We start from the raw sequence: 60,948 nt of genomic DNA on the forward strand, positions 1-60,948 counted from the left end.
GCAAGGTTTTTCCTTGAGTATGTCAGTAATGAGAAGATGAAGATCGATTGCTTCACCGCGGGTCTCCAGATAGAGATCAAGGGATACGACATATGGCAGTATAGGTCAACTTAGTAGTGACCATTCAGACTTCCTTTAGTCATCGAAGAAGGTCTAGTAGAAATTTTTCCAGATCTGACAAACAGCCCGGGGAGCAATTTAAGCGTCGTGGTAGGGCTCTAGAGCAAAACTGAACTGAATGCCCTAAGTGTAAAAACTGGCGAACATCCAAGCTGACCGATGCCTACTTCATACCAAGGCTCAAGGCTGGCTAATCTTGTGAGCCTAGGTCAATTCGATGAGGTCGGCTACTACATTTCCATCAAGCGCAGGCTACTCAAGATCTGCGATGATCGACGATGACTTGCTCATGCAAGTTCGACGCACAGAAACCGCCTTTACATCTTGAAGTTGGAGATAGAGCAGCCGGTCAGCCTCTCGGCCAGGACCGAAGAAGTAGCTTGAAGGTAAATAGTCTAATTAAATGAGAAATATCTATACCATGTTTTTTCAGCAAAGTCAAATCCCAAACTTTCATTCTCTTTCCTATTTCTGTTATTTTCTTGGGCTTCTTCAACTATTTCTCTTCCATCCACCGATTTTCTCTCACACTCAGTCAAAAGACATCAGTCAGTCAGACTTTAATGTAGGGGTTTAGAGATATTAGGGGCATGACAGTGAAGTCCCATTATTTGAGGGATTTTGAAAGGTATAAACTGCCTTCCTTTGACGACGACAAAGTTGATCCTATAGCAGCGAAGACCTTTCTGGATGTGGTAGAAATGACCTTTTTTGTATATGAACTATCCACAAAAGTATCAAATTCATTTTGGAACATATATGATGAAGGGCGAAGCTCACTTTTGGTGGAAAGGCACCCAAAAGAGGAGTGTACCTGGGGAGGGTATATTACCAGTACCAGTTCAAGGAAGCCTATCTTCGTAAGTATTACTCAGTGGTCGCCCAAATCAAAAGTCAAACAACCTTTTTGGAACTCAAATAAGAGAACAAATCAGTCGAGGAGTATGACCTCGAGTTTAACAGGCTAGCAAAGTTCTGCCTTGAGTATGTCAGTAATGAGAAGATGAGGACCGATTGCTTCACCGCAGGTCTGCAGATAGAGATCTAGGGACTTTTTGTTGCACAAAGATCCTCTGACTATGTTGAAGCATTGAGAATAGCAACTCTGATGGACATGCCATGACATATGTCAATATAGGTCGACTTAGTAGTGACCATTCAAACTTCCTTTAGTCATCGAAGAAGGCCTAGTAGAAATGTTTTCATATCTAACAAACAGCCCTAGGAGCGATTTAAGCATCGTGGTAGGGCTCTAGAGCATAATTGAACTCAATGCCCCAAGTGTAAAAACTATCAGGAGGGTGAATGTCTAGCAGGGACTGGTGGTTGTTTCAGTTGTGGGAAGTCAGGTCACTACATAGCAGATTGTCCTCATAAGAAGAATCAGGAGGCAAATCGACTAGTGGAGGAGAACCAGAGAGGTCGAGGGGCCCAACAGCAAGGCCAAGTTGTGACCCATGCCACCACGACCAGGAGAGTAGAAGAGCCCAACACAATGGTGACACGTACACTACCTATCTTTGGTTACCTAGCCTTTACATTATTTGATTTTGGTGCTACCCATTCCTTTATTTATGAGGGGTTTGTTGAGTTTGCAAACTTAGAGATTGAACCCTTAGAGTGAATCCTTACTGTGTCCACACCGGTAGACAAGTACTTGACCGCCACCCACCGAGTTAAGGATAGTAGAGTGATAGTTACAGGGTGAAACCTTGAAGCATCCTTGATTGTCCTGTGCATGCAAGACTTTGATGTAATCTTAGGGATGGACTGGTTAGATGAGAACCGTGCCCCATTGATTGTAAAGGGAGAAAGGTGATCTTTAGGCCCCCATCGAAGATGAGCTTTGAATTCAAAGGGAACATATGTAGTGGTGTCCCTAGAGTCATAACAATGTTGAAGGCTAGGAAATTGTTGTATCAGGGCGTTTGGGCAATTCTAGCTAGTGTGACAAAAGTCGGTGAGTCCAGTCGACGGTGTCTTCTGTTCCAGTCGTCAGGAAATTTGTGGATGTTTTTCTAGAAGAGTTGTCGAGGTTACCCCCTGCCGAGAAGTAGACTTGGGTATTGACTTGAACAAGGGACAACACCAATCTCCAAAATGCCTTATAGAATGGCACTCACTAAGCTTAAGGACTTAAATGTACAATTAATACGGCCTAGTGCTTCACCTTGGGGGTCTCCTGTGTTGTTTGTTAAGAAAAAAGACAGGACATTGCGACTATGTATAGATTACTGAGAGTTAAATGAGGTTACAATCAAGAAAAAATATCCCCTCCTAAAGATAGACGACCTATTTGACCAATTGCAAGGTGCACCGTGTTGGGAAAAGAATATTGAAAGAGATAGCAAAAGACAGAATAGGATCAAAGTTGCAAATGCTTTATTATATTGTTTACTCACACCTTGCCAAAAAGAGTTACAAAGTTCCAAAATAAATAGGCTTATACAGTAACTAAAAATCATCAAAAATTACGGAAATCCTGCTGAACTATTGACCATAAACAAATTCGTAAGTCTAGAACTTAATAACAGCTTCCTAAAAACTTGTTAGAACTTTGAAACATATTTCAACCCTCCGCCTTCATTCAAAGTTGCAGATGCCAAGTCATCCTCTGAAGCAGCATACTTTTCTTTTGATAAAGCAGCATACTTTTCTTCTGATAAAACTTTAGTAAGTATGTCTGCTAGCTGTGTTACAATGGTGCAAGATAATTTTTTGCTTTGCAACATGTAGCACCGAGGGAAAAGAAAAGAAAAAAAAAAGTTAAAGTCATCCGAGGGGCAAATAGGCAATTTTGCCCCTCCAGCCACTAGGGTCAAAATGGAACCCTAGGAATTGTGTGACAAAAGAAGAAAAGTAAGAAAGAGAGAGTTGAGAGAAAACCTAGAGAGAAGGAAGAAAGAATCATCCGAAAACTCATCGAACCATCGCCGGAAGTCGCCGCCAGCCACGATAGATCTTGATCATTTTTCTCAGATCTAGAACTCTCTGTTGTGAATCAAGGTTTGAAATTTTGATATGTTCATCTAGAGGGAATTCTCCATAAGATTCATGAAGAAAACTAGCCAGAATTCTAGTTCAAAGGCAAAGATCCAAGCCAATTGTCAAGAACCGAGAAGAAAGAAAATTTTTCGGTGAGTCACGTGTCAACCGGCGAAAGGAGGAGCCTGTTGGCGAAAAAGTGACACGTGTCACTCAATGCGTGGAGCAGCGCGTCACACACAGAGTGGAGCAACACGGCTCCATACGACCATCGACACGTGGCAGCTCCAGCTGACCCACGACCCAAATTGAGTGACCCGAACTTTCCTAGCGAACCACGACTACAGAATCTGACCCTCGCATGACACCCGCGACTAGACTTCGTCTGGGCGCGAGAGGAATCGTGGCGGCGCGTGGGAGTACGTGAGTTTCTGTTTCCGTCCGTCTGACTTCTGTTTGCCTGATCTTCATCCTGATTTCGATTCTAATCATATTTTTATGCGATTTAGGACATAATTGGGGTAAATCAGTATTTTTGGACACCTCACGGGCATGGAAACCCTAGCGAAAGGGCACGCATCAACCAAGTAAGTCACCACCCGGTTCTTACGTGCTTAAGGTTCTTCTATTCAAAAGCAATCTCCCCTCAAGTTGTTCTTCCGATTTATTTATTTGTTTTGACATATTTCGATCGTGGGTCATTTCCAACATTTGGTATCAGAGCTCTCAACATGACGAAACAAATGTCGTCACCTTACAAAGTCACCAGAGGAGAAGTGACAACGATAAAGAGTGGAAAGGAGGGAAGTGTAATGCTCAAGTACCTGTTACTCACGAAGATTAACTACACAATGGTCGATAAAGATGCGTGTTAACTTACAGGCACAAGGCGTGTGGGACGCCGTCGAGCATGGTGATGTTGAGGAGCGTAAGGACAGGATGACTCTTGCCACCATCTACCAAGCAATGTGGGAGACGTTGCAAACAATGCATGTGGGTGTGGAACGTTTCAAGGAAGCAAAGGTGCAAACCTTGAAAAGTGAGTTCAAGGCTATCTGCATGAAAAATGATGAGTCAATAGACGACATTGCCATGAAGTTGACGACGATCATCAACAACATCCATTCATTAGGCAACGTGGTGGAGGAGGTCTCCGTCATCAAGAAGTTCCTTCGAGTTGTTCTCCCAAGATTCATGCAGATTGTTACCTCCATCGAGCAGTTCGGCGACATCAAGAACATATCGATTGAGGAGGTGGTTGGTCGTCCTAAGGTCCATAAGAAGAGACTTTGTGGCTACGAAGACAAAGAGGAAGAGTGACTCACATGGACGAAAAAGAATGATGCAAATGACTCTTCTTCTTTAGGTACGAGCGAATGTGGCACCCATAACAAAGAAAAAAGAGGTCGTGGACATGGATATGGCCACAGACGTGGTGGCAAAGGAGGTCGTGACAATACTTCACCAACCCATGAAAATGCCAACCCTCGGAAGGACAAGAGTATGATCAAGTGTTACTCCTGTGGAAAATATGGTCATTATGCGGCAGAGTGCTACAACAAGAAGAGAGATGAGGAGGCAAACCTCACACTCATGCAAGATCAAGAGCTTGCACTGATGTGGCCAAGAAGATGCCCAACCTTATCATGCTCGATGAAGAAAATATTATGGCGAACCTTCTCACAAAAGGAGAAGACCGAGTGGAGACCAACATGTGGTACCTTGACAATAGAGCAAGCAACCACATGACTAGAGATCGAACAAAGTTCAAGGAGTTTGATGAGAAGCTCCCTGAAAACATGAAGTTTGGTGATGGATCAGCTGTACCGATCCAAGGTAAAGGATCCATCTTTTTCCAGTGCAAGAATGGTGACCAACGTTTACTGAAAAAGGTATACTATATCCCAAACTTGAAGAGTAACATTATCAATCTTAGTCAGATGACGGAAGATGGAAGCAGAGTGGAGTTAGCTGGCTCGTTCCTTAAGATGTTCGACAGAAATGGAACCTTGTTGATTAAGGTAAAACGATCGCATAACCGCCTATACAGGATACTATTAGAGACTAGCCAGTCTACCTCTTTGTTGATGAAACTTGTAGACCCAACTTGGCGATGTCATGTAAGACTTGGGCACGTGAACTTTCAGACGCTCAAAATGATGGAAGAGAAGAAGATTGCTATGGGGCTACCAAAAATTATACACTCGAACCAGGTATGTGAAAGTTGCCTAGTCTCTAAACAAGCAAGATTGTCGTTCCCAACTCAAACTAATTTACGTGTTAAGCGACCACTGAAACTAGTATTGGATCAATATGGCAACCCTAGAGGGGGTGAATAGAGTTTTAAGATAAAAGTATTTAATGGTGCTTAATTTTTCTAATTATAAAATTTTTTAAAAATAGGTAGAAGATGATAATTAATAGAACAAAATAGTTCAACTCTAAACAATTAGGAAAGACTTAGAACATGCAATAAATCACAATAATAATTTTAAAATTAAGTAGGGAAGAGATAAAAAAAATATAACACCCTAGTTTTATAGTGGTTCGGTGAAACTCAACCTACTTCACTCCTCAAGCGCCACTTGAGAATTTGAATAAAGAACTTTCTGACTTCTTCTTTGGATTAGAGCCCAACCGCTACACCACTCTTTTTACGAGTTTAAGAGCAAACTCAATTCTTTCCACGACTCAGGATCAAAATGTTATAAGTGTTGAAATTTTGTAAGAACACACCACAACTCTTTAAAAGAGTAGATTTACAAGTTGAGCACTTACAACTAGAGAGCAACCACAAAGTCACTAGAAAATTGAGAATTAACATAAAAATATGGAGAAGTAGATGAGTTTAAATAGAGAAGAAAGTGGTAAAATATTAATATGGACCATTAAATTATATTAAAAGAGAAATGGAAGGCGGAGATTAAAAGTAAATAAATAGTAGTAATAATAATGGGAGTAAAATTTTCATAATTTACTTTTATTATTTTTTATAAATATAATAATATAATATAAAAATAATAAAAATCAAGAAAGTAACGATCAATGGAAAATTTTAAAATTTATTATAAATATGATAATATAAAAATAATAAAAAGTAACGTTACTCAAATTTCAAAATTTATTATAAGAACTAAATTTTCAAAATTTAATATGTGAGTAAAGATTTTTTTTTTTTTTTTTTTTTAATTCAAATGATATATTAGATAATATTATATATAATTAAAAAAAAAAAACTCCACAATTTATTACTCTTCCAAAATTTTAAATGGGATGGTTTGTGTACCGATCCTAATTTTCTTAACCTAATTAGTGACTTCACTCATGTATACATAACTCATGTGGAAGCTCATCCTAAATAACCTTGGAAAACACAACAAAGTCTTACATAAACGTCCAAAAATTCAAAACAAACCTATCTTTGAAAATAAAACCATCCATAACTGAATTCAAAACAAATCTAAATACAATAATGTTCAATGCAACTTAAATCAGTCAAATAAACATAAACTACACCGTCAACCGGACATTGGCACCTTGCCTTAAACTGAAAAATATATGTAGCACGTGGCTTGAGTATTTTATGAAATACTCAGTAAGTCACCCCAATATTGGGGTTAGAAATGCAAACACATGCAACATATGAGCGGGACCTAACTTTTCGTAAACTTTACATAGCCTTGGGCGCTTTTCTATTCTAGGTAGGGTTGGATGTGTGGTACTCCTTCATACACGGCCTATGTACGCGCACATGGACCCACTAGGCGGGCTCATATACGTACCTCCTGAGCCTGGCTTGGTCGGGCACAACATAATACACGTCGCCGGACACCACAGAACAGAAAAGGGCCCACATGATATCATGGCGAACATAAATATCGTATTTCATTCTTTCGTAACATAAAGGGGAAGTATCCCGATGCAAGTGACATACATATATGCATGAGGTCCCTTTAACATATTTAACATGGCATTACATAAGCATTGCTAACATCACATATACGTTTCTTACATTACATGGCGTATCACATAACTTACATTACATGACATATTACATAACATGAAAATACATTCTTGTTCCATAAGCATCTCATGACATGACTCGATAATACTACGTATATCCATGACATCGATCAATATTTTCATTGCATATAATACGAGCAGATCAACAATCTTTTCATAGTAAAGTCACTTACCTCGATGGCCTTGGTCGAAGTCACTCACAACAAGCTAATTCTAACGGTTAATTACGTCCTATAATAACCACATAAAAATTTACGAACCTTTCATAACATACCGTACCTAAATCTCATGCTATTTATTGAAATAAACTCCCAACACAAACTGCCTTTGACGGTTAGGAACCATACTGACCTCAGATGGTAAAAAGAAGGGTGTGAACGACTACGGAAGGGCCAAAAAACTAGAAATTGATATATTATGGGTACCGAGCCGCTAAGCCGAGCCATTAAGCCGACAATCGAGCCGACCGTCGAGCCGCCTTCGATGAGCCAAGGAGTGATGTAGCCGAGCTGCTTGACACACGTGCGGGCCGAGCTGCCACGAATACGTGTTGTGCGAAGCTGAGAGAATGCACGCGCCTGCTGGGCCGAAACGAGTGTGGCCCGTGTTTGTTTTGTTAGATTATGGAGCCTGATACTTATTTATAGCTTGGTCAACGGTTATATTCGGTAAAGCTATATTTGGTAAAGCTATATATCCGGTAAAGCTATATTTGGTAAAGCTATATATCCGGTAAAGCTATATTTGGTAAAGCTATATCCAGTAAAGCTATATATGGTAAATATCTATATATAGTAGATTGCTAAATCTGGTAAAGCTATATATAGTAAATGAAACCATATATATATCTCGTCCGGTAGAGCTTTGAAAATGTACTTTTCTATTCTCTGTACTCTCTCTTGTTGTACATACCTGAAGTCATCAATAAAAACAAAATCCTTTTAGCCAGAGTTCTCCTTGCAATTTTCTCTATCCTTTTCTTTGTGTTCATCTAGATCGAGCGTGTGCGTTGTTATGCGATCCTAACAATTGGTATCAGAGCTAACAACTGGTATCGATCCTAACAACTGGTATCAGAGCCAGGCGGTGTCAGAGCCAGGCGGAAGTCAGAGCCAGGCAGAAGTCAGAGCCAGGCGGAAGTCAGAGCCAGGCGAAAATCAGAGCCAGGCGGAAGTCAGAGCCAGGCGGTGTCAAAGCCAGGCGGAAGTCAGAGCCAGGCGGTGTCAAAGCCAGGCGGAAGCTAGAGCCAGGCGGAAGTCAGAGCCAAGCGGAAGTCAGAGCCAGGCGGTGTCAAAGCCAAGCGAAAGTCAGAGCTAGGTGAAATTCACCACGATCTGTGAAGATGGAAAGTTCAAAGATTGGAATTGAGAAGTTCGATGGACCCGATTTCGGTTTCTGGAAGATGCAGATTGAAGATTATCTGTACCAGAAAGATCTTCACGAACCTCTGTTGGGGGTGAAGCCGGATACCATGACCACGGAACAGTGGAAGCTCAAGGATCGATAAGCCTTGGGGCTGATCCGGTTGACGCTATCCAGAAACGTGGCGTTCAACATTATCAAGGAGAAGACAACATCAGGTCTGTTGAAGACGCTGTCGAATATGTATAAAAAAAACCGTCGGCTATGAACAAGGTGTATTTGATGCGGAGATTGTTATGAGTCCTTGTGAGAATTGCGTTATAAGCAAACATAAACGAGTTAGCTTCACAAAGACTATTAGAGAATTGAAGAAAAGTACCGGAAGCGTCACTAAAACTCCAGAGGGGGTTGTGTCGACCGGAAGCGTCACTAAAACTTCAGAGGGAATTGTGTCGACCGGAAGCGTCGCTCAAACTCTAGAGGGGGTTGGGTCGGCCGGAAGCGTCGATGAAACTCCAAAGGGGGTTGTGTCGGCCAGAAGCGTCGCTGAAACTCCAGAGGGGGTTGTGTCGGCCGGAAGCGTCGCTGAAACTCCAGAGGGAGTTGTGTCGACCGGAAGCGTCGCTGAAACTCCAGAGGGGGTTGTGTCGGCCGGAGGCGTCGCTGAAACTCAGAGGGGGTTGGGTCGGCCGGAAGAGTCGCTGAAACTCCAGAGGAGGTTGCGTCGGCTGGAAGCGTCGCTGAAACTCCAAAGGGGGTTGTGTCGGCCGGAAGCGTCGCTGAAACTCCAGATGGGGTTGTGTCGGCCGGAAGTGTCGCTGAAACTCCAGAGGGGGTTGTGTCGGCCGGAAGCGTCGCTGAAACTCCAGAGGGGGTTGTGTCGGCTGGAAGCGTCACGAAACTCCAGAGGAAGTTGCGTCGGCCGGAACGTCGCTGAAACTCCAGAGGAAGTTGTGTCGGCCGAAAGCGTCGCTGAAACTCTAGAGGGGGTTGTGTCGGCTGGAAGCGTCGCGAAACTCCAGAGGAAGTTGCGTCGGCCGGAAGTGTCGCTGAAACTCCAGAGGAAGTTGTGTCGGCCGGAAGCGTCGCTGAAACTCCAGAGGGGGTTGTGTCGGCTGGAAGCATCGCTGAAACTCCAGAAGAGGTTGCATGGGCCGGAAGACTCTTGCTGAAACACCTGAGGTGAAGCAAGTGAAAGTTGAGGTTGAGTTGCTCAAAGATTCACAGAGTGATGTGGTAGCGGATACTCAAGAAACTCCTGAGACTCTTGCTGAGAAACCAGAGGTGAAGCAAGTGGGAGTTGAGGTTGAGTTGCTCAAAGATTCACAGAGTGATGTTGTAGCGGATACTCAAAAAACTCCTGAGACTCTTGCTAAGAAACTAGAGGTGAAGCAAGTGGGAGTTGAGGTTGAGTTGCTCAAAGATTCACATAGTGATGTTGTAGCGGATACTCAAGAAACTCTTGAGACTCTTGCTGAGAAACCAGAGGTGAAGCAAGTGGGAGTTGAGGTTGAGTTGCTGAAAGATTCACATAGTGATGTTGTAGCAAATACTCAAGAAACTCCTGAGACTCATGCTGTTGGCGAGGAACCCAGTCTATCATTCAAAACACAGAAGGCGATGCCATTTCACTCGGAGGTTAGTTGAAGATGGTGATGTGTTTTGAGAAGATAGAGGGTGCAAAGAATCCAGCAAACATGTTGACAAAATGTGTTGATGTTGGAATATTGAGGTTGTGCAAAACCTCAATTGGTATGGTGCAGTGAAGATGCTCCTGGTCGTTTGAGAGTGAAATTCTTGGTTGACTAGATCAGTCTCCAAGTGGGAGAATTGTTAGGTTACGGAGCCTGATACTTATTTATAGCTGGGTCAACGATTATATTTGGTAAAGCTATATTTGGTAAAGCTATATTTGGTAAAGCTATATCCAGTAAAACTATATATGGTAAATAGCTATATATAGTAGATTGTTAAATCTGGTAAAGCTATATATAGTAAATTAAACCATATATATATCCCGTCCGGTAGAGCTTTGAAAATGTACTTTTCTATTCTCTGTACTCTCTTGTTGTACATAGAAGTCATCAATAAAAACAAAATCCTTTTAGCCAGAGTTCTCCTTGCAATTTTCTCTATCCTTTTCTTTGTGTTCATCTAGATCGAGCGTGTGCGTTGTTGTGCGATTCTAACAATTGGTATCAGAGCTAACAACTGGTATCGATCCTAACATGTTTGTGGGCTGGTTAGAGGTTGAACCCGACCCGATTCCTTCGTCTTCCTTACTCAAAAGGCCGAAACCCCTAATTGATTCTGTTGCCTCCCCGTCCGACAACCCACGATGCAACCTTCTATTTCCAACGGTCACTTAACACCTCCGACTCTAATTTCTGTCGAGCACAGCGATCCCGACGTCGATTCACTCAATTCTGCCTCCGAACAGCACGTTTCACAAACTCACCGAAAAAGAAATTTAGCGAACCAACCCACACGCTTTCCCCTCTAACACTCTCGGTTTTCCCATTCTTTCCGACACCCTTGCACACTGAGACGAGTTTGGAGAGCAAAAATCGTTTTTAAGGAAAGAGAAGGGTTGAACATAGGAATATAAGGAGTCCCATAACATTTCCATTAAGGTAATAACTTCCTTGTCGGAAATCACGCACCTTTTCCGATGAGAACAAATGCGTAGCATAATATCCTTTCATTTATGGCAACAAAAATAAAATCTCAAACATAAAATCTAAAAAAATAAAATTTGAATCCTCACCGTTTGATTTTTCCATGATGTTTATTTAGCTGCCACATTATCATGTCGGGTATCTTGTTTCGATTGTAACTTCTTCGGAGTGATTGAAAATTCGCTGAAATCGTTATTTCCAGCCTTATACTACGTACAGTTCAAAATACTGAAAATTGTTAATAATTAGAAGTAGGTTTGTTATCATCAAAACATCAATTAATTAAATTAATTAAAATTAATTAAGGTGAGATTAAGGGCCAAAAAGTCAACAACTGCTTCATGCTAATTTTTGTGGCCCAATCATCACATCATCATCGATTGTTGGTAATAAGTATTTTCTCTTACTTGTTCATGATTACAGTAGTTGGATATAGGTGTAATGCTCAAAGAAAAAGGAGAGGCATTATGTGCATTTAATAAATTCAGAAGACTCGTTGAAAACGAGTCTGGTCACAAGCAGAAAACCTTGCGCACCGACCGAGGTAGCGAGTTCTTATCCTAGAACTTCTCAAAGTTTTTCGAAGAGGAAGGTATCAAGCGTCAACTCATTGCACCGTACACTCCACAACAAAACGGTGTGGTCGAACCAAGAAATCGCACCATAATGAACACTGCAAGAAGCCTACTCAAGAGCATGCAAGTCTTGGCGATTTTCTGGGTAGAGGCAATACAACATGCAGTTTATCTTCTAAATTGTTTACCGAAGAAGGCGCTAAACACTTGCAGCCCCTATGAAGCATAGTTCGGCAAGACACCTAAATTCGAGTAGCTAAGAGTCTTTGGTTGTACAGCACATGTTAAGACTGCAAAACCATATATCAAAAAGCTTGATGACATAAGCCAAAAGATGGTGTACTTTGGCATAGAGGATGGAACCAAGACACACAAGTTGTATGATCCGCAACATTAGAAAATTCATGTAAGTAGAGATGTCGTATTGATTGGTGCAGCGTTGGCGATTACAAGCAGACTGTTACAAAGTTCATTACTCTGGAAGAAAAGGAAGACGCCACAGACCTCAAAAGGGCCCCTACAGCAACTCCAACAAGTCCACACATGTCATCACTGGTGATACCAAAAGGCGTGATGGACTCTCTAGAATAAGAGAGCTCAAGCGAGGGCACAAGAGGATCCACAACAGAGGATGGACCAAAGAAGTTTCGTTCTCTTGCTAAAATTTATGCTGATACACTTGAAAAAGAATTGGATCCTAATGAGTTAGTGTTGCTCGCAATCGAGGAGCCGATAACCTATCGTGAGGCAGCTGTTGGGATTTATGCCCTAAAGCCTCGTAATTAATTAATTAGTTTTTAACAATAATTTTATTATTTTATTTGTAATTTAATTGTTATCCATTGTAAGAAAATCCAATGTCATTAATGTAATCTTAAATAGTATGTGGTTGACATACATGAGGATCGTGTTCAAATAATAACATAAAGAGTCTATAGTATATGAATAAGGTTGGGTGTCGTATCCTGGTAACACTATCGATACGACCCACTTTGTAATCATTACAAATGATTTGATCTAAATCGTTCATGTGGAGACATGTAAGTGGGGGTATCCTATACAATGAGTTTGTATAAGACGGACCAAGAAATATTTAATCTCTCTATAAATTTGTCAATTGAGAAGATTAATATTTCACATGATGATCATATGCAACTTGATCTTAATCTTATGAACTCCTGCTTGTGAGGGCTTGTCCTTTAATTTACATGGGTGAGAATGACTCTGTTAGCTGATTCAATATGTCTACCATTTTGGGACTTGACCAAATACGAAGTTGGGAACATAATATCATGAAATGGAATTCACTCATTTCCATATAAGGAAAGTAGATGAGTTGTTCTCAAGTACTATTTTGGAACTTGAATAATGGGCCCCACCCTCTTATTGGCCCGAGAGAGACTTGGTTTATGATTGGATCATAAACAAATTGTTCATTAGAGATTCAGTGGTACTTAAGGTGAAATATGTAATTACAAGGGTAAGACGGACTTTTGACCCAACTGTAATTATGAACAACTCGTGAAGGATTGACTTGCTTGTAATGTTTATATCAATAGATATAACTTGTCCTACCGTGTATAAGAGTGCAACTCTAGGTCTATAGTGAAGTGACCTATAGTTAATGAATGAAAATTGATTAATTAAAGAGTTTAATTAATTAATTTTATATCATTGGAGCTTATAATAGGTAGGTCCATAAGGTTCCCTTGCTAGCTCATAGTAACGTTAAAAGGTTCAATTTATTTGAAAAAAAATTTGAAGTGTTCAAATTTATATTTAATATATTAGATAGGTTAAATATAAAGGAAAAAATAAATTTAATTTAAAATGTCAAATTAATATTTAATATATTAGATATATTAAATAAATAGAAAAAATATATTTAATTTGAAGTGTTCAAATTAATATTTAATATATTAGATATATTAAATATAAATAGAGAAAAATAAATAATTTGGAGGTTCAAATTAATATTTAATATATTAGATATATTAAGAAGGAAAAATATATTTATTGTATTTGATACAATTAAATATTAAATCAATTAGTATATTTGAATACATTAAATAAAAATATATTTGAAATTTGAATGAGATTCAAATTAATTAAATATATATTAGAATATGTTATAATATCTAAATATGATTTACATAAGGTATTATATCCTAATATATTAAATATGCAAATATATTATTTGGCAAAGATTCTCCAAGACTCCCTATCAATAGGACCCTCGAGTTGAGCCAAAGATATATTAATCTCTCCTACTTTCTCTAGAGAATGAAATTAAATCTTCAAATAATTCTCGAAACTCTTTCTCCAATCCCTTTGGGATTTTCTTTCAAGAGGCTCCCACAAGCGTTGATCTTGTGTTCGAGAGTAAGGAAGATCTTGTGGAATGTTGAAGAACTTCTGCATAGTTGGAATACTCCGATGAGTCTTGCAAGCTAGGGTTTCTACAAAGGTAGAGTTTTTACTCTTCTATTTATTGCTTTGTTTTAATTCATAATAAAATCAAAACGGTTCCCAATGCTTCTGCTACGTGGATGAAGAGTTCATTCCCTTCAGCAGCAACTGAGACGATCTGGCACAGGAGGCCGTACAAAAGGAGCTTGAAGCCATTGAGAAGAACAAAACGTGGGCACTAACTAACTTGAAGCCATTAAGAAGAACAACACAGGCCCATCGGTTTGAAGTAGGTGTTTAAGTTGAAGAAGAATAGTGAAGGAAATGTCATCAAACATAAAGCAAGACTCGTAGCGAAGGGATACGTGCAATGACAAGGAGTTGATTTTGAGGAGGATTTTGCGCTTGTGGCTAGACTAGACATTGTAAGATTGATTCTTGCCCTCGCAGCTCAACATGGGTGGGAGGTCCATCACTTGGACGTCAAATTAGCATTTCTAAATTGTGACCTCCAAGAAGAAGTGTATGTTGCCCAACCTAAAGGGTTTGTCATCAAAGCAGAAGAGCACAAAGTGTAAAAGTTGTCAAAAGCCCTCTACATTTTACGGCAAGCACCGAGGGCGTGGAACATACATATGGACAAGAGCTTAAAGAGTCTAAACTTCATGAAGTGCTCACAAGAATAAGTAGTGTACACAAGAAACGATGGGGTTGAAACACTCGTCGTTGGCATGTACGTTAATGACCTGATTGTCACTAATACAAGCGTGGAAGGCGTCAAAGAGTTCAAGCAGAAAATGATGAAAGAATTTGAAATGAATGATCTCGAGTTACTCACATACTACCTCGGTATTGAAGTTGACCAAAGGAAAGATTACATCATGCCAAAAAAATCGACCTATGCTAAGAAGTTGTTGCAGAAATTTAAGATGGCAGAGTGCAACCCGACCAAGTATCCCATGGAAGTATAGTTACAACTCGGGAAAGATGCTGGAGGAAGCTTGGTGAATTCCATTGAGTATAGGTGTGTCATCGAAAGTCTAAGGTACTTGACTCATACTCGTTCGAACCTTTCATATGATGTTGGAATAATGAGTAGGTACATGGAAAAGTCCACTATGATGCATCATCAAGCGGTTAAGTATATTCTCCGCTACGTGAAGGAAACCACAAGCTATGGGTTGAAGTATCAAAGAGGGCGAGGTCTTGAAGAACTAGTCGATTTTACCGATAGTGATTTAACTGGAGACATTGACGATAGAAAAAACACTGTAGGAATGACATTTTATCTCAACAGAAATTTGATCTCTTGGCAGTCTTAGAAATAGAGAACTGTGTCATTATCTTTCTGTGAGGCCATCAGCAACTATGGCCTCGTGCCAAGCATTGTGGCTGAGAAATTTGTTGAGCGAAGTGACTAGATGAAGTAAATGAACAAATTTTCCTGCAATATTTATGGACTAGATGAACAAAATGTTTAAGGAATTCCTGGATAGCTTCGTGATTGCATTCATTTATGAAATTCTAGTGTATTCTAAATCTAAGGCAACGAGGAACATTTGATAAGAGTCTTGACCTTATAAAAAAGAGTCTTGACCTTATTGAGAAACCACAAGTTGTATGTCAAATTCACAAAGTGCAAGTTCTAGCTACAAGAGGTGACTTTCATTGGTCACATAGTGTCTAACTTGGGAATAACCGTGGATCGAGCTAAGATCGAAGCAGTTTTAAGGTGGCCCAGACCAACCACCATATTTAAGTAAGAAGTTTTCTGGGCCTCGCAAACTATCATAAGGTTTGTACAAGATTTTTCTAAGATCTCAACAACTGACTCAACTAACCAAGGGAAGACCCTTCGTTTAGTCACCAACATGTGAGTAGAGTTTTCTGGAACTTAGAGAAAGGTTGGTCATTGCACCACTACTTATAGTGACGGATGGCTCGGGCAGACTCGTAGTTTACAGCAACGCCTTAGGAAAAGGACTAGGGTCTGCACTTATGCAACAGGGCAAGATTATAAACCTATGCCTCAGGTAGTTGAGAGAATATGAGTGCAACTATTCTACCCATGATCTAGAGTTGGCAGTTGTGGTGTTCGCATTGAAAACCTTGTGTCACTATCTATATGGGAAGAGGGTACAAGTGTACATCGACCACAAGAGACTCAGGTACCTGATTATGCAGAAAGAGTTGAACATGAGACAAGGTGGTTGGAATTTGTTAAGGACTATGACATCAAATTACTGTACCACCCAGGATAAGCCAATGTGGTGGTCGATGCCTTGAGTAGAAAAACAGCCCAAACATTCGCCTTGATCACAAAGCATATAGGTATCTACAGGATGAGATGCAGAATGACAAAATAAAGGTCATCGTTAGAGGCGTCACTACTCAATTAGCACAGCTTTCTGCTCAACCTACCCTTAAAAGATGTATCATCGATGCTTAGTGAATTGATATGCATCTCAACAAGATCTGGGATCAACATAGGACTGAGAGAATAGAGGGATACTCACTTTGTTCAGAAAGGGAATTAATGTGGTAGGACGGACTATGCATGCCTTGAGATGAGAAAATCCTATAAGAAATCTTAACTAAGGCCCACTGCACGTCCTATACCTTCCACCCTAGAAGCACTAAAATGCATTAGGACTTGAAGTGTAGTAACTGGTGGTCGGGAATGAAGAAGAACGTAGTTGAGTATGTGGGTCGGTGTTTGTGAGTCAATAAGCTTGACTCGGTAAAAAATTGTTATTGGCTTGAATAGGTTTACAAAAATTGTTAGTCTTTAATTAGGAAGATAATTAGCTGTGCGTAAGTTGAGGAGAAATTTTAGGAAACTAGTTGTGTTTTCTCCGCTATAAATACTCATGAGATGTATGCTACTTTCATGACAACAAATATATTTGAAAAGCTAAGTGCTTAACGCTTCTTTGTTTCAAAAGATATCTCCCCTCAAGTTGTCCTTTTTGCTTCCTTCATTTGTTTGGACACATTTCAGTCGTGGGCCAAATCCAATGTTTGGTATCAGAGCTATGATGCCAAAAAAAATGTCGTCACCATACAAAGTTGCTGGAGGAAATGTAACAATGATAAGGAGCGAAAGGGAGGGAAGTGTAACGCTCCAGTACCCGTTACTCACAAAGAGTAACTACGCAGCATGATCGATAAAGATGCGTATTAACTTACAAGCACAAGATGTGTGGGGCACTGTCAAACATCGTGACGTTGAGGAGGACGTCCTTCTCATGTTGGTAGAGAAGGACTCGATAAAGGGAGCATGCGATACGCTGCAAACAATGCATGTGGGTGTGGAACGCATCAAGGAAGCAAAGATGCAGGCCTTGAAGAGTGAGTTTGAGGATATCCGCATGAAGGAAGGTGAGTGAAGAGGCGAAGTTGGCATGAAGTTGACAACGATTGTCAGCGGCATCCGTTCATTAGTCGACGTGATGGAGGAGATCTCCGTCGTCAAGAAGTTCTTTCGAGTTGTTCCCTCAAGACTCATGCAGATTGTTACCTCCATCAAGTAGTTTGGCGACCTCAAGAACATATCGGTTGAGGAGGTCGTTGGTCATCTTAAGGTCTATGAGGAGAGACTTAATGACTACGAAGACAAAGAGAAGGAGAATACCTCTTACTCACACATGTAGAGTGGCTCACATGGATGAAAAAGAAAGATGCAGATGACTCTTCTTTTTCAAGTACGAGCAGACATGGCAGCCATAACAAAGAAAAAAAGGTCGTGGACGTGGTGGCAGAGGAGATCATAACAATACATCACAAACTCATTAAAATGCCAAACCTCGGGACAAGAGTATGATCAAGTGTTACTCTTGTAGAAAATATGGGCATTACGTGGCAGAGTGCCGCAATAAGGAGCGCGATGAGGAGGTAAACCTCATGTTCTCGGATGATGAAGAGCCTACATTGATGTTGGACGAGAAAATGCCCAACATGTTGATGCTCAATGAAAAGAAGGTTATGGCGAACCCCTTCATAGATGAAGAAGACCAAGTGGAGACCAGCATGTGGTATCTAGACAACTGAGCGAGCAATGTTGTTTTTCGATAATCGGCCAGGGAAATCCTTTCTTTTCGGTGAGAGGAAATCCTCGACAGGAGGTTGTTGGAAGAAAAATAAAATGCGTAAAATAACAAAGAGAGAGAATGACTGAAATTTTGACTATGCTTAAAATCAGGTTCTGAAATCTTCTCAACAAATTTCCTATTTAAATATAACCTATCCTAAAAATGGCGGGAGAGTGGCCAACTAAATCTGTGCCACTTCCTACAAAATTGCCGTGTAAAACTTTGTTAATCCATTCGACGTGTTTGTCAAATGGTCAAACGGAGACATAATGAAATCGTGTGAATCTAAATAAGGAAAACTCAGGTTTTATCTAACAATCTTCTCCTAAAACCTGTGGTATATCTACCTTATTTCGTTTGAACTCCGTTTTGAGCCCTATGGCTCGGTGTCCCTGGCGGCATGTCCTCCAGACTCCACGTCTTGTTCGGCCACCTCTTCTTCGAGTTAGCGCGCCACCAGACCAGGTGGTTCACCTCTTCCTAATAGGTCTGCCATCCTCCGGTACCTGGCCGCCACTTCTTTGAGTTGGCGCGTCGCCAGTCTAGGTGGTTCACCTCTTCCTAATACGTCTTCCATCTTCCGGTACCTGGCCGAGAGGTTGACTGGTTGCTCTATCTCCAACTTTAGGATGTAAAGGCGGTTTGCCGTGCACCGAACTTGCGTGAGCAACCGTCGTCGATCATCGCGGATCCTAAGTAGCCCGCGCTTGATCGAAATGTGGCAGCCGACCTTATCGAGTTGACCCAGGCTCAAAATATTAGCCTTGAGTCTCGGGATGAAGTAGACGCCGATCAGCTTGTGATGATTGCCTCCCTTGCCGACGAACAGGATGGTGCCGTGTGTCACGGTCTTACATTCTTGACCGTGCGGCGTCGTGACCGATACACGCTCGCGACCAGCCTTAAGGGGAATTAAGCCCCATATATATTTTTCGCCCCTGCTTTGTGGCTTCGTCGGACCTTAGGCGAGGTTTGCCTTCGCCAATCGAACATCGCTTGTGCGGAATCCAAGCTTGTTCAACCACACACGCCGCCTGCGCGTGTATGTTCAATCGTCTGCGACACATCCGACTTGCCTCTACGCTAGGCCAACTCATTCGGCTTGACCTTGCCTCTACTCGGGCCAAGGTCTCTCAATACAACGTCGCATCTCATCTTGCCATCTCGATCCCCATCGACGGGGTCCATATGTCTTGACGCCATCCTGAGTCTCGGGATGTCGTCGTCCATCATAACTCGTTTGGTCGTGCCATCGAGAATGGGCCCGCGTGTCGTTCATCTCATCGGGGCTTCCCAAACATCCATCCATCCGGGTTTTATCGAGGCATAGGCCCTCCCGTGCCCATGCCGAGTCATTTACGGATACCGTACCGGATAGCGGGTGCATGTAGCAACCTCCAACACGCGGGCTAGGGCGCAATACCGGCACACCCGTGCCGTCCGGTACTGTCCTTCAAAAACCCATTTCAAAGGAAGTCGCCCGAGACACTCGTCTCGGCACGCTCGCCCACACTGTGACACACGTATGTGCCATAAGGTAGCTCACTTAGGCCACAGGGCCCAGGGGTGGTGGAGAGCTAACACCATGGTACCCCCCCTATAGTACATTTTGAGCCATTTTCATTCTACCAGGAGTAGACATGATTTTCGTGAGGTGTCATACGGTGTCGTGCATTGTCCGTCCAATGTCTGATTGACACCAAACTTGGCGAGCATTCATATTTCATATGGACGGACTTAACTCCCGAACCGCATGACCAAATTCCTTTCGAAACCTCGACTTTTGAGGTTAAGGCCCGGGGCCCTACCCGGCCCTTCGACAAGCCTATCTTGTCCTTCATGTCTATGCTGATGTCTCTGTTATGCTTGTGTCTCAACATGTCTTCAATACCCACTTTGCGTGGTGGTGTGTTGGATGATGCATCGTCCTCCTCGATTGCATCATGGCATTCTTCTACGTTGGCCCGCATATGGCCGGATGGGCGTCTCTTGAGGGACACCCCTTTGCTTGTCAACCTACTCTCTTCATAGTAAGGTTGTGACACCGTGCCCTTCAATCTCAGCGATGGAGCCATCACCGAATTTCACCGTCCCGCGAATCCTCGAGTCAAGCTCGAAGAACGCAGACTTGGCTCCGGTCATATGGTTTGTTTCCCCTGTGTCGAGGACCCATCGTCGGTGCTCTTGCTGCTCACGTCTTTCACTGATTTGAGCGAACACTCGCTCCTCCTTCAGTTGAATTGCTCCCCAGCCGGTGCCTTTGTTATGCACAATCGAAACTCTTCCTCGGGTTCGACGCTCACCGGAGCAGTTATGCCGTCGTCGATTACCTCTGTGGATTTGGAGAGCTCTTCCTCGAGTTCGACGCTCACCGGAGCAGTTATGCCGTCGTCGATTACCTCTGTGGATTTGGGGAGCTCTTTCTCGGGATTAGGGATGTCAGGTAGGACTGATGCAGTCACCATGAAAAGGGCTGGCTCGTCCTCCTCGGATTGAGCCACATGGGCCTTCTCGGTCGTCTCCTTGTTCTTGAGCTTGCTCCAGCAATTCTTGATCAGGTGACCTCTCTTCCCACAGTACGAGCACTCGATTGACCCATCATCAGTCGGCTCCTCCTTTTGATTCGCCTCTTTCCCACGCATGCGCCGGCGAGATTTCCACGGCTTCTTACCACCTTTGCGGCTGGAGGGCCCATTGCTCTCGCCGGTCTCGTCACGAAGATTTAGGCGTGCAAGCCATTCCTCCTCAGTGAGGAGTAGACGACCCTCCTTGTCGACAGCTGAAATGGTATTTTTCTTCCGCCTGTCGACGATTTCTGTCCAGCATCTCTGCCACCGAGTGTGGTGCTATTGGCGAGCCCCGTGATCCGCATTGAAAAATCATCGACGGATTCGCCGTCCTTAAAGCGAATCTCCGAGAGCTCATTTCCGTAGCTGCTCGATGTTGGATAACCGCCACTCGCTGTACACCGACCCGACGGGATTTGATTCTCTCCCAGGCTGATTGCGCGGTGCACTTCATGGAGAGAGATGCCAACATCTCTGGGGGCATAAATCGTAATAATGGCGGCGAACGCCCTCCCGATACTCAACCGTTTCTCCTACCTCTGGCTCGACAGCATGCCATAACCCTTGCGCCTATAGGTTGACGCACATCAACAAGATCCACTCGTTATAGTTGGACCTTGTCAATATCGAATACTGAACGACAGTGGTCGTTGTCCCCCTAATCACTCGCTCAACGAAAACTCAACGCCCGTGGCACTTAGTGACTACATGGAGGAGTGAGCGAGCCTGCTCAGGATGGACCCCACCCACGATGTGGCTTATTTTTGCACTTTGCATTTTTTTCTACTCGAACCTGAGACCTATTTGTTGTTAGGTCGACACTCTAACCACTTGAGCTATTTAACTTAATTGTTGATAGGTTGGCTCCTCCGCAATGATATACACCGATGGCTTCAACTTGGCTCTGATACCACTTGTTTTTTTCCGATAATCGGCCAGGAAAATCCTTTCTTTTCGGTAATCGGCCAGGGAAATCCTTTATTTTCAGTGCGAGAAAATCTTCGACAGGAGGTTGTTGGAAGAAAAATAAAATGCGTAAATAACAAGAGAGAGAATGGCTGAAATTTTGACTGCGCTTAAAATCAGGTTCTGAAAACTTCTCAACAAATTTCCTATTTAAATATAACCTATCCTAAAAATGGCTGGAGAGTGGCCAACAAAATCTGTGCCACTTCCTACAAAATTGCCGTGTAAAACTTTGTTAATCCATTCGACGTGTTTGTCAAATGGTCAAACGGAGAACTAATGAAATCGTGTGAATCTAAATAAGGAAAACTCAGGTTTTATCTAACAAGCAACCACATGACTGGAGATCAAGGAAAGTTCAAGGAGCTTGATGAGAAGTTCACTGAAAATGTGAAGCTTTGCGACAGATCAATTGTACTGATCCAAGGCAAAGGATCTATCTTGTTCCAGTGTAAGAACGACGATCAACGTCTATTGACCAAGGTGTATTACATCCCGAGTTTGAAGAGCAATATTATTAGCCTTGGTCAAATGATAGAAGAAGGTAGCAGAGTGGAGATAGTCGGCCCATTCCTCAAGGTATACGATAGAAATAGAGCCCTGTTGATGAAGGCAAAAAGGTCGTAAAATCGCCTGTATAAGATACTATTTAAATATAATCAACATCTTCCAAAAGTATCCATTGGCGTTTACAACAAGAAAGTGAAGAAGAAACCAACCGGTTAGAAGAAAAAGGAACCGACGAACATAGCCAAGAAGAAACCATAGGTTACTACAATCAGTGAAGAGAAACCTACAAGATGACGTGTTTCATCATACTTGTCATCTCAACCACATAGGTCTAGAGGAAGGCCACCAGGGCATAAGAAAAATGGGATATCAATTTGTCCCCTCACTGATGAAGGCTAGAGGCATGTTTAAAAAGAAGGTTGAAAGAGAAAGGAGTACCCTACAAGATGAAGAAGTCCCTGCACATAAGAGAGAAACGAAAGAAATTTTATGTTGTGCAATTAAAGCTTCTTATGAAGAATACAGAGTTGATCAGGGACTCAGCAACGTTAACAATATAGAGCAACATGCAAATATTCTCACTAAGACCCTAACAAGGGTTAATCTTTGCAGACATGCAAGTGTTGTTCGAAGTGAAGAATCTCAAGAAAAGTCAAGCTTACGGGGTAGAATGTGAGTCAATCAGCTTGACTTGGTAAAAAATAGTTATTGGCTTGAATAGGTTTAAGGAAATTGTTAGCCTTTAATTAGAAAGATAGTGAGTGGTGTATAAGTTGAGGAGAAATTTTAGGAAACTAGTCGTGCTTTGCTAGTTTAACGCTTGTTTGTTTCAAAAGTTCTCCCCCTCAAGTTGACTTTTTTACTTCTTTCATTTGTTTTGGCATATTTCGATCCTGGAATATATCCAACAGTGTCTGATATATAAACAGGTAAATATCCTAAGACAATGACCAACAAGGTTGTTACAATCGTTGAATGTTCCACAGTGGAAATAAGAAGAAATAAGCATGAATTTTATCTCGAACCTATTGAAAACAAGACGAGGCTTCAACGTTATCTGGGTCATTGTGGATAGATTGACCAAGACAACCCACTTTCATTCCAGGCAGGGTCACTTATGTAGTTGACCAATGGGACCAGTTATACATCAGAGAGATAATCTGTCTGCAGTGCCAGTATCCATTGTGTCAAATTGAGATATTAAGTTTACATTGAATTTCTGGAAGGGTTTGTCGAAGGCACCGGGAATGCAACTCATGATCAATACGGCGTTGCACCCTCTAACGGTTGGGCAGACTGAGAGGTTGAATCAACCTAGAGGACATGTTGAAGGCTTGTGTTATAGACTTTACAGGTTGCTGGGACAAACACCTGACCCTTATGGAATTTGCCTAAAACAACAGTTATCAATCGACTATTCACATGGCACCATTTGAGGCTCTATATGGGAGGAGGTTTCGAACCCCAATATTCTAGGAGGTTGTAGGGAAGAAACATCTTTTACGGCTGGAGTTGGTACAAACTACTAATGCAGCAGTATAGAAAATCTAACAGAGGATACTCTCTACACAAAGCCGATAAAAGAGTTATGTATACTCTCGCAAGAAAGACCTCAAGTTTGTAGTGGGTTGTTAAAGATCACGTGTTTGTTTAGATTGCTGTCACTTAGTATCTGATTGAATCTCCTTATAGTTAGAAGTTGATTTAGTTTTAATTTGATTTAGTTTTTGATTTGTTTATTGGTTTGTCACAAGATTTTCTGCAGATTTTTAGGTAGATTTTCTAAATTTCTTTTTATATTCTTTCTCTATATATAGAGCATTCTTGCTCTTCATAATTCAATTTTCTTATCAACCATTCAATCACTCATTATTTTACTAACAATTGGTATCAGAGTCGTCTTCTTAAGGGATCTGTGAGATCAAGATGGAAGGAGAATCTAGCTTTTCAACTGTTGCACCACCAGTCTTCGATGGAGACAATTATCAAATGTGGGCAGTTTGTATGGAGACTTATCTGAAGGCTTTGGATCTTTAGGAAGCAATAGAAGAGGATGACGAGGTCCCTCCACTTCTAGAAAATCCTACTGTAACACAAATTAAAGTACAGAAGGAAAAGAAGACAAGGAAATCAAAGGCAAAAACTTGCCTATTTGCGGCTGTATCTCAAATGATCTTCATGTGAATAATGTCCCTCAAAACAACAAAGGAAATCTAAGATTATCTCAAGACTGAATATGAAGAAGATGAGAGGATTCGTGGAATGAAAGTCCTAAATTTGATTAGGGATTTCAAGTTGCAGAAGATGGAGTCTGAGTCGGTGAAAGAGTACTCTGACAGACTTCTCAGCATTGCCAACAAGGTGAGATTGCTTGGTTCTGTGTTAAATGATTCAAGGATCGTTGAAAAATTTCTAGTCACTGTTCCAGAGAAGTTTGAAGCCACCATTACTACTCTGGAGAACACCAAAGACTTGTCAAAGATTTCTCTTACAGAGCTCTTGAAAGCTTTACAAGCACAAGAGCAAAGGAGGTCTATGAGGCAAGAAGGGGTGATTGAAGGTGCCTTACCTGTTAAGCATCAAGACAACAACAGGTATAAAAACAAGAAAATTTTAAAAAATCAATCGACGAATGGAGATTCATCCACCTTGTCGCCATTGTGAGAAGAAAGGTCATCCACCAACAAGTGTTGGAGAAGACCTGACGCCAAATGCTCCAAATACAATAAACTTGGACATGAAGCTGTGATCTGCAAAGTCAAAGGTCAGGTGATAGAAGTAGATGCACAGGTAATTGATCAAGAAGAAGAAGATCAATTGTTTGTGGTCACTTGTTTCCCAAACAAAGAATCAAGCGAGAGCTGGTTGATTGACAGTGGATGCACAAATCATATGACATATGACAAGAAGTTTTTTGAGGAATTAAGAGACATTGAAGTCAAGAGAGTGAGAGTTGGCAATGGTGAACACTTGGAAGTCAAAGGAAAAGACACAGTAACTATAACAAGCTATGAAGGTACAAAATTTATTCCAAATGTTTTATTTGTACCTAAAATTGATCAAAATCTCTTTAAGTGTTGGTCAGTTACTTAATAAAGGCTATAAAGTGTTGTTTGAGAATAAGCCGTGTTTGATCAAATATGCTAGTGGCAAAGACTTGTTCAATGTCAAAATGAAAGGAAAAAGCTTTGCTCTAAATTTGATGGAGAAAGAGCAGATGGCCTTTATATCCAGAGCTAGTGCCACTGAATTTTGGCACAAAAGACTTGGGCACTTTCATCATCGAGGTTTGCTTCAGATGCAGTCAAAGAAGCTGGTAGAAGAACTCACTGACATTGATGATGACATGCCTCCTTGCCGTGCTTGTAATTTTGGGAAGCAACTTCGACAACCCTTTCCTAAACACGCATGGAGAGCCTCGAAAAAACTGCAACTGGTTCATACTAATCTTTGTGGTCCTCAGCGAACACCATCGTTAAATGGTAATCTTTATTACATTGTTTTTATTGAAGATCTAACAAGAATGTGTTAGGTCTTCTTGTTGAAGCAAAAGTCAGAAGTTGCGGGTGTATTTTGGAAATTCAAAGCTAGAGTTGAGAATGAAAGTGCATGCTTGATTCAGATTATAAAATCAGATAATGGCAAGGAGTACACTTTCAGAAACTTTTAAAAGGTTTTGTAAAGAGGCTGAAATTGAACATCAATTGATAGCACCATACACTCCTCAACAGAATGACATCAGTGAAAGGAGGAATAGATTTATAATGGCGATGACGAGATGCATGCTTTATGAGAAGGATCTTTCAAAACTTTTTTGGGGAAAAGCAGCAAATACTATTGTGTGCTTGCAAAATCGAATTTCAACAAAAGCTATGAAGGACCTGACACCATTTGAAGTTTGGTATGGTTACAAACCTTCTTTAAAGTTCATTAGAGTATTTGGGTGTCTTTTCTTCACTTACATTCCACAGGTCAAGCGTGAAAAGCTTGACAAAAAGGCAGAAGCTAGCATCTTTGTGGGGGTATAACATTATATCAAAAGTTTATAGAGTTTTTCAACCACACATTAGTCGTGTTATTGTGAGCTGAGATATTCATTTTGCTGGAAATGAGCAATGGAATTGGGAAGAACTGACAAAGGTGAATCAGATTTCTAATGCACCAAACAATTTAATCTTTGGTAGCATGTTAGAAGAGTCTGAAGATGAACGACAAGATGCTTTGGTTGATGATGCACCTGTCAGAGGAGGAGCTTTCGGTGATCGAGAAAAACAAAACTAGGGAGTTGGTTGATCGACCTCTAAACAGAAAGATTATTGGAGTAAGATGGGTATTTAGGAAAAAGCTTGGAGTGTTAAAGGTCACATGTTTATTTAGATTGTTATTAGTTAGTATCTAATTAAATCTCCTTATAGTTAGGAGTTTAATTAAATCTCCTTATAGTTAGGAGTTTAATTAAATCTCCTTATAGTTAGGAGTTCGATTTAGTTTTGATTTAATTTAATTTTTGATTTGTTTACGAGTTTGTTACCAGATTTTCTGCAGATTTTTAGGTAGATTTTCTAAATGTCTTTTTGTATTATCTCTCTATATAGAGGATTCTTGCTCTTCATAATTCAATTTTCTTATCGACCATTCAATCACTCATTCTTTCACTAACATGGTTAATCACGTCTTCCTAAAAGTGGCCCTACGAGAGGGATGCTGAGGTTTGGGAAGAAGGGCAAGTTGAACCCGAGTTTTGTGGGCCCCATTGAAATTCTAGAAAAGGTAGGGCCCGTGACATAAGATGTGTTACCACCCACCCTCGCTGCGATGCACAATGTCTTCCATGTCTCAATCTTGATAAAGTACACTCTGGATCCCACTCGTATCATTGATCATGAGACACTTCCCCTCTGGGAGTACCTGTCCTACGAAGAGAAGCCCATTAGGATAATGGCACGTGATGTAAGGAAATTGCGCAGAAGAGAGATTCCCTTAGTCAAAGTCCTATGGAAAACCACTAAGACAACGAAGCCACCTAGGAACATGAAGATGATATCAGGAGGTCTTACTGTAAACTCTTCCAGGGAGGACCAACTTTTAGGGCGAAAGTTCCTAAGAAGGGGAGAATTGTAATGCTTGAGCTTAGGAGGTACTAACGACCGTTGCTTTCCTTCCTACGATTCAAAAAAATATTTATATAATAAGAAAATCATAAGATCTTATTGTATGCCGAGGAGACCGAGACTCAATTCATTGAAGAAGGGAGATATTCTCAAGATAGTTGGAAAAAACGGTCCAAGTCAACTTAGGGGCAAAATGACCATTTTCCCCCTACTCCAACTTGAGGGGTCTGAAGGGTCTAAACATAATATGAAAGAGAGAGAGAAAAAAAAGGAGATTAGGGTTTTGAAGGGAGAAGAAAGACGAAGCCAAAAATCGCTCAAATCTGTCATTGGCGAATCACTCGTTTCGGCAAGAAACCCGAGAACACATCAAGGTATGGTTATGGCCTTTCGATTTGGTTTTATGTAGATCCAAAGAGTTTTTCGAGTTTAAAGCTCTAATCTTTGAAGAGATGAACTAAAGAGGGTCTATAAAGGTTTCTTGAAGAAAACTTAGACGAAAATCGGAGTCTAATAGGAGATCAGGTGAAACAGTCAAGAACAGTAAACGTGAGTTTTTTTCACTAATTTGAACGTCCTTATTTTGTTCCGAGTTCAAGTAAAAGTAATAAGAAAAATACATCGGGGTAAGTGGACTAAAACTCTACGACTTTGGTGAAAAAACCAAATCGATATGAGTTGTGTACGTTAAGTTATAAAGATCCGAAGAAAATGGATTGAAACAGGAAATTCTAACTTTTTGAAAAATTGCAACACACAAGGAGAGAGAAAACTACCGGTATGCATTGCCCGACGTGCGGAGGAGCAGCGGAGCCCGTGGATGGCACGTGACAGAACTCGGCTGAAGAAACGTGTCAAGCCCACCAGTCGACACGCGCTAGACGTGCATCCAATGTGAAGACCCACACGCGATCCGAACTGCTCAACTCGATGCCGATCAGAATTTCATGTGTGGTACGCACACATGAAAACATGTGTAGTGACCCCCTGAGCGTGTGGTCGGTGCATGCAGCGCACGTGATGTCAGAATTTAGTGCAACTTATTGCTAGTTTGAATTAGTCAAGTTATTCACTTTTATTAGGAGTCGGTTAGCTTTATTTCTTCAAATAAATTAGTTGCACGTTAAGTAGTTCTGTGCAAATCAATTGAGTCTTTATAGGAGTTATTTCAGTTTAAATAGAAGTCTTACTGTTAGTAAAATACAGCTACAATACAACAGTTCATATTTCAGTTTTCTCTGTGTTGTCTTCTTTGAGTAATAATAATTTCAAATTTCTTCACACTTTTGAGTGTTAGATATTGTGTAAGTTGGTATCAGAGCTAGGTTGGTAACCAAGAGCTTGATATTATTACTTAACAAGATGAATGGTGGAAATGCTTCTACGGGTATAGCTATGGAAAAGCTTGTTGGCAATAATTATAATTATTGGAAGTTATGTTTGGAAGCTTATCTACAGGGGCAAGATTTGTGGGATTTAATTGAAGGTGATGACACATAAATTCCAGTAGATACTCCACAGAATGTTGAATTACGCCGAAAATGGAATATCAAATGTGAAAAATCTTTATTTACCTTGCGAACTTTGATTAGTAAGGAATATATTGATCATGTTCGTGATTTAAAGTCACCAAAGCAAGTGTGGGAAACACTTCAAAAGCTGTTCACTAAGAAAAATACAGCTCGGTTGCAATTTCTAGAGAATGAACTAGCTATGATAACTCAAGGTAATTTTTCTGTTGAAGAATATTTCTTGAAAGTGAAAAATCTGTGTGTTGAAATTTCAGAATTAGATGCTGAGGAGCCAGTGAGTGATGCTCGATTACGTCGTTATCTTATTCGTGGATTATGAAAAGACTTTATGCCCTTTATTTCCTCCAAAGCCAAAAGATGTGTTGTATGTCAAAGATCAAAGGAGACAGAATTTTCATTCAAAGCCTTCATCAAACAATCAGAATCAATTCAGAAGTGAGGAGACGTCAAAGAAGCCATTAAAAACTTGTTATAAGTGTGGAAAACCTGACCATCTTAAATGAGATTGTCGGGTGAAAGTGGTGTGTGATCGTTGTGGAAAGCCAAGCCATATTAAGCCAAATTGTCGAGTCAAAATGCAGGAATCAAAAGAAAATGTTGTACATGAAAGTAAAAATTCTTCAAATCCATTTTGGGAACACTGTTTAACTATTGAGGTTCTTGACTAGTCAACAAATGTGACTTCAGTTATACATCAAGACCATGTCTCTGCAGATGTTCATGGCTTTATAGACTACAATGAAGAATAAATTGTCGATTCTAGTTGTTCTCATTATGCAACTGGAAACGAAACTTTTCTATCAGATGTTCGTCCACATTGTCAAAAGAAGGTCATTATGACAGTTGATAATTCAATGCGTCCTTTGACGAAAGAAGGAGATTTGAATGATGGAAGTGTTCTACTCAAGGATGTTTATCATTTTCCTAGTTTGAAGAAAAATCTTGCTTTTGTATCACAAATAACAGATTCAGGAAGGTATGTTCTTTTTTTTTTTGCCTAAAGATGTTCAAATTCTTTCTAATGTGAACCATGGTGCTGCTGATATCCTGTTCTGTGGAAAAAGAAAAGAATCTTTGTATGTTTTATCAACTAGTGATGAATATATCAAGAAAGCTGATCATAATGCAAGCTCAATGCTTTGGCATGCTCGTTTGGGTCATGGGTTCTCAATTGTTGCAGAAAATATCCACAAAACAACTTCTTGATGGTGTCCCTGTTTTTAAAGATATCCAGCATGATGAGATTTGTCCAGGCTGTCAATATGGCAAGTCTCATCGTCTTTCTTTCCCAAGGTCAAAGAGTAGAGCTTCAACAGTATTGGAATTGATTCATTTTGATCTTTTGGAACCAACGCGAACAGTAAGCTATACCGGCCTTCATTATGTGATGGTGTTTGTGGATCATTACTCTCGTTTCAGTTGGGTATACTTCTTAAAACACAAAAGTGAAGCTTTTTCAAAGTTTATTCAGTTTAAGCATGTTGTAGAAAAAGAATTTAAATTGAAAATCAAGTGTTTGCGCTCCGATAATGGAGGGGAATTTCTTTCAAATGATTTATGGAATATTGTAAGGAGCATGAGATTCAACGTCAACTGACTTGTCCAGAAACCCCGCAACAAAATGGGGTGGCTGAGCGCAAGTTAGCTCATCTTACATCAATTTGCTTGTCTTGGCTGCATGTGAGGAGTCTTCAAAGAGAGTTATGGGCATTAGCTTTTCAAACAGCTTGTCATGTTGTAAATCAGTTGCCTCCATGGCCAGAGACAGAATCATCACTATTCGAGCCGATTTATCATCGTAAACCCAATGTGAGATATTTTCGTAATTTTGGGTCTATTTGTTATGTTCATGTACTGGAACATAATCGAACTAAACTTGACCCAAAATCCAAGAAATGCATTTTTGTTGGCTATGATACTCATAGAAAGGGTTGGAGATGTATGGATTTGGAAACAAAGAAGGTTATTGTATCTCGTGATGTGGTGTTTGATTCAATTTCAAGTTACAAATACGATGCAGATGGCAGCAAAGTACAACTACTGTTGCACTCTTTCCTGATGATTGATTCTACATTAGGGAGAAAAGGTTTTTCAATTGCGACAGACATTCAAGCGGGGAAAATACAGAAGCCACTACAAATATTGAAATTGCTACAGGAAAAATCCTCAATGACAGAAAAAGTTACTAGATCATTTGTCTGATTTTGTAGTTGACAATAATCAATTTTCTGTTATGTCTTGTTCTTTTATGGGAGATACAAGTGAAAATAAGCCGAAGTTGTACAATGAAGCGAAAGGAATCTCAAAATGGGAAAATGCAATGATGGAAGAAATTTTAGCACTTGAAAAAAATGACACTTGGGAGCTTGTACCAAAGCCTCATGATGCCGATTTAATTACTTGTAAGTGAGTTTAAAAGTTGAAGAAAAATGTTGATGGTAGAATTGATAGACACAAAGCTCGTCTTGTTACTCGTGGGTTCTCTCAACAATATGGTCGAGACTATGATGAGACTTTTAGTCCAGTCGCAAGGATGGTAACATTACGGACAATCATCTAATTTAGCTGCTAGTAAAGGCTGAAAATTATGGCAGCTTGATGTGAAAAATGTTTTCCTTTATGGAGAGTTGGATCTCGATATTTTTATGGAGCAGCCGCAATGAATTACCTCTAAAGAATATCCTGACTATGTGTGCAGACTTAAGAAAACATTGTACGAACTCAAGCAAGCTTCTCGTGTTTGGTTTGGTAAGATTGCTCAATATCTTAATTTTTGTGGTTTTAAGTCTTCATGTGTTGATCCGAGCTCATTTGTTAAGAAAACAGCAACTGTATGCACCCTGCTCTTACTTTATGTTGATGACATGATTATTATTGGTGATGATATTATTGAAATCAGTAGTCTCCAAGATACCTTGTCTGGTCGTTTTGAAATGAAAAGATTGGGTGAAGCTGATTGTTTTCTGTGTTTGGAAATTAAGAATTGTGATGGTTATTTTCTCTCTCAAAAAGGATATGCAGCAAGTTTATTATAGCGGTTTCATATAGAAAATCATTAGAAGATGCTACATTCTTTCTTCAACTTGTTGGTAGTTTATTCTATTTAACTATCACGAGGCGACAATGTTTTTTTAGGAGTTGTCTCAATTTATGGATCAGCCACATGAGACTCATTTAATTGCAGCAAAAAGAATTCTTTGTTACAAAAAGGGACTTTAAATTATGGATTAATGTATGAGAAATCAAAGTCTTTTTTCTTGAGTGGTTTGTGTGGATGCTGATTGGGCTGGTGATGTGAACGATATATGCTCCACAACAAGTTTTTGTTTTACAGCAGGCTCTGTTGCAGTTGCATGATGTTGTAAAAAGCAAAGCACTGTTGCTTTGTCCAGTTGTGAAGCTGAATATGTAGTTGCTACAATAGCTACTCAAGAATGTGTGTGACTCAAGAGGCTTATTCAAGAAATGATAACTACTCACAATCAGCCAATTCAATTAATTGTGGTAATGAAAGTGCAATAAAACTTGCGGGAAATCTGGTGTTTCATGCTCGTTCGAAACATATTGAAACTCATTATCATTTTGTTCAAGAGAAAGTGTTTTCATAGGATGTTGAATTGCAGAAAATACATATTAATGAGCAAGTTGTAGCCATATTTACTAAGACATTTGTCAAAGTGAAGTTTGAAGTTTTTCGTAAGGCTCTCGGAGTTATTGAGAAATAAGCTTCCACTAAGGGAGGCTATCAGAATTTAGTGCAACTTATTGCTAGTTTGAATTAGCCAAATTATTAATTTTTATTAGGAGTCTATTAGCTTTATTTCTGCAAATAAATTAGTTGCACGTTAAGTAATTCTGTACAAATCAATTGAGTCTTTATAGGAGTTATTTCAGTTTAAATAGAAGTCTTACCGTTAGTAAAATACAGCTACAATACAACACTTCATATTTCAGTTTTCTTTGTATTGTCTTCTTTGAGTAATAATTCAGATTTATTCACACTCAATGAGTGTTAGATATTGTGTGTTGAGAATTGTTGGGAGCGAGTCCGACAAAATGATCATGAGTTTATAAGTAAAGGAATGCATCTCCATTGGTATGAAGTCTTTTGGGGAAACCCAAAAGCAAAGTCACGAGAACTTATGCTCAAAGTGGATAATATCATACCACTGTGGAGATCCGTGATTTCTAACATGGTCTTAGAGCCATACCCTAAACTTAGCCATGACAATAGAATCCTCAAATATCGAACAAAGAATTGTGAGCCTCAAAGGTGTAGTCAAAAGTGACTAAAGTGTCGAAGAAAGGGAGTAATTTGTTCGAGGGCTCCAGAGAAAGGAGTTGAGCCTCGATTAAGGGGAGGTTGTTTGAGAGCTCCATAAGTTTCAAGGGAGGCTTATAGTGTACTTTGTTCGAGGGGAGGATTGTTGAGAATTGTTGGGAGTGAGTCCCACAAAATGATCATGGGTTTATAAATAAAGGAATACATTTCCATTGGTATGAGACCTTTTGGGGAAGCCCAAAAGCAAAGTCATAAGAGCTTATGCTCAAAGTGGACAATATCATACCATTGAGGAGATCCGTGATTCCTAACACGTGAGTCCTCCAATTTTCTTTGTTCGACCTCCGTTTGCTAGTTTTTCACTTTGATTTCACTACTAACTCTTTTATGATGTGAATTAGAACCCACCAAGGAAATTTCATAATTTTTAGTACCTTCTCCAGTAAGAAGTTCGAGCTTGGGAAGGCACTCGTCAACCATGTAAATAACCATTTGGATTTTTCCACAGACAATATTTATAGGATTCGCTTGGATAAGCATGCATGCTATTAAACCACTATCCTATAAAGTCGGACCAAGTGGATTAGATTACAAGTTATGGAAAGAGATTAAAATGAGAAAATATTATGTTATTGTATGTACATGAAAAGAGGAAGTGAATTTTGTGAAATCTGTGCTCTAGGTGAAGATGAACGTTATCTCTGTGTCGAGCATGCATGTTAATATTGTATGAATTGTTGCATGTTAACTCCAGTGTGTGATTGCCTGTATTTTCTTACTTGTTGAGAATAAGGAGGAATAACGAACCTAGTCTAGGGCGCTAGAGACTAATTGGCCTAGATAAAGACCTAGAGTGGATACCTCCAGGAGACCGTGCAATTAGGGTCGCATAAGGGTGGCCAGTGGACCCAGACCCTAGTATTCCAAACCATGACAAGTTTGAGAGCTCTTGTGCAAGAATCCTAGAGATGTGTGAATCCATGTCTAAGCCATCAAGATTCTCCCTAGAAAACCTAATAGGACACCACGGTAATCATGGAAAACCGAGGTAGCTCACCATGATTAAGCAGTATGAATAGTGTTACCATAACCTCCACTTCCCTCTTTGCTCCGATACCGTACCGTCGAGGCTTCACTCTAATTCTGGGATTGTCAACTAGGTTTAGCTGAACATGGTAGTGTCACTCGTGCCCCAACCTAAAGAAGATAGCTAAGCCAAGGGGCAATCAAATAAATCAACAAACTAAGTTTTCTTGAAAATAAGTACATCAACCTTCGTGAAATGGAAACCCTAGCAAGTTGAATTTAAGAACTCTCATACTCACAAGCGCTTTGATATGCAAGCCCCTAGTTCACAAATGTTCAAACCCTAAATCAATTTGATTTCATTCCAAATGGCTACAACTTTTGGGAATTTGATCTAACAATCTTATTGAAGAATAAGATCTTTAGAACTAAATATATCCAAGAACCTCAAAACATAAATCATCCCAAGAGAAAATAAGACTCGAATTATCTTGTAGATCAAATATCTCAAGACAATAACATTTTTTATAGATTCGAATCACTCCATAAATAAAGATTAATTATGTAAAGTTTGAATGATTTTAAACATACCACCTAAATTACATAGAATAATAAAGAAACTTAGCTCTTAATTAAAAGAAAGCACAAATGCTATGCTTACTACATTTTCCAAATCTACTTCACAAATATAACATACATGACTTTATATAGTCTCAAATTGAAATCCTTAATTTTCCATGAGACATTTCAAGAATGACAACATTCCTATTTTACGACCATCATTAGCCACTATGTAAATGTAACCTTCAAGTATATAAAGTCTTAAAATACATTAATAAAACATCATATCTACTCAAAATTTATAACCATTTGAGAATAAATCAAATTCATCTGCTTGAATGTCTTGCTTCTTATCATATGGAGTAAAGTGTATATACCAGAAAAAAAAAATAATAAATATTAAAGAGTAGAATCAATTTCCATGACATTTTCATCGAAATTTTGAGTGAAGAAATTGGCACACTAAAATATAGCCGAGTGGTAATTAAATAATTGGAATTTTTAAAAGATTAAAAAGAAAAAGGATGAGAATCAACTTAATTGAAAAAAAAAAAACTGAATTTTCTTTTAATTGATTTATTAATCGATTTTATCTGACATTAAAAACAATAAAAATTTCCACATATGATGCATAACCACTTCAAACATCTTGAAATGAATGTGAAAGGTGCCCCTAATAAAGCAGACGTGGAGGGGAAGGGAGCCACCTCATTTCCCGCCAAAACTTCCCGCCAAAACAACCTCATCGATGACTGAAGTGCGTTTAGGTCAGTGAAGTTCATTTCGTCCATTCACACTCCCATTTCCTCTCCTTCTCCCGCTCCCGGTCGCTAAGAAATGGCTGGGCCAACTCCCGATGGCAACTCCGGCAATCCGCCTTCCACGCCTGATTCTCCCACCACCTCCGCCGGTTTCGAAACGGACCAGCTCCCTCATCTCAGCCAAACTTCCGACATCTACCCCGATGAGGACGAAGCCGCTGTTGATCCTCATGTCCTTCCCGACGAGCCTGACCCCGATGAAGAGGAGGAAGGAGAGGATCTCTACCACGACAATTTCTTGGAGTCGGTTCTCCGTTTTGTTTTCTTGTTTTTTAATTAAAAAAAAAAAAAAAAATCTCGAAATCTCTTGCCTAATGTAGTACCGATCTTATGAATTTTCTTCTTAATCTTGTAGCGATTATCGGAGGATGGACGAGCATGACCAGTACGAGTCCTTGGACCTCGACGATTCATTAGAGGACGAGAGAGATTTGGATCAGATTATGGAGGACAGACGAGCTGCCGAGATAGAATTGGACACTCGCGATGCTCAGTTCACCCGTCGGAAGCTTCCTGAGCTATTACATGATCAAGGTAATTTTTTTGCCTATTATATTCTATCTGAACAGAAAATTGTAGCCTTTTCCCTCGATTTCAGAGTGTTCACTCGCTCAGCAAATTGTCAATACATTACTGAGCTATTCGTGCTTCCATTCTTTTATCTTACCCTTCGTTCCTGTTTTCTTTAATGTATTACTATTCTAATTTTAATTTTAGGATTGATCATGCTTGAGAATATGAATTATGCACCATATTGATTCTTCAGCTTTACTTTTCCCTAACAAAAGCTTGAGATATGTAGGAACTAATTGAAGTGAACTCACTCTAACTGATGAGTTTCAATATCTTGAAAATCTTTAGTTTCAATTTGTATTGAAATTATTTTCCGGCACAAGTTTCCAAGTATACAACCATAAAAGATTGACTGAAAACTTTCGCAAGAAAAAGAATCGTGAAGCATTCTGTTTTGGTTTCAAGCCATTCTGACTTGTCATCCAGAACATAGTCATCTGCTCTAACCAATACATAATTTCCTGTTGGTAGACGCCAAAGATGTTTTATTATATGGTTTTTAAAATTAGTTGAAGATACCTTGGGGTCTAGCCTCCTAAAGTAACTGAAAGCTAGAGACGTTTCCTTGATGTTGCTTTACTACTCTTAGCAGCTGGAAGTTATTAGTTGTTTCCCTTTTGATTTATTTTTTTGGAGACTGGCAGATTTAACTCTTGAAATTTAACTAGTTTGTATGTTTTGTTTCAGACTCGGAGGATGACAATTACAGGCCTTCAAAAAGAGCAAGAGCTGATTTTCGGCCTCCAGCTGCTGCAAGAAGCTATGATGACATTGATGGTATGCAGAGTTCTCCTGGTAGATCACAAAGGGAAACTTCACGAGACGACGTGCCCATTACAGATCATTCTGTTGATGACCAATATGAGGTATTTAAGGCTGTCACATCTTTATTTTCCTCATATTAGGATTTTGCACCTAATTATTGTTAGCCATATTTGGAACTAACAATTTACCTCTAATTTAGGATGAAGACGATGATGAAAATGAGAATGAGATGTATCGTGTTCAAGGGCCACTTAGAGAACATGTTACCATGGATGCGGTTCGGCGCTTTATAGGGAAAAAGTTCAAGAGATTCTTGGAAACATATGTGAATCCAAAGAGTGGAAATGGTGAGCTTGAGTACATGCGACTGATAAATGAGATGGTGTTAGGTGAGCATCTGCTTCACTGTACTTGCAGTGGATTGTTAACATTTAGTTTATTTTGTAAAATGATAAAACAAATATTGTTTTCTAAGATAACCTGTTAGAGTCATGTTCATGCTTCTCTCATTTTTCTGACTGGTTGCTTTAATGTTTGATTGCAGCCAATAGGTGCAGTTTGGAGATTGATTACAAACAGTTTATCTTTGTCCATCCGAATATTGCAATCTGGTTGGCTGATGCACCCCAGCCCGTCTTAGAAGTTATGGAAGATGTTGCAAAGAAGGTTGTCTTTGACATACATCCAAATTACAAAAATATCCACCAAAAGATCTATGTTCGCATCAATAATTTACCAGTCTATGATCAGATTCGAAATATTAGGTATCCTTGTAGATTCATGGTGCAGGGCCTTTTCAGATATATGTTTCCTTTTATTATTTTCCTAGTCATCCTATTTTCAATTGTGTCCTGTTGCACTTTGTAGGCAAATTCATTTAAATACCATGATTCGTATTGGGGGCGTAGTAACCCGACGCTCTGGTGTCTTCCCCCAGTTGCAGCAGGTGAAGTATGATTGTGGTAAATGTGGCACAATATTGGGACCATTTTTTCAGAATTCTTATTCAGAGGTCAAGGTTGGCTCTTGTCCTGAATGCCAGTCGAAAGGGCCATTCACAGTAAATGTCGAGCAGGTGAATTCTTAGTTTTAATTTCCTTCTATATTTTTATTTTTATTCTTTTTGGGTGGAGCAACTACGGTTGAAATTCTGTACCTACAAATCTCATTTTATGGCTTGTTTCATTTATTTGTTTCGGCTGTTCCCTTAGTGCAAAATGGGCGAGATGGTTTCTTGTCATGTATTTTTGGTTAACATTTCTCTGTAGTGAAATAAAATCTCGGTGAATGTCAATCAAATTTCACACATTGTTGACTGTTATGCTGCAGACTATATATAGGAACTACCAAAAGCTAACCCTCCAAGAAAGTCCAGGAATTGTGCCAGCTGGACGACTTCCTAGGTACAAGGAAGTGATACTATTGAATGATCTAATTGATTGTGCTCGTCCTGGGGAAGAAATTGTATGTTCCCTGCCCTTGATGTACTTTTGTCAAATTTTCCTTTTTGTAACACTTGCAGACTTTTTGACATATGACCTGATTGATTTCAGGAAGTTACAGGCATTTATACAAACAATTTTGACTTATCATTGAATACAAAGAACGGTTTTCCTGTATTTTCCACCGTTGTTGAAGCAAATTACATTACCAAGAAGCAAGATCTCTTTTCTGCTTACAAGCTTACCCAGGAAGACAAAGATGAGATTGAGAAGTTGTCTAAAGACCCTAGAATTGGAGAAAGGGTTAGTTATATTTAGAAATTAATGAGTACATTCCTTACGTGTTCAGATTAAGCGTTTTGATTTGGTTTGAACTAATAACAGATAATCAAGTCCATTGCACCATCAATATATGGTCACGAGGACATAAAAACAGCAATTGCTCTTGCAATGTTTGGAGGTCAAGAAAAAAACGTTGAAGGGAAGCACCGGTTACGAGGCGATATCAATGTACTTCTATTAGGTGATCCTGGCACTGCGAAATCTCAATTTCTCAAGTAAGAGCTACATTTATCAGTTTGGGGATAAACCTCCTAAATGACATACGGGTCTACAGCTGGTGGAACATGAAGTTGTATATTATTTTTTCCAGGTACGTTGAGAAAACTGGGCATAGAGCAGTGTACACCACAGGGAAAGGAGCTTCAGCTGTAGGTCTAACAGCAGCAGTGCACAAGGACCCTGTCACAAGGGAGTGGACCCTTGAAGGAGGTGCCCTTGTATTAGCCGATAGAGGAATCTGTCTTATTGATGAGTTTGACAAAATGAATGATCAGGATAGGTAGAGAAAACAACCATCGATTCAACATTCTGAATTTTGCAATTCTATCTATTTTCCTGCCGAGTCTAGAAAGTCTTAAATTTTTGGTGTGTTGGAATTAAAGTTCTCATCTGTGATTAGGGTGAGTATCCATGAAGCAATGGAGCAACAAAGCATTAGCATATCAAAAGCTGGAATAGTCACTTCTCTTCAAGCCAGATGTTCTGTCATTGCTGCTGCCAATCCCATTGGAGGAAGGTATGATAAGTACTTTGTGTTTGACTTGTAAGCATGCGAGGAAAGAAATCAAACAGTACCAATTGATGAACAATAAATGGTTGTAAGTCATAAATTTGATCAATTCTGGGATGATCATGTTTTTATTGTTTTTGTCCAAGCACACTCTTCCTCACTAAATAGGATAAAAAGTGAACTTATTTTTCACCAATCCTTCACATCTAGTAATTTTAAAACTACTGCATATTTAATCAACTAGCATTTTTATAGGTACGACTCCTCAAAAACATTCACGCAAAATGTAGAGCTGACCGATCCTATTATTTCTCGATTTGACATCCTCTGCGTTGTTAAGGTAAATTTCAGGAAACTGCATCCTTCTTTCTTCAAATTGTAGAAGTTGATTGTAACTGAAAAGGATTTTGATAATTTGCAGGATGTGGTGGACTCTGTAACAGACGAGATGCTTGCTAAGTTTGTGGTTGATAGTCATTTCAAGTCACAACCAAAGGGCGCCAATATTGATGACAAGTCTATAAATGAATCTCAGGAGGACAGTCAAGACTCTGCAGGGCCACTGGATTCGGAGGTCATACACTTGTACTTATCATCCTCTTAGTAGGTTATCTGTGGACTTCTGCTCTAATATTTCTAAATACTGATCCTCCAGGTGCTCCCCCAAGATCTGCTGAGGAAGTACATAACTTATTCTAAGTTGAATGTTTTTCCAAGGTTGCATGATGCTGATATGGATAAGTTAACACACGTCTATGCAGAATTACGAAGGGAATCTTCTGTAAGGCTTTACTTTACCTCCTTATTTTTATTATTATTATTGATAGTATTTTTTTTAAAGCGCACTTAACTTTGTCGATGGAAACATCGCATATTAACTATCATTTGCCATGTGACTAGCATGGGCAAGGAGTTCCTATTGCAGTTAGGCACATAGAGTCAATGATACGCATGTCTGAAGCACATGCAAGAATGCACCTTAGACAGCACGTCACACAAGAAGATGTTGATATGGCAATTCGTGTGTTACTGGATTCTTTCATTTCAACCCAAAAATTTGGAGTGCAGAAAGCTCTGCAAAAGGTATAAAAGGATATCACTGCTCTCTCTCTCTCTCTCTCTCTCTCTCTCTCTCTCCGCATGTCATATAAATGCTGATATGGCTATTCAATATTGGCTACAAGAATTAACCAGTTGCCTTCCTCGATTTATATTAATATACAAGGATATGCTTGAATCATGAAGCTGAAATTCTGCTTGGATCTTCGAATTATACTCTAAAAGAAATCCAATATAATTTCTTTATTATTCTCGATTAAATGATCAAGGTCCTGTAGTTGCCATGGGGGATATTTCCATCAGAAATTTGATGACCTTAAGTGGTGCTAATGCTAATATTCGTACCATTTTCTATAATTTACTGATAAAGACAACTTTGTGCAGTTCTTAATGTTGTATTTTTGTTAGACTAACTAGTTTTAGTATCTCAAATCTTAAGATGTGCGATGTGGCTGCAAATATGTTTGATGAAAGTTCGGATAATACTAATGGAACAATAATGACCTTTTGTTATTCTCACTGCTTCTATTCTGCCAAGATGACCAGGTCAAAGGATAAACCCAAAATTCCCATGCCCTTCATATGCCCATAATTGAACCATCAACCATGCTATACCAGATTTCGTTTTGATATGCTAAATTGTGGAAGCTTTGGTATCTTGCAGAGCTTCAGAAAGTACATGACTTTCAAGAAGGATTACAATGAGCTGCTTCTGTATCTTCTCCGAGAGCTTGTGAAGAATGCACTTCACTTTGAGGAAATTGTTCGCGGATCTACATCGGAGCTTACCCACATTAATGTGAAATTGGAAGACCTACAAAGCAAGGTAATGATATCGTGTTACTTTCCTATATATAAGGTAGATAAATACGGAACTTACATATATGATACCGATGCAGGCACAGGAACACGAAATTTATGATCTGAAACCCTTCTTCACCAGCTCTCATTTTTCAAATGCTAAGTTTGTGCTGGATGAAGAGCATGGTCTAATCAGGCATCATCTTGCCAGGTGATTTAAGGATAAAGATTGAAAATAGGAAATAGGAAATAGGAAATAGGTGAGTTATCTTACCCAATTGATGATATTCGTAAAGGACTCGAACGTTGTGGGTAGGAAGTTGTGTTAAATGGGGATTCAAAAGACCTCTTTGGATATTTAGAGATGTACTGTTTTGGGATCTGAATTTAATCAAATTAAGAACGAGTTCTCTTTAGCATGATCTTATGCAATCTCTTCTTTTACGATTACTCCAGGCAGTCTTGATTTTGGAATTATATGTTCTGTGGACATAGGGAGAGGGCGGAGCTTTAGTTAGAATGATCCACTATAGAGGAGCAACTCTGCACAATAATGCTATGCTTTCTTCATTTTTTTTTTTTTTTTTTTCCGTATCTAACGTTGATTTTTACATTATTTTGCGTTGTTCTATTCTGTAATTTTCCCCATGTTCTAACATATAACATGTAACATCTCCAAATAGCATAGTTAAAAATAATTTTGTTACAATAGATTTGTACCATATGATTATTTCATGTTTTGAGTACAATTATTTCACAATATATTATAGGTAAACAGGGGTCTGAGCATATATTTATAGGATTTGGAAGGCGATGTGATATTGTGAAGGATGAGAGTTGGATGGAAAGGGATTAGTACACTTCAATGATAGACCTTAAACCCAGCACAGGAATTATGTTGTAATCACTAAAACCAGCTGCTAGGAAAAGACTCTTCCATTCTCTCTCATTCCGTTCTCTGCCAGTGAAAGTGGTCATCATGTACACGTCCAAACAGAGTTGAGTTTCTACCGACTCCTTGTCTCTCTGTTCTTCCAGTACCATCTCTATAATTATTACCTTACCCCCCTCAGCTCTACTTGGAATTGCAGCCTTACAATTCTTCAATATTTGAATGCTCTCTTCATCACTCCAGTCATGTAGAACGAACTATTAACCAAAACCAAAAAGGAACGAGTGGTTTGCTAGTTTCGTTCTTAAAACTTTCACTGATGTGTTAAATAGATCTTTCAAGTTTAAAAAAGTATTATGAGGCATTGAAATCTTTCAATTTTGTATCTAATAACTTCTTAAATCTTAAAAACTTCAAATCGGTCCTTGAAATAATAGGACATGTTTGAAATCAATTTAAAGACGTATCAGATATAAAATTGACAAATTAAAACTTTTTATGGAAACGATTCTTACTCGCCCTTTAGAAATATATTTACCTTCAAATTCAAGAGATTTTTTCTTCGCTGATATTAAAGGGTCTCCGTTTACATGATCAGTCAGAAGATAATGAATTAATTTCACTCTTTGTGGAATTTTTTCAAACATATCTCCTCCAATGAAGTTGAGGTTTTTTTTGGCTTGTTGAGGCTCTTGGTTAGCAACAACTTGTGGGAGATCAAACACAATGCAAGAGATGTGTGGGAATGCCTCCACAATAGCCTTAGCCATAGCGCCTCCACCTCCGCCAACATCCACCAACGACGTCACCCCTTCAAACATCCCTCGGCATTCGCTCGTCACCACTTTCCCAATTAACTGAGAATCATGGATCAGCGTTTGATGGAATAGATTGCCAAAACCAGAAGGTTGTTGTGCAATATAATCCCATATTGCATTCCCGTTTGCCATTTCGAAGGCAGTGGAATTATGGTCTTTATCATCACTACATAGCCAGTTGCTCATAGTTTCCCACGGAGCCATGAAGACTGGACTGATAAGTAGAAGCAACAAGGGCGTGGTGTCAAATGCGTTATGGTTTTGGCGGAGGAGAAGGCGAGAGGGTGTGGTGAGAGAGAAGAAGCCAGAATGAGTTTCAGCAAAGAAGCCAGAATGAACGAGGAGACGCATAAGACGGCCAAGGCATTGAGCTTTGGAGGGTTGAATATGGAGTTCTTTCACTAAGCTAGAAAGACTCATGGGTTGGCCATGGCTGTGGATGATGTCTGGTATGCCTAATTGGACAATGCATCTTAGAGACATGGAGTTGATATACTTGAAAGTATGATTCCAGACATGGGCTTGAGCTTCCATTAATTCTCTGTTTTCTCCCATTTTGTCACCCAAAGCTTCTTGCTTTTCCACCAAAGAAACACACGTCTATATATAGACGCACATCCAACTTTCACAATCCTTCAAATCCCTTTCATCCAAACTATACAAATTTTATTCTTGTGAAATATAATCCAAAACATTGCTTTAAAATATGTTTAATATTTAAACCTAAGCAACCAACATTTGGGGTGGAGTCTCACATTGACTAATTAAGAGAAAGATGATGGAGTTTATAAATAAGAAATATTATCTCTATTGGTAAAGCAAAATCCTGAGAACATATGCTTAAAGTGAACAATATTATACTATTGTGGAGATTCGTGATTTCTAACATGCTAGTCATGTCAGAATCCTAAATGTCGAGTAAAGAAGTTGTGAGCTTTGAAGGTGTAATCAAAAGTGACTCAAGTGTTAACAAAATGTGTATTTTGTTTGAGGGTTTCAAAGAAAGAAGTTGAGGCTCAACTAAGGGAAGGTTGTTCGAAGGTTCCATAGGCCTCAGAGGAGGCTCTATGATGTACTTTGTTTGAGGGGGGATTATATGTTAAAAATGAATAATATCATACCATCGTAGAATTGTGGAGATTCATGTTTTTTAACAATAACTGGATCCCCTAAAAAGTATATGTATCAGTGTTGCTAAAAAAGAAAATTCATACTTTATCAGTAAACTTTCCATCAATATAACTCCTCCTCAATCTTGAAAAAATAAACTAGAATTAATTGATTTTTAATTAATTTGAGACTCCTTAACATTATTGTTAATTAATTTAGTATTTATTGATAATTTAAAACTTTGTGAGGTATCAAATTACATTAAAAAAAAAATCCAACAAACCGATTGTGGAACTGAATTTTGTAATTGATCAATATTTTTTTTTTCAGCAAACATTTTTAACAAAAATGATACACAAATTATAAAAGAATAATTTAAAAAAAAAAAAAAAGAATAAACTAATTTCAAACTCTTAGAAGAAAGGCAATTTTTATAGTATTGGATCATATTTTGGAAATACCAAACTTCTCAAAATTTGTTATCAATAAATAATAAATTAAAAGAAAAATCTTTAAGCTGAAGACAAAAAATTTTATTGGTTGGATTTCATACATTTATTTTAGTAATAATTATTTATTAATGTATTAATTTATTTTTTATAATTAACTTTTAATGACATACTTTCTAAATTAATAAACTAAAGAAAGAGCCAAAAATGCCAAAAAAAAAATGTTTTCCTAACCTTCATTATAAGTTTTTTCAATAATATTTTATTTTAGTTTATTTTTTTAACGTCTAATACACTATTGAACTTTTAAAAAAAATGGATTTAAAATTTTTGCACATTTAAAATTTTTAAAAATGAACTAATCTTAAAATTAAAGATGAAAACCGGTCACATACGAATTAAAAATTTTAAAAATTAAATATGAAAATTTTAAATGTGTGCAAAGTCAAGTTAATAAAATTTTAATCTTTATTTTCCACATTTAACATTTTTTTAAAATTAACTAATCTAAAAATTAAAGAAGAAAACTTGTCACATACGAATTAAATATTTTAAAAATTAAAAATGAAAATTTTAAATGTGTGCAAAGTTAGGTTAATAAAATTTTAATATTTATTTTCCACATTTAACATTTTTAAAAATTAACTAATCTATCTATTACATTAAAAAAAATGGATTTATATCTATTGGGACAAAAATGAAAACTTGTCATATACGAACAGGAAGATTAAAAGATTTTTGGACACAAAATTTATAAGTTTAAAGTTTTATTAGATACGTTTTAAAGATCATAAACCTATTACATATAAATGAAAAACTTATCTAATAAATTTGAGGATTTATTTGAGTTTATTGGGCGTATATCTAGTTATTTATTGGACAATTGTGAGAGAAATAAATCCACATTAAGAAACTATTAAATATCAATTATGAATTAAAATTACTATTGAGATATTATTGCATTATTTAATTAATCAGTTAATTATAGTGAGAGAAATGGTACTTTTAAGCTACTAATTAATTGTAATACTTAATATTAAATAATTAAGTTTAATTAGTGAGAAATAACTAGATAAGTTTCAGTTAGTGAAAATATTAATATAAGATAATTAAAGTGCTTTTATGCTAATTTATTAATAATTAATTAAAATTTAATGAAAATAATAACTATTAATTATTTTATATTGAATAAATAATTTTAAAAAAATTAGGAAAAGATTATACTTTTCGTCTCTAAAATTTAGGTAGGGTGGTATTTTGACTTTTAAATTATATTTGAATTTGGTAGAATTTTGGTCTATTCTATCATTATTTTATTATTATTATTATTTTTTTTTTTCTTTTTTTGTTACTACAAGAAACTTGTTTTAAATTTTTAATTTATTTTTTAATAATGATATTTTTTTTAATCTCCTCTTTCTCCCTCTTCTTTCAACCTCCTCCCATCCATGGTAGTTGTTGCCTCCGCTCTTTTTTTTTTTTTTTTTCCTTATATTTTCTTTTTCCCTTCTCTATCTTTCTTCCTATAATTTTGATGTTCTTCACATCACATTAAATTAAAAACAAAAATATATGAAGCGAAAGTGGATTCTCCCGAGTTTCATTTTTTTTCTTTTCCCCTTCTCTCTTTCCTCTTATTATTTTTGTAAAGATAATTTGACAAAAAAAAAAAAAAAAAAAAAAAAAAAAAAAAAAAATTGAACCTCACCATAAATCTAGCAATTTCAAGGGAGGCGTTGCTTTCGCAGGAAGTAACTGCCAGCGCCATTCTCACACCCTCAGTCAACTCCTGCGAGATTTTTAGTTCCAAGGTAGGTGTAATCTTGTGGCTGGACTTCAAGAATGTCTTTTGGAAAGAATATTACTTCAAGGATGTTTTGCTCCACAAACACAAACAGTATGAGTTCATACAATTGATTCAAAGAGGACATAATTGCTTTAGAGTTGGTTGACACTGAATAAAAATTAGCACAGAGGTTCGTCCTAAGTCAGGACAAAAAGATTTGTCATACACTCGAGGTGATAGCGCTTACTACTTATGTTACCGCCCTGAGAGAAACTAAGGCCATAAAAGGAGATGAAGGACCTCGAGAACCCCCTCCACCGACCATCGTTGTGGGACAAAAATGACGTTATGACTAGATTGGCCCTTACGACCAACCTTCTACGCGATCACAACGACGACCTGTTAGATATCCAGGGATCCTAGGCGTGGTCAACAACTAGGCCGATATGAGACTAGAGAAGTTGAGAGACCTAGATGCAATGAATACAAGAAAAATCATCGGGTGTAACGTTAAAAAAATTTTTTAAAAAATGATCAAAGTCAGAGGGGCAAAAGCGGCATTTTGCTCCCAGCCCATTATAGGGGTCTTGAGGATTCTCCACAAATTACCTGCAAAAGAGAAAAGTGTGAGAGAGAAAGTTGAGAGAAAACTTGAGAGGAAAAAGTAAATTGACGGAGTCCTCGTCGGAGAATCACCAACGAAATTCATCCTCTACCGAGACTTACACTCTGGAGCTTCTTCGAGAGAGAAGAAAGACTCGTGTTGTTGAGGTTCCATCTTCCGTCAAGATCCGAGAGAAATCCGCAAGGTAAGATCTCGAACGTTACTCTCTAGATCTGAGATCTTTGTTTGGGAATAGAGTGTTAAAGTTTACTATCTTCATCTAGGGAAGTTCAGCCACTGATTTTGTGAGGAAATCGGACGAAATGTTGAGATCGGAGAATCTTTCCAAGAACGGTAAGGATGTTATTAGACCTATTTCCGACGCTCATAACTCGTCGTATGATTAAGTAAAAATCAAGAAAAAAAATATTGGCACGTAGGTTGTAGTATGATCTAAAACTTTGTTGAAGAAGTCATTATGGTTTGGATCAAGAATCGAGAGATAGAAAAATGAGAAGAACGTCATAAAACTAATCGAAAACCTCATTTTTCTACTAGGAGGAGAGAGAAGGCGACATCGCGCCACGTGTCAACCGGCAAGAGGTCCACGTGCGCCAATAATCACCGGACACGCGTCAAACGCCGCCTGGGGAGATGCGGCTCCAGCCTTCCAGCGACACGCGTCTGTTGCCACGCAACCCGACCCGCGTTCCTTGGCTAACACGGTACCCGCGAGAAGAAACAAACTGCGACGACCCACAGTCCACCCGAACCGAACCAACAACCCACGGCTGCAGAAAAACGTGTGCGCGTGACACTCATGCGTGGAACCTGCGAGTGAGTTTGTCCCAGCGCGTATAAGCCCATTTTCGTCCCGTTCAACTCCTTTTTTCCCTATTTTCCTCCCGAATCCAATCCTAACTCTATTTTATATGAAATAGGATCCTATTGAGGAACAATCAGTACCTTTTGATACGCTAATTGTGTGGAAACGCTACGTAAGGGCACACATCATCCAAGTAAGTCACCACACGGATCTTTAGGAAGAAATACTTGTAGGAGTCGCTTGGATAAGCATGCATGCTAGTTTAATTACCTTAGGTAGTAGCTTTCCATGTTTGATTGTAGGTAATTTGTTTGTTAAGATTATGGATGTTTTATGAGAAGTATTATGAGAATCGTCTGAGTGTTGCAATTATGTTTAACTTCCGCTTTATATGTATATGTTTATTTCATGCTGAAAGGAGGATGGGAACATGTGAACTCTGCGCTCCGGGAGTTGATGGATGTTATTGCCCCGTTGAGCATGTATGTTTACTTTGCATGAAATATGTATGATGATGTTGGATGATAGTTGTGTGCACACTCACTTAATTTTCATGACCCACATTTATGATTAAGTCTAAGGATTTGTGGTTAGAGTAACAAGACACTAAGTATAGACCTAACCTTTCCCCTAGGAGTATAAGAAACTACCATGGTAAACGAACTACCTCTAGAGTACCCTTAGGTTAACTGTGTGCGATTGGTGTTAATGCTTCGTGGGAGACCAAGGGGTTCCTGATCAGGACTCGTCTGCTCTAAAGCCGTTTTAGCATGGGAAATGGGAGACCCACGTTGAAACGAACCATTTAGCTAGATGGGAATGGGGGAGGTAGCCCTCCCCGAACAATGGGGGATTATCATAGGACTAGGGGGTTGCAGCTCACTTCCTAGATATGACACCAGGTAGTCTCATAGCCATGCCGAGGTAGCTACTCGTAGAGTACCAGTCAAACACAGGTTGGCGTAAGGGAACTCTTAAGGTATAAATGAAAGGACGAAGTACCAAAGAAGCCTTAAGGAGCTAAGACCTGAACTAGATGTTCTAGAGTCAAAGAAAAGACCGTGGAAGTTTGTCAAAATTAGGATGTGATAAGAGCCTACAAGTAGGTGGCTTACTCAATATAATTTTATACTCATTCTTGCTATATCTTTCTTTGTTAGGTACGTGAGGCGTTGGGTCAAGAGAGGGCACGTTGAAAGATGTGGAATGTCACAGAGGAAGCGTGTCCCGGGGCGTCAGTCCGATTTTACCGATTAGTACACTTGTCCTTCATGTTTTCTCTCTTTGTCTAAAACTAGTCACCCACGTTCTCTTTGTATTGAAATGCTCTTTTTACCAAATAAATGATTGATTTTTGAAATGATGTTTTCCTTTGAATTTCTTGCATACATACTACACGTCATGGTCTTAATGAGTCACGACTTGAAGTAAAATTTATGGGTCGTGACAAAATTATCCCACTCATGACCTCGAGTTAGCAGCAGTGGTGTTTGCATTGAAACATGGCGACATTATCTGTATGGAGAGAAAATCCAAGTATTCACTGATCACAAGAGCCTCAAGCACCTATTTACACAGAAGGAGCTTAATATGAGACAGAGGAGATGGTTGGAACTAGTAAAGGATTATGACATCGAGATCTTGTTCCATCCAGGCAAGGCCAATGTTGTGGCGGACGCATTGAGTAGAAAGGTTGTTCATACTTCCGCGATGATCACCAAGCAGGAAAGAATACAGGATGAGATGAAGAGGGCTGGTATCGATGTTGTAATGAGAGGTGGTACTGCTCAGATAACACAGATTACCATGCAACCCACCTTGCGAAAACAAATTATTGACGCTCAGAAGTTTAATGAACACCTTGGGAAAGTGTGAAATCAGACAGAGACAGAAAGACTAGTATGGTACTCTATCTCTTCAGACGGGGGCCTGTTGTGGAAAAATCATCTGTGTGTTCCCCATGACAAGAAAATCCTGAAGGATATTACGACAGAAGCCCATGATACTTCTTACACGTTCCACCCTGGAAGTACAAATATGTATCAGGATCTTAAGGGATGTTATTGGTGGCCATGGATGAAGAAGAACATAGCAGATTTCATAAGCCGATGCTTGACTTGTCACCAAGTGAAGGCCGCGAGACTGCGCCCAGCAGCACTGCTACAACCCTTAAAGGTCCCTTAGTGGAAATGGGAAGCAGTTTGTATGGATTTTATCTCGGGTTTGCCCAAGACCAAGCAGAGCTTCAACGTAATCTGGGTAGTTGTTGATAGACTTACCAAAATGGCTCACTTCATCCCAGTAAAATCCACTTATCGTGTGGATTGGTGGGCTCAACTGTTTATCAGAGAGATAGTACGCCTGCATGGGGTACCGGTGTCCATAGTATCTGATCAGGACACTAGGCTCACCTCTCAGTTTTGAAAAAGCCTCCAAAAAGCATTGGGAACTCGGCTAAGGTTTAGTACAACAATTCATCTTCTGACGGACGGACAGACTAAAAGACTAAACTAAATCTTAGAAGATATGTTGCGAGCATGTGTCATGGATTTCGCTGGGTGCTAGGACGAACATCTACCTCTGATAGAATTTGCTTACAATAACAGTTATCAAGCGACCATCCAAATGGCCCCTTTTGAGGCACTGTATGGGCGGAGGTGTCGAACACCGATATTTTGGGAAGAAGTAGGCACGCAGCAACTATTGGGACCTAAGTTGGTTTAGGTCACCAATGCAGCGGTACAAAAAATTAATCAAAGAATTCTCACCGCACAGAGTCGACAAAAGAGCTATGCAGATTTTCATAGAAGAGACCTCAAGTTCGAGGTGGGTGACCATGTGTTCCTAAAGGTAGCCCCTATGAGGGGGTGATGAGGTTTGGAAAGAAGGGAAAGTTAAACACAAGGTTAATAAGCCCTTTCGAAATTTTAGAAAGAGTTGGGGTCGTGGCTTATAGGATTGCTCTACCACCAAACCTTGTCGCGCCGTTCACGACGTGTTCCACGTGTCAAAGTCAGAGGGCAAAAGGGGCATTTTGTTCCTCAACCCATTATAGGGGTCCTGAGGGTTTTCCACAGAGTACCTGCAAAAGCGAAAGTGTGAGAAAGAAAGTTGAGAGAAAACTTGAGAGGGAAAAGTAAATCGCCGGAGCCCTCGTCGAAGAATCACCAACGAAATTCATCCTCTACCGAGACTTACACTCTGGAGCTTCTTCTTGGAGAGAAGAAAGACTCGTGTTGTTGAGGTTCCATCTTTCGTCAAGATCCAAAAGAAATCCACAAGGTAAGATCTCGAACGTTACTCTCCAGATCTGAGATCTTTGTTTGGGAATAGAGTGTTAAAGTTTACTATCTTCATCTAGGGAAGTTCAGCCACTGATTTTGTGAGGAAATCGGACGAAATGTTGAGATCGGAGAATCTTTCCAAGAACGGTAAGGATGTTATTAGACCTATTTCCGACGCTCATAACTCGTCGTATGATTAAGTAAAAATCAAGAAAAAAAATATTGGCACGTAGGTTGTAATATGATCTAAAACTTTGTTGAAGAAGTCATTATGGTTTGGATCAAGAATCGAGAGATAGAAAAATGAGAAGAACATCATAAAACTAATCGAAAACCTCATTTTTCTACTAGGAGGAGAGAGAAGGCGACAGCGCGCCACGTGTCAACCGGCAAGAGGTCCACGTGCGCCAATAATCACCGGACACGCGTCGAACGCCGCCTGGGGAGATGCGGCTCCAGCCTTCCAGTGACACGCGTCTGTTGCCACGCAACCCGACCTGCATTCCTCGGCTAACACGGTACCCGCGAGAAGAAACAAACTGCGACGACCCACAGTCCACTCGAACCGAACCAACAACCCACGGCTGCAGAAAAACGTGTGCGCGTGACGCTCATGCGTGGAACCTACGAGGGAGTTTGTCCCGGCACGTGGCTGGCGCGTGGAAGCACGTGTAAGCCTGTTTTCATCCCGTTCGACTCTTGTTTTCTCTATTTTCCTCCCAAATCCAATCATAACTCTATTTTATATGAAATAGGATCCTATTGAGGAACAATCAGTACCTTTTGATACGCTAATTGTGTGGAAATGCTACGTAAGGGCACGCATCATCCAAGTAAGTCACCACACAGATCTTTAGGAAGAAATACTGGTAGGAATCGCTTGTATAAGCATGCATGCTAGTCTAATTACCTTAGGTAGTAGTTTTCCATGTTTGATTGTAGGTAATTTGTTTGTTAAGATTATGGATGTTTTATGAGAAGTATTATGAGAATCGTCTGAGTGTTGCAATTATGTTTTTACGTCCGCTTTAAATGTATATGTTTATTTCATGCTTAAAAGAGGATGGGAGCTTGTGAACTCTGGGCTCTGGGAGTTGATAGATGTTATCACCCCGTTGAGCATGTATGTTTACTTTGCATGAAATATGTATGATGATATTGGATGATAGTTGTGTGCACACTCAGTTAATTTTCATGACCGACATTTATGATTAAGTCTAGGGATTTGTGGTTAGAGTAACAAAACACTAAGTATAGACCTAACCTTTCCCCTAGGAGCATAAGAAACTACCACGGTAAATGAACTACCTCTAGAGTACCCTTAGGTGAACTGTGTGCAATTGGTGTTAATACTTCGTGGGAGACTAGAGGGTTCTTGATCAGGACTCGTTTGCTCTAAAGCGGGTTTAGCATGGGAAATGGGAGACCCACGTTGAAATGAACCATTTAGCTGGATGGGAATGGGGGAGATAGCCCTCTCCAAACAATGGGGGATTATCATGGGACTAGGGGGTTGCAGCTCACTTCCTAGATATGACACCAGGTAGTCTCATAGCCATGCCGAGGTAGCTACTTGCAGAGTACCAGTCAAACACAGGTTGACGTAAGGGAACTCTTAAGGTATAAATGAAAGGATGAAGTACCAAAGAAGCCCCAAGGAGCTAAGACCTGAACTAGATGTTCTAGAGTCAAAGAAAAAAATAGTGAAAGTATGTCAAAATTAGGATGCGATAAGAGCCTACAAGTAGGTGGCTTACTGAGTGTAATTTTATACTCATTCTTGCTATATCTTGCTTTTTCAGGTATGTGAGTCATTGGGTCAAGAGAGGGCACGTTGAAAGATGTGGAATGTCACAGAGGAAGCGTGTCCCGAGGCGTCAGTCCTGTTTTACCGATTAGTACACTTGTCCTTCATGTTTTCTCTCTTTGTCTAAAACTACTCCCCCATGCTCTCTTTGTATTGAAACGCTCTTTTTATAAAATAAATGATTGATTTTGAAATTATGTTTTTCTTTGAATTTCTTGCATACACACTACATGTCATAGTCTTAATGAGTCACGACTTGAGGTAAAAAATTTGGGTCGTGACATTGGGAGAAATTTTTGGCCTGCATTAGAGTCTGTTATCGGTGTGGACAAGAAGGTCATATAGCGAGGAATTGCTCAAGGGTCACTTGGATAATTGTGGTAACTAGAAAAGTGGTCCAACTGCAGCAGATCGCCCCACTCAGAACCGTCCTTCAGCGAGAGCTTATGCCTTCACTAGTAAGAATACTGGAAATCCCGACGTTGTGGTGACAAGTACTTTATCTGTCCTTGCTTTAACATTATTTGACTCGGGATCTATGCATTCATTTATATCTACTGTTTTCATTAATCAAGCATAGAATCTCTTTTGCATGAATTTTTTGTTATCACCCCAACAGGTGTGGATTTGATTTCTGCGAATCGGGTGAAAGACAGTCAAGTGATAGTATCGATAATTAGCCTAGAATTAAACCTAATGGTTTTTGACCTTACCGACTATGACATAATACTATGTATGGATTGGTTAGCTAAAAATCATGCTAGTATAGACTGTTATAAGAAGGAAGTGGTGTTTACGTCACCGTCCAAGACTAGATTTAAGTTCAAGGGTATGTGTCTAGGGACTATGCTTAAATTAGTATCGATGATGAAAGCGAAGAAGTTGGTCTAGCATAGAGCGTGGGTTATACTAGTCAATGTTAGTAGAAAATGAATTTCTAGACGTGTTCCTAGAGGATTTACCAGGAATTTCCCCTTCTTGAGATTTGAACTTCGTAATAGAACTTGAACCATGTATCGACCCTATCTCTAAGGCCCCGTATCATATATAACTTCTTAAGCTACTTTCTCTATTGTTTCTATTGTTTCTATTGTCTGTTAATATATATACCTCATCAATATAAACCTTTTAGCCAAGGTTCTTCTTGCATTTTCTCTCTCTTGTTCTTTGTGTTTATCTAGATCGAATGTAAGCGTTGTTGTGCGATCCTAACATTTTCATCCACAGATAGATGGTCAAACGAAACGTTTTAACCATATCTGTCTAACGGATATGGTTTAAACAACAGTTTTCAGGAAAATATTGGCATGATACCATATGAGACTTTATATGGAAAATGGTGCAGGTCTCTATTATGTTGGGACGAAGTAGGGGAACGATAATTGGGGGGTCCCAAATTAGTTCAAGTTACCAATGAGGCGGTGCAAAAGATCAAGGCGAGGATGCACACTACTCAGAGTAGACAGAGAAGTTATGCAGATTTAAGGCGTAAGAGCCTAGAATTTGAAATGGGCGACTTGGTATTTCTAAAGGTGACCCCGATGAAAGGCGTTCTAAGGTTTGAACGCATAGGTAAATTGAGTCCACAATTGGCACATGAACTAAATACACTACGTAACAGGGACATTGCTTTAGTCAAAATATTGTGACCAGTGAGGATCTTGGCACATGAACTAAACACAATACATACCAGGGACCTCGCTTTAATCAAAATATTGTGACCAGTGAGGATCTTGGCACATGAACTAAACACACTAGGTAACAGGGGCATCGCTGTGACGAGTGAGGATCTTGGTACATGAACTAAATACACTACCTACCAGGTACATTGCTTTAGTCAAAATATTGTGAGGAAACTAGCAAATGGAGGAAACCACGTGAAAATAGGAGGAATAAATGAGAGAGAAATGCCTAATCAAATCAGATGCACCCATTTTATAATCTTGATCTCAAAATAATAATCTTTTATTATCTGATGGATTATCATTCTTATTCTTGGAAACATTAACTAAAAAGGGCATAAAATTTATTGGATTTGGTAGTAGATGTTGTGAAGGATAAGATTCAAGGGAAGACCTGAATAAGAGACCTTAAACCCAAGAAAGTAGTTATCTTATAGTTACTAAAACCAGCTGCCATGAACAGATCCTTCCATTCTCTCTCATTTCTCTTTGTATTGTTGAAAGTGGCCATCATCAACGCATTACCACAAAGCTCAGTTTCAGTTGACTCCTCATCTTCCATCTGCCTTTCCAGCACTGCCTCTATGATAATCACTTTCCCACCTTTGCCCTTACTAATTGCATCTTTACATTTCTTCAGTATTTGTATGCTTTCTTCATCGTTGCATTGGTGTAGAACTGACTGATGATCACCAAAATCCCAAACTAAGTACTTTTTCGGGATGTTTAAGGTTTAAAATCTAAAGGGAAACAACCTTCATACCTTGAGTAAGACTGCATCTGTTGGTGGAATTTGTATTGCTAAGTTCAACCCTTTTGTGGTTTGTTGCGGGAGATCCAACACAGTGCAAGTGATGTGTGGGAATGCTTCCGCTATGGCATTGGCTATAATGCCTCGATCGCCGGCAACATCGACCAGTGACTTCACCCCCTCGAACACGTCTCGGCACTCCGGCCTCGTCACGATCCTCCCAATCAGGTGAGAATCATAAGCCACGGATTGATGGAACAAATTTCTAAGATCAGGCTCATCAGCAATGTAATTCCATATTGACTTCCCATGCACCGTTTCAAAGGCAGACCCATCTGCAGTGCGCAGCCAGCTGCTCATGGTTTCCCATGGAGCCATCATGGCTTGATGGAGGGCTAGAAACACGAAGGGTAAGGCTTGTAATGTCGTCGTCGTTGAAGTCGTCATATTGGGGCTGAGGAGAAATCGAGAGGAGGGTGTAAGACCATACTTCACTACTTCTTGATGCTGATGATTCTGGTGTTGAGTTTGAGAAAAGAAGCCAGAATGATGGAGGAGGCGCATAAGAACGCCAAGGCAATGGGCTTTGGAGGGTTGAATATGGAGCGCTTCCACTAATTCTGATAGGGTCATGGGTTGGCCATGGTTATGGATGATATCTGGTACGCCCAATTCAATAACACACTTCAAAGACATGGAATTGATGTATTTGAATGTATGGTTCCAAATATGGGCTTGAGCTTCAATCAACTCATCTGTGTTCTTCTCTCCCATGATTTCCCTCAACGATTAACTATGCCAACCCAAATATATATGCACACAAGAGACTCAACTTCCTTCATAACTCAACTATATAAAAAAAATATTTGATATTCGTCACAAGAAAAGTTAAATTTAATTTTTCAGCTTTATTTCTATTTAATATGAAGGATCTTTTATTTAAACTCTATTAATCTTCCTTCTCCAATGAATGGAATTCAATATACTAGCCCCTCTTTTGTCAAGTTTAATTATAACATTAAATTATGGGTTTTCCCCTATGGAAATTTTTGGTTTAGACCGGGGAGCCAACCATACCCATCTAGATTTTCACATCACCTAAGAAATAAGATTATCCCCACAAACCAATATGAATACTTTCAATTGAATTCATCCTAATTACTCCATCCTTCTCAAGGTGGACTCTTTTCAGCCTCACCTCTTCCTCTACCTCTAATAGGGGTTGTCCCTTTCCTTGTGTTCCTCTTCCATGTCTTCTGGGCGGTATGGTTCTGGAAACCAAGATGATTCAATGTATATCATATTACACATTATAACAAAAAAAAAATTCATATAGCAAGCATATAATAGCCAAATTAAATCAAGCATCATGCCCCAATAAATGATATAATTATAGCTTATCAATTTTCATGCTACATAACATTTAATACTTAGAGCAAATTACAATAAATATCATCACAACATTCTTCTTTTCTTATTTTATGCATGGCATACCTGACAGTGATGGGGTATCGATGATTGGACCATGGAACATGTCAAGCCTACGTTATAGACTAGTCTATAAGATATGTAACTTAGAACTCTAATACCAGTTGCAATAACTTTAAATTTTTCTATTCAACCTAAAGTCACTACTATATACATATATTGGGGAAATGTTTCACTGAAAACTTTATAATAAAAATATGACTTTGGTCTTGCATGTCCCATCTAAAGCCTTTAAACAAACTAATACAAATTGAAATAAGGAAAATAACATAAAGTAAAATTGCCCTACACTAGCCTATATACTAGTAAATGAAAATGCAACTAACCTATACTAACCTATAGTCTAATAATTCAAATTACGAAACTATTTTAAGCATGTGTCACGGTCTCCTAGTTGCGATTTCACCATCAGTCGTACAGGAGAGCTTTGTCTTTACCTAAAAAATGAGAGTAGCACATAACTTAAGTATTTTAAGAAATACTCAATAAGCAACTCCCCTATCGAGGCTAAATGCAATCACATACAATTTCATGAGTGAGACCAATTATAATAGTCTATTTTCCTACGGCGGCTATCCTAAACGGACAATTGGATGTGTATTTAATTTTCCTACACACGGTCCACACGTGCGAGTATGGACACATCTGTCAGTTCACACACCTCCTGGACCCTTTTCTGGTCAAGTGAGCATTCTCTAGTAGTTGTTGATGTCATACACCCATTAGGAATTGCAGCCATCATGGCAGCATTATGGTAAACATAATGATCGTTTCCCTGTCTCATAGTGTACGTGTCCGTACTATTGTGAAGGAGAAGAGGTATCCCCCGATGCATGAACACACAATAATGCATGAGATCCCAATATTTTTCCATTTTCATTATCATATACTACAACCCTGCTAGCGTCTTTCTTCATACCATATCATTTTTATCATATCTTCCATGCGTGTATTGAGGTCTTATTTCATGCCAATTCGTCATTTGTATATCAATCATATCATATCATATCATTCATGTTACACATATGCCATATCATAATATATTGATGCTTCTAGACGTACCATTCTCATCATGCACATATAATATCATATCATATATCATAACAGTCACATAACATATCCCGAGAATGCCTTCAACATATCATATCATATCACAAACATATCAATTCATCAAATCCAGCATAACAATAATGTACCGTAACATATACACATCGTTTCATAATAATTTGCATATAATGGCATATGACACGTGCGAAGCCACAAGCACGTGTCATCATACAACACACAATTATAACCAAACGACGATAGGACCACTTACTTGGTTGGTCTTAGCCCGCATTTATCCTAATTTGAGCACGATCGCTCCTGTTCCTCAAAAATTTTTGAATTATCGCCCGCTGTCATTTCCTACTAGAATATCAATCTAGTTTTCTTAGTAATCTAAGAATTATTAACTCAATTGAACTTAAATTTGAGAAATTTACCCTTATACTGACCTTATTTACCTTAAACAAGGTCAAATTCAGCTTGGTAGAACAATGGAAGATGGCTAATTTTCCAAGGGTGAGTTTAAGCCGCAGAAACGTTTAAGCCAACTAAGCCGAGGAGGTGTTTTGCTGCAAGTGTGACATATGACACAAGTAGATGCTGACGCGTGTGCAGGCTGCTTCGGGTCGAGATGCGGGTCGAGGCACGGGTGCGGCCGCTGCGGTATGGGATGATGCGAATACTGGGCCATAGCAGGTTGGGCCTCAGGCGTGGGTTTCTTTCGGGCTACAGGCATGCGGGTAGTGGATGTTGGCTGCAGGTTTGGGTTGGAGAGCTGACGGGTCATGGCTGAAGGTTGGGTTGTGGGTTGTGATCGACCTAGGTCCGGATCCGTCGGATCTCATCTTCCTCACCCGAATTACTCTCGATTTTCTAGCATTTTTCTCTCTTTGAGAACGACACTTCGATAGACCGCTTCTCATCATCTTTCCTTCTGTATGTCTCAATTGACCCTTCCTCTTCACTTCCTACGGAGTAGTTCGTATTGTAAACACCTATAACACACAGAGCTATGAGAACCCAAACAAATCTGAAACCAAATCTCAATTTTGACCATGTTAAGATGTGGAAACTATAAAACCAATCTCGGTCACACTATTTTTTCTTTTTCGAGAATGGAGAGACAAAACACTGTATTTATTTGAAAAAATACTCCTCTATTCCTTCTCTGTTTTTTCTTTTTTCTCTACTTGTTCCCACTTTAAAACTTTAAATTAACCATCTATCTATTTATAAGCATTCACAATCTACTAAAACTAAAATAATAAAAACTAATTATAGCCATAAAAACGACACAATTCCTTATAACCACTCTTGCCCTTTCATCTTTCACTTTGCCACTCACTTTTGAATTTAAAACCACTAAAAAGAGTAACATTTCATGTTTATTCAACAAAACTCCCCCATCAACTTAAATGCTTCTACCATCAGTCATGACAATCATCTCCTTGTTTCTACCATCAGTCATGCCAATCATCTCCTTGTATTTGTCAACAAGTGCTTTCAGTAGAGGTTTTGTAAAAATATCCGCAACTTAATCCTGACTTGCCACATGCAGCAATTCCATACTTTCTTCCTTCACAGGATCTCGGATAAAGTGAAAACAAACGTCAATGTGTTTGCTTTTTCATGGTTCAGTGGGTTCTTTGCGAACTCAATTGCTAATTAGTTGTCAACTTGAATCACTGTTGCACCTAGTTGCTTTAGCTCCATCTTGCTTAACACATTTCTAAGCCATATCGCGTGACATACGCATCAAGATGCTGCCACATATTCAACTTCACACGTCGAGAGCATCACGCTCGATTGTTTCTTTGAAAGCCAAGTAAATGTTGTGTTGTCCATAAAGAATACATAACCTGATGTACTTTTTCAATCGTCTATGTCTCCGCACCAATCGCTGTCAGAGTAACCAACCAACTTGTAATCTTCTACTTTCGAGTAGAATAACCCAAGTGACACTGTTCCTTGGATGTACCATAGAACTCGCTTCAACGCCTTCTAATGAGAATAAATCAGCTCCTCCATGAACCGACTTATAATGCCAACACTTTATGAAAGATATGACCTTGTGCATGTAAGATAGCGAAGGCTTTCAACCAAACTTCGGTACCTATTTCCATCTACTCGTTCTCCTTCATCGTACTTTGAGAGTTTTAAACCTGGTTTCATTGGTTTTGATACCGGGTTGCAATTTTCCATCTTGTACTTCTTCAAAATCTCTTTTGCATATGTTTCCTGTGATATAAAAATACACGTCTCTCCTTGTTTAACCTCCAAACCAAGGAAAAACTTCAACAAGTCCAAATCTGTCATCTCAATTCTCGTGTCATTGTACCCTAAAACTCTTCTTTCATCTCATCATTGTTACCCAAAAAAATGAGGTCATCAACATAAATAGCAACAAATATCACATTACCTCCATTCTTCTTTGTGTAAAGTGCATGCTCGTGGGGACATTGCTTGTACCCATTTTCCTTGAAATATGTATCGATACGAGTATTCCATGCTCGCGGTGCTTGCTTCAACCCTTAAAACGCCTTCTTCAAATTTAATACCTTCTTCTCTTCTCCAATTTTCATGTACCCGGGTGGTTGTTCGATGTAGACTTCTTCTTCAAGCACACCATTCAAGAATGCTGACTTGACATCCATTTGAAAATCGGCCATTTGAATTGAGCCGCTTGGGAAATGAGCAATCGGATTGTCTCCATTCTTGCAACGGGAGCAATCACTTCATCATAGTCGATTCCCGCCTTTTGCTTGTATACCTTCACAACAAGTCGCACTTTGTACTGCTCTATCATGCCTTGAGCATTCATCTTTTTCTTGAACACCCACTTCACACCAATGGGCTGGCTTCCTTCCGATAATTCTGTTAACTCCCATGTATTATTGCTATAAATCGCTTTAATCTCCTCATCCATGGTAGTTTGCCACTTCTTGTCTCGCACCGCCTCTTCAAAGCTGATATTTTCAGCATCTAGCAGAAGCCACACAAGGTGTACCTCATTTGTTGAATCATACAAATCTTGCAAATTTCGCATTTTGGGTTGTCGTGGTTCATATTCATC

General features: G+C 39.2%; 3 protein-coding genes and 1 long non-coding RNA gene across 4 annotated transcripts; 2 read left to right on the top strand and 2 right to left on the bottom strand.

Annotated features, from left to right (window-relative positions):
• The first annotated feature begins 35,571 nt into the window (after window positions 1-35,571).
• LOC111791366 (DNA replication licensing factor MCM2) lies at window positions 35,572-41,740 on the top strand. Its single transcript, XM_023672668.2, has 17 exons — window positions 35,572-35,862; window positions 35,975-36,153; window positions 36,880-37,058; window positions 37,157-37,346; window positions 37,502-37,721; window positions 37,825-38,032; window positions 38,287-38,421; window positions 38,511-38,702; window positions 38,784-38,956; window positions 39,052-39,240; window positions 39,361-39,477; window positions 39,727-39,811; window positions 39,893-40,045; window positions 40,127-40,252; window positions 40,372-40,554; window positions 41,195-41,356; window positions 41,430-41,740. Exons 1-17 carry the CDS (start codon window positions 35,636-35,638, stop codon window positions 41,544-41,546), a joined length of 2,835 nt encoding a protein of 944 aa, XP_023528436.2. The 5' UTR covers window positions 35,572-35,635; the 3' UTR covers window positions 41,547-41,740.
• A 109-nt stretch (window positions 41,741-41,849) lies between these two features.
• LOC111791367 (putative O-methyltransferase 3) lies at window positions 41,850-43,674 on the bottom strand. The gene is made up of 2 exons (XM_087122611.1): window positions 42,814-43,674; window positions 41,850-42,480 (listed from the first exon to the last, which is right to left on the bottom strand). The coding sequence occupies exons 1-2, from the start codon at window positions 43,594-43,596 to the stop codon at window positions 42,184-42,186; spliced, it is 1,080 nt and encodes a 359-aa protein (XP_086978737.1). The 5' UTR covers window positions 43,597-43,674; the 3' UTR covers window positions 41,850-42,183.
• A 3,879-nt stretch (window positions 43,675-47,553) lies between these two features.
• On the top strand, window positions 47,554-48,134 carry LOC111784194 (uncharacterized). Its single transcript, XR_015420243.1, has 2 exons — window positions 47,554-47,827; window positions 47,932-48,134. It is a non-coding gene; the product is annotated as an uncharacterized LOC111784194 (long non-coding RNA).
• A 6,643-nt stretch (window positions 48,135-54,777) lies between these two features.
• On the bottom strand, window positions 54,778-56,180 carry LOC111784198 (putative O-methyltransferase 3). Its single transcript, XM_023664982.2, has 2 exons — window positions 55,353-56,180; window positions 54,778-55,271 (listed from the first exon to the last, which is right to left on the bottom strand). Exons 1-2 carry the CDS (start codon window positions 56,112-56,114, stop codon window positions 54,972-54,974), a joined length of 1,062 nt encoding a protein of 353 aa, XP_023520750.2. The 5' UTR covers window positions 56,115-56,180; the 3' UTR covers window positions 54,778-54,971.
• Window positions 56,181-60,948: the final 4,768 nt, after the last annotated feature.

Source organism: Cucurbita pepo, chromosome 3 (assembly GCF_057944985.1).
Source record: "Cucurbita pepo subsp. pepo isolate OVF chromosome 3, ASM5794498v1, whole genome shotgun sequence".
NCBI lineage: Eukaryota > Viridiplantae > Streptophyta > Magnoliopsida > Cucurbitales > Cucurbitaceae > Cucurbita > Cucurbita pepo.

What these genes read in the sequence shown, in the direction of transcription:
- LOC111784198 (XM_023664982.2), bottom strand. Translation starts at nt 56,114, where the DNA reads ATGGGAGAGAAGAACACAGATGAGTTGATTGAAGCTCAAGCCCATATT. An exon ending in CAGATGCAGTCTTACTCAAG is followed by an intron (nt 55,272 to 55,352) that starts GTATGAAGGTTG and finishes GGTGATCATCAG; the next exon opens with TCAGTTCTACACCAATGCAA.
- LOC111791366 (XM_023672668.2), top strand. Translation starts at nt 35,636, where the DNA reads ATGGCTGGGCCAACTCCCGATGGCAACTCCGGCAATCCGCCTTCCACG. An exon ending in AAAATGAATGATCAGGATAG is followed by an intron (nt 39,241 to 39,360) that starts GTAGAGAAAACA and finishes ATCTGTGATTAG; the next exon opens with GGTGAGTATCCATGAAGCAA. An exon ending in TGGAAGACCTACAAAGCAAG is followed by an intron (nt 41,357 to 41,429) that starts GTAATGATATCG and finishes ATACCGATGCAG; the next exon opens with GCACAGGAACACGAAATTTA.
- LOC111791367 (XM_087122611.1), bottom strand. Translation starts at nt 43,596, where the DNA reads ATGGGAGAAAACAGAGAATTAATGGAAGCTCAAGCCCATGTCTGGAAT. An exon ending in ATTATCTTCTGACTGATCAT is followed by an intron (nt 42,481 to 42,813) that starts GTAAACGGAGAC and finishes TTTGGTTAATAG; the next exon opens with TTCGTTCTACATGACTGGAG.